This window comes from Nicotiana tabacum, chromosome 10 (assembly GCF_000715075.1).
Source record: "Nicotiana tabacum cultivar K326 chromosome 10, ASM71507v2, whole genome shotgun sequence".
Taxonomy (NCBI): domain Eukaryota; kingdom Viridiplantae; phylum Streptophyta; class Magnoliopsida; order Solanales; family Solanaceae; genus Nicotiana; species Nicotiana tabacum.
The window spans coordinates 6,139,444-6,211,532 of record NC_134089.1 but is presented as its reverse complement, the minus strand read 5'-3'; the positions used below and the strand labels follow the sequence as shown (position 1 = coordinate 6,211,532).

General features: G+C 35.1%; 5 protein-coding genes across 6 annotated transcripts; 4 read left to right on the top strand and 1 right to left on the bottom strand.

Moving 5' to 3' along the window:
• The first annotated feature begins 17,889 nt into the window (after nucleotides 1–17,889).
• On the top strand, nucleotides 17,890–22,259 carry LOC107776643 (enolase-like). 2 transcript variants are annotated; one of them, NM_001325219.1, is given in 17 exon segments: nucleotides 17,978–18,043; nucleotides 18,329–18,392; nucleotides 18,921–18,985; nucleotides 19,071–19,118; nucleotides 19,251–19,337; nucleotides 19,429–19,509; nucleotides 19,878–19,979; nucleotides 20,057–20,137; nucleotides 20,332–20,406; nucleotides 20,495–20,557; nucleotides 20,649–20,726; nucleotides 20,855–21,049; nucleotides 21,189–21,239; nucleotides 21,345–21,433; nucleotides 21,552–21,603; nucleotides 21,707–21,763; nucleotides 21,930–22,010. In NM_001325219.1, coding segments are annotated over 17 exon segments (1,335 nt in total).
• A 1,359-nt stretch (nucleotides 22,260–23,618) lies between these two features.
• On the top strand, nucleotides 23,619–23,960 carry LOC142164959 (uncharacterized). The gene has a single exon (XM_075223626.1). It carries the CDS (start codon nucleotides 23,619–23,621, stop codon nucleotides 23,958–23,960), a length of 342 nt encoding a protein of 113 aa, XP_075079727.1.
• Nucleotides 23,961–32,799: 8,839 nt separating this feature from the next.
• LOC107776644 (histone deacetylase HDT1-like) lies at nucleotides 32,800–37,285 on the bottom strand. The gene is given in 9 exon segments (NM_001325220.1): nucleotides 32,800–32,863; nucleotides 32,942–33,068; nucleotides 34,604–34,691; nucleotides 34,785–34,847; nucleotides 35,342–35,517; nucleotides 35,619–35,686; nucleotides 35,797–36,011; nucleotides 36,096–36,166; nucleotides 37,273–37,285. Coding segments are annotated over 9 exon segments (885 nt in total).
• A 5,037-nt stretch (nucleotides 37,286–42,322) lies between these two features.
• Nucleotides 42,323–43,330, top strand: LOC107776646 (uncharacterized). The gene is made up of 3 exons (XM_016596558.1): nucleotides 42,323–42,671; nucleotides 42,744–42,804; nucleotides 42,961–43,330. Exons 1-3 carry the CDS (start codon nucleotides 42,323–42,325, stop codon nucleotides 43,328–43,330), a joined length of 780 nt encoding a protein of 259 aa, XP_016452044.1.
• Nucleotides 43,331–49,965: 6,635 nt separating this feature from the next.
• On the top strand, nucleotides 49,966–59,820 carry LOC107776645 (delta(14)-sterol reductase). Its single transcript, XM_016596557.2, has 13 exons — nucleotides 49,966–50,128; nucleotides 50,213–50,330; nucleotides 50,936–51,006; nucleotides 51,832–51,888; nucleotides 52,649–52,740; nucleotides 53,591–53,638; nucleotides 54,258–54,378; nucleotides 54,468–54,514; nucleotides 55,793–55,874; nucleotides 57,452–57,528; nucleotides 57,681–57,800; nucleotides 58,915–58,989; nucleotides 59,076–59,820. The coding sequence occupies exons 1-13, from the start codon at nucleotides 50,081–50,083 to the stop codon at nucleotides 59,227–59,229; spliced, it is 1,110 nt and encodes a 369-aa protein (XP_016452043.1). The 5' UTR covers nucleotides 49,966–50,080; the 3' UTR covers nucleotides 59,230–59,820.
• Nucleotides 59,821–72,089: the final 12,269 nt, after the last annotated feature.

Genomic DNA, 72,089 nt, shown 5'->3' with positions numbered 1-72,089 from the left:
AAGTTCATTCTGGTGACCATCGACTACTTCACCAAGTGGGTCGAAGCTAAGACTTTCAGGTCGGTAACCAAGAAGGCAGTGGTGGATTTTGTTCACTCCCATATCATCTGCAGATTTGGGGTCCCAAAAGTGATCATCATGGATAATGGTGCGAATCTTAACAGCAATTTGATGAGGGAGGTATGCTAACAGTTTAATATTACACACCGCAATTCCACCCCATATCGTCCCAAGACGAATGGAGCAGTTGAAGCAGCCAATAAAAACATCAAGAAGATACTGAGGAAGATGATAGAAGAATCTAGACAATGGCATGAGAAATTACCCTTTTCCTTGTTGGGTTACTGCACTACAGTCCGGATTTCCATAGGTACAACTCCTTATTTGTTGGTATACGAAACTGAGGCAGTAATACCAGCAGAGGTCGAAATTTCATCCCTCCGAATTGTCGCTGAAGCCGGGATTGACGACGATGAATGGGTCAAAGCTCGACTGGAGCAGCTGAACTTAATAGATGAAAAAAGATTGGCAGCAGTGTGTCATGGCCAGTTGTATCAGAAAAGAATAGCGAGGGCATACAATAAGAAGGTGCGCCCCAGAAAATTTGAAGTAGGGCAACAAGTATTGAAACGGATCCTCCCGCATCAGATCGAATCAAAAGGCAAGTTCGCCCCAAATTGGCAAGGGCCTTATGTCGTGACCAGAGTGTTGTCCAACGGCGCTTTATGTCTAACAAATATCGAAGGAAGATGCGTCGACATGACTATCAATTCTGATGCAGTCAAAAGATATTATGCGTAATTTCTTTGATTATGGTAGTTATTGGTTCGTTTGTTTGTACTTGGTACTTATTGGATAATGAAATGACGGAGGCAATTGTTTCTTCTATCCAAACACTTCTAACCTTTACTTCCCCCCTTTGAGCCTTAGTTATTCTTTCATACCCCTCTTTTGGGAATCACTAATGGGAAAAATATATGAAAAAAAAAATTAAAAGAAAATGAAAACAAGATAATAGGAACTACGTTTGACCTGATTCCTCAAAGAGGATACGTAGGCGTCTCACGGCTCGGTCATAGTGCACCATAGTGTGCATAGTGTGCGTAATATGCATAGCTCCACACAGCGTAAATATAAAAATCTCCCAAGCAAAACTGGGGCAGGAGTTATGTTTTTGAAGTTTCAAAAATGGGTTGATTCCAAGAGTTGTAATGTTTCACCCGTCAAGGTTATTTTGAATTTTTTGATAGCCTTTCTTTAAACCCATACAAAGCCAACATCGATGTCCAAAAAAGACCTCCCGATCAATATTCGAGAGGTGCCAAGTCAGGCAAATGAAAGTTGAGAATAATACGCTGAACCCCAGCAAGGAAGGGGATCATAAACTGGAAATGAATTGATGGCATAAAAGAATCTCCGAAAGAGAGAGTCATATCGGCAACACTCCAATCCCCCGTTGAAAGACAAAATGAGAGAGTCTTATCGGTGAAAACCTTCACAGGCACCATAAGGCGACGGGAGTTGAGAGAAAAGAGAGAGTCTTATTAGTGAAAACCCCTCGAAGGGCACTATAAGACGACAAGATATATTGGCAAAAAGGATCCGCATTTGCGAAGAGGTGGGCCCCTATTTATCCCCAGCAAGTAAGGCCATCAGGAAGATTGATTGATACAAATAGACTGGGTCGAGTAATCCGTAATGCACAACATGATCGTTGGGACCAGTCATACCATCCAGATAAGTTCTTTCCTTTTCTTCTCCCCCAGCATTTGTTCAGAAAGATTTTTCTCTTTTCTATCTTTTTCATTTCTTTGTCTAAAAAGACTTTTTCAGAAATTTGTTTTGAGAAGGACTTTTCAGAGTTTACTACCAGGGGCCCAAAATGCTGCAAAGCAAATGCGAAAGCCACAGGACAAAGCCAAGGCAATAGGACAAAAGGCGTTTGTCGCAAAATCAAACGACAAATTGGCCTAGAAAGTTAAAGAGAACATAGAGAAAGGCAGAAAATGATGGTTGAAAGACTTGTGGGTCAAGTTCCAAGAAGATCCCCAGCAAGAACTGCGATAGATCACGGACCAAGATCCGAGATGGTAATACACCACAGAAAGGGGGAAGGAGGAAGAGAAAATTAATCCGCCGCAAGATAACCTTAACAATCCTATCCCCAATAACGTTATCCCCAAGTGATAACATTCTATGTCCTGCGGTGCTGGGAGGAAATAAACTTTTGAAGGAGTAGTTTTGGAGTTGAAAGATACTCCCCCAGTTTGTTTTGAAACAAAAGAGCGGATAAGGGATAAATGGAAAACCATCCCCAGCAGAAATACCATCCCCAGCAGACATATCATCCCCAGCAAGCAACTTCATCCCCGACCAGTTTTGGGAGTGCAAAGTAAGAGTAAGGGAAAGGGAAAGGGGAAGGAAAATCATCCCCCCAGCAGGAGTGACACGATCACTCACCATGTTAAAGCTAACAAGGTTCTCTTTGATTTCTATAGGAAAATAAAAGTTGATGACGACAGAAAGACACGCCACAAGGAAGGTCACCAAGACGGGGGCAGAAAATTTTCTGCCATTATCAAAAAATTTCTCGGAGGAGCGAGGAAACAAATTCAAAATTTTATGTCTTTGTTAAACAGGCGCCCACATGTATAACGAGAGGAATACTTTTCAGTCTTTTCATTTCATGTTCTAGGTCGCCCACCAGTATAATGCGGGAATACATTTCTGTCTTTTCATTTCATGTTCTAGGTCGTCCACCAGTATAATGTGGGAATACATTCTGTCATTTCATTTCATGTCCTAGGTCGCCCACCAGTATAATGCGGGAGCACATTTCTATCTTTTCATTTCATGTTCTAGGTCGCCCACCAGTATAATGCGAGAATACATTTCTGTTTTAATTTCATGTTCTAGGTCGCCCATCAGTATAATGCGGGCATACATTTCTGTCTTTTTATTTCATGTTCTAGGTCGCCCACCAGTATAATGCGGGAATACATTCTGTCATTTCATTTCATGTCCTAGGTCGCCCACCAGTATAATGCGGGCATACATTTCTGATTTTCATGTTCTAGGTGACCCACCAGTATAATGCGGAAATACATGTCTGTCTTTTCATTTCATGTTCTAGGTCGCCCACCAGTATAATGCGGGAATACATTTCATTTCATGTTCTAGGTCGCCCACTAGTATAATGCGGGAATACATTTTTGTCTTTTCATTTCATGTTCTAGGTCGCCCACCAGTATAATGCGGGAATACATTTCTGTCCTTTTATTTCATGTTCTAGGTCGCCCACTAGTATAATGCGGGAATACATTTTTGTCTTTTCATTTCATGTTCTAGGTCGCCCACCAGTATAATGCGGGAATACATTTCTGTTTTAATTTCATGTTCTAGGTCGCCCACCAGTATAATGCTGGAATACATTTCATACATTTCATTTCATGTTCTAGGTCGCCCACCAGTATAATGCGGGAATACATTTTTGTCTTTTCATTTTATGTTCTAGGTCGCCCACCAGTATAATGCGGGAATACATTTCTGTCTTTCCATTTCATGTTCTAGGTCGCCCACCAGTATAATGCGGGCATACATTTCATATTTTTGCATTCAGGCACCCACATGTATAACGAGAGGAATACTTTTCAGTCTTGTACTGCAGATCTAGAAATCAGTAACCCACCGGAAGGCAGAAGGTTACAACAGGAATCCCCAGCAGGAAACAATAAAAATTCCCAGCACCGGAAAGCAGAAGGTTGCAACAAGAGGTTCCAGCACAAATTCAAGCGCATGAGTCGAAAGGAAGAAAAGACGCGCCTTGAAAGAAGCGGCCTGTGAACATTAAATTATGCTCAGCACAACAAATCTGATGAAGAAAGTCGTATCCCCAGTGGAACCACCAAAGAGTTTAATAAAGGAAGCCATATCCCCAGCGGATCGAGCAAAATGATGAAACTGGTATTCAGAAGAGCAAAAGGCCAGTGTCATCACCAAAATTCATGGAAGAAAAGCACCGGAAGAAACACAAGCCGACAAAAAGTAAGGCAACAAGAACAAGTTAAAGATAGATGAGATCTTATGATCCGTAGTCTAGCCTAGCTTCTTGTTTTCTTTTAAGCACGGTGTAACAAGGAGATTGGTAAGTAGTGGTAATAGCAGGCAACAGCAGTAACATTGCAGTCCCGTGATAGTCCCAACTACTAAAACTTCCCGAGCTACATTAACCTGATTCCCCTTTAGCCAGGGATATGTAGGAAACCTTTGAAGCAAAGGTTCGGTTAAATCTTTTTCAAAAAATGCTTCACACGGAATATTCCAACGGGCAAAAATCGCTCGTATCCGCTCACTTTATCTTTGCACGAAAACTCTTTGTGTTTTCGGACAAAGAGGGGCAGCTGTGAGCACGTGATTTTTGCTTCACGGAAACTACTCCAAAAGAAATCGGAAAAGAAATAAAACAAGTTACCCTCGTGTACAATTTTGAGGATTTATGTGACATTTTGATAATTGTTCTGTCCGTAAATGCTCGCCTCGCTATAGTTAGAAAATACAAAAATACATGCTGCAGGCATTTAGGAATAATTGGCACATTTAGGAATTAGTTAATTATAATTTGGTTGTTTAAAAGCGAAAATCATAAAATACGCATTTTTGTTGTCATAGTAATTTTTATTAAAAATGTTTTAATTCGTGTGATATTTGTTGTTAGGTATTAATTAATATTTGTGTGTTTAATTTTGGTTTTTAGGAATTTTTGTCTAAATTATAAGAGGGAAAATATCTGATTTGGGCCGAAAATTCAACTGAAAATCGGGCCCAAACCAATACAGTGACCCAGTCCAAACCAGGTCTTCCAGGGACGCCCCCCAAACGACGCCGTATGAGGCATTTGATCTGAACCGTCCGTCCCACCTAATCCAACGATCCCATAGCTTTCCCCAGCACCCGACCCATTTAAACCTTAGGACGACCCATTCCCATTTAAGGGAGACGACGTCGTTTCCTAGTACCAGATAGATCCTGGCCATAGATCCAACTCGATCCAACGGCCAGGATCTAATCCCTTACCGCATATATAAATTCCTCATCACACCCCACGCCCCCATCCGAACACCCCCCCTTCATCGTCCCAAACACAAACCCAAACCCAGACCTCCCAAACCCTAGCCGCCCTAAGCTTCCTTCGCCTGAAACCCGGCGGCATCTACGCCGTCGGTCACCCCTTTAACACCATAGCACCTCCTTCACTCCCTGAACCCAAATCTGTTACCCCCTTGCCTCGAATCATCCCCCTTCATCTCGAATCTTGATTTGAAGATTCGAGCCCAACCCCGATCTATACCAACCCACCCCGGATTCATACCAGCCACTACCCTGCCCTCACTCATGACCAAACCAAGCTTGGTTTGGTCCGAATTTACCCACAAATCCTCAAGCCCCAAATCGAACTGTTCGAACCCTAGAACACAAGAATTTTTGGAATCCGGCCAGATTAAACGGAGGGTTGGGGTCTAATAGACCTTAATCGAAGTGTTCTCAGTTGAGAACACCTCGATTAAGGTCTGTTTGACCTCAAATGGGCAAATCCAGTTCGGGCCGGGGTCGTCTGTGTTTGAGTTTCCGGAGTGAGTTCCTTTTCTCTTTTCTGTTTTTGTTTAAATGTTGTTTGGGTTTGTCAGCATGTTTGTTTGGTTTATTTGGTATTTCTGATATTTTTTCCAATTTGTTCTCCATCTTCGTAAGACCTTTTATTTGGTCGATTATTATTCTGTTTATGTTTGAATATGTATGGTGATATATATGTTCGAGTTAATTAATGTCGTCGAATAGATAATTCATATAGATTCTCTATTTTGTGCAAAGTCGTTTGAAGCCATTTGGAACCCCGTTCGTAGTGTTTGTTTGATCGACTGATTATTCTATGTCATAATCAGTATAGTCGATTAGATAAACATTGTCGATTAGTTTTATAGGATTGAATGATCAAACATTCTAATTCGTATAGCTATATATGACTGATCGAACCATTGTTGTTTAGCTGTGTGCTTTACACTATCTGTGAATGATTCGTAGTTGCAGTGCAATAGCTGGAACTCAGTTAGGATGGTTTAAGTTTGAACTTTCAGAAGTTTAATTTCAGACTGCTGAAGCTCAGGGTAAAACAGTAATAACTGGGGGCTAACAAGGGTAGTTTGGGGGTTTGAAAAGAGCAGAAATAATTAGTTTAAGTGAGCTGACAGTAGGGTACTGAAAAATGATTAAACTAATGCAATAATGGGGAACCAAACTTGGTAGCATGGGGGTAGTTAAATGTTATAGGCTGCCCATGCCTTTGGGCAGAAAGCACATGCTAAGGGGCTGTCAGGAGGATGGGCATTGGGCATTTTTGATTAGTATTAAGGAGTTATGGGCAGAATGTGAGGGTTGGGGTAAACGAGGCAGTAGGGCTGGCCTGTATTTAGCCTATAAGTAGGCTCATTTAGGGGAAAGAAAGGGGTTAGACATCAAAGGTTAAAAAGGCTGGAGATCAGAGTTTAAGGCTAGGGAAAAATCAGAAACTAAAGGGTTAGAGATCAGGTTTTAAGAGTTAAGATAAGAGGGTGAGAGGTGAGGAAAAAAATCAGAAATTAGAGGCTGGATAATTTTAAGTGTTGAGAGGTAAAAGAGTGCTGGTTTTCTGAACATAACAAGCAGAAACCACTGTGTTTCTGCACCTGTTTCTTTCTCTGATTTGGTCTGGTTTGTTTGGGCACACTGTTGGTTTTCAGTTAGCTTCCCTGGGTTCTTTACTTGCTAAAAACTGCTCCAGTTAAGTGTTTTGGTTCTCTGTTTGAAGTGAAAGTCCACTGGCTGTTGCTGTTGGTTTCTTCTGAAATTTCTGCTGGGTTTTCACTTAAGTTGCTGCTTAGTTTTAGTCTATTGTTGGGTTATCCCTATTGCTGTTGTTGCTTTGTTGTTGCATACTGTTTCCGCTGCTCATTCTCCTTCTTATTTTGCTTTCTTATACCAGGTACACGACTGATACACTGTAAATGTAAGCTGAAGTTTGAAGCTTGAATGCAAAGAAAATTGGAAGAGTTGAAGTTATTCCGAATTAGCTCAGAAATGTACTAAAAATAGGTTGTCAGCATGATAATTTACTTTCCCTAACAGAACCATGTAATTAGTTGTGATGTAACTGAACCTTCATGCATAACATTTAGTTGGAAGACCCTGTGTGTTGATTATAATTAAAAGTGATTAATGTGGTAGTAGCCATGTTCTATTAGTTCCTTATTGTTTTGTCGAGAAGCATGTTAGGTACCCAATAGTTCTTGCTTTAAACAAATGGTCTGTTTTAAGTCGTTGGGAATATGGTTTGATTAAGGCAAACAGTACGTTTCATTTCAGTTTCTCCCCCCATTTGTTTATAAATGCCAAACATATATCAAACACATTGAATAGGCCCAATTGGAATAAGAGTGGCCCAGGCCGAATTCAACTTCATGCACAATAGGCCTGGGCCCATAACTGCCAAACGGGTTGCCCGTATTACGTCCCTCTTTCAATAAATCACGTTTGAAACTTAACTATAATGACTCATAAGTATGTAAATACAGTAGGACCTTTCCATTTTGTTAGAGACAAACAAAGATAGAAAATCATAGTTTGCTTTCAGGTTTGCCTTTAAATAAAAGGAGATGAGCCTCGCCCAAATAAAACGCATAAATTGCGGGGCCCTTGTTAGATGTATATATTAAATATTTAGATTCTGGGATGGGCCGTTTAGCAAATTTCACGGTTTTTCCTCAAAAATAATAACACGCTAGTTCTTTAGGACGCGTCTCAATTAATCTTATTTTCTTAAACTCGGGTGTGCATTTCATGCGACCCAAAACCAAATCCCAAAACATTGGATAAAAATATGTTCCGGATTGCGGGTGCATTTCATGTGACACAATCCAAAGACATGTTTTAAACGATGTTCACATTCCTTTAAAAATATAATAAAAGCGGTAAAGAGTTAAAATCTGCACATAAGTTCATATTTGTATAAAATCAGATAAATAATCTGAATATGACAGTTGAGCGACCGTGCTAGAACCACGGAACTCGGGAATGCCTAACACCTTCTCCCGAGTTAATAGAATTCCTTATCCGAATTTCTGGTACGCAGACTGTAACACAGAGTCATTCTTTTCCTCGATTCGGGATTAAATTGGTGACTTGGGACACCCTAAATCTCCCAAGTGGCGACTCTAAAATAAACAAACAAATCTCGTTTCGATTGTCCTTTAATTGGAAAAAAACTCCTACGCCCCTCCCAGGGGCGAAAAAGGGAGATGTGACAGCCAATAGCCCCATTTTCGACCAACGAAAAAAATCCAAAGATCTAGTGACCACCGGTGAATGCTACCGCTTACCAACAAGAAAACCCCAACCCACTTCCCCTGTTTCATCTATAAGATTTCACTTAAATACCAAATTGGTACCTTTCTGTTATGATAGAACTTAATTTGTTGGATTTTCTTAAAAGTGTGCTTTGTTATGAACTTTGTTAGATTTATGTAGATTAAGAAGAAAGGGGCTGACGATGGAAAGAGAGAGAAATAAATTTTAAATAGGTTTTCCGTTGTGTGTTACGAACATCTATACGCAATCCTTCAGTGGTATCAGAGTCATGGTTTCTTGTGTCAAAATTTTATTTACGAAATATTTGAAGAGTTCAAACCATAATACATGTGTCTTGTGCAATAGTCAAATTGTTTGAATACATATAGATTAATATTATTTTATTGTGAATAAAATATGTATTCATATAAGTTAAACTATTGAGATAGTTCGTAACTTGAATTTGAAATTTTGTATTGGATACGATAGTAATCTATAATAGGTTATTGGATTCTACTGTTATTTTAATTGTTATTAGTTCATGAGATGTTAATTAATAATAATATTCTAGCATGGATTATTTTTGTGTGATATATGTGATATATAAGATAAACATGTTAGAAGATGTTAAATTTCGTTTTTATGTCACGTGCTTGTTTAATATATAATTTTGAATTATTTATTACATGTGATGTAAATTATTTTAGGACTAATCATGTAGACAACTTGAACTAAATTTACACGCTATAAAAGATTTGATCTTCATGTTATTAAAAATTATTTTAGTAACAATTCCTTCCTACTAAAATTTGAGTTCTTAAATAATAAAATATAAGATATTTTATTATAGAGTTATCCATCAAGGTAAATAATTTTACTTATTTCTTGTTTATAAGGAACGGCCTGACTACCAGGAGACTTTTAGTTCGAGAATATGTTAAAATTATTTGTTGCATTAGATGTATGGATTGAAAGAATTATTCAATTTTACACTAGACACTTGGACCACCCGGGGAGTATAAAATTTAATAAGTTCTTTGCTATCATGATGGTTGAACTCAACTACGCCAGTAGGATCGACCTGACTACTAGGGGACTATTTGACATAGAGGCATTTAAGAAAATTGTATGGGGATACAATTGGTAAGAGTACCTACATGTAAAATATATGTGAGAAACGACTTGACTTCCAAGGGGCTCATACATATTTTTAAAGGATTCCTTTACTCTACTAACAGAAATAAAGATTTCGTAAACTATAATGAGGATAAATAGTTTAAAATAATTAATGAAAATATCATTTAGTTAAAGTCCATGTCTTTATGATATATGCAAATATGTTCTTATATTATTGTGTTTTCTTTTCTATATTTTAAATTTATCAATATGTTTGTTATATCACTGCGTGAAATACTTGAGACCAACAAGTTGGTGAAACCAAACTTTGATGACTGGTATAGAAATTTGAGAATTGTTTTCATGCATGAAAAGCTCATTGATGTGATCGATAAACTTGCAAAGATAATCCCACCAGAGAATGATGTTCAAGGCACCAAGGTTTATTAGAAATACTTGGAAGAATGCCTTGCTATTAAACACATCATTCTCTCTTCTATGAGTTCTAAACTCTAGAGGAAACGTCAGAATATGGATCCAACTGCAATAATTGAATATCTTAAGAAGATGGTTGATACGCAGTTGGACATTGAAAACTCTCCAGTTGGACCACTTGTCAATCATATGATTGTTCTTACCGAAGAACATGAGAAGTTGGGGTACAAGCTTGGTGAAGAGATTTCTAAAGATTTGATCTTGCAGTCAATATATAATGCTGAATGTTTTCAGTGTAAGAAGAAAGGGCATTGGAAGAGAAACTGCAAGGAGTATCTTGCAATTCTAAAGGACAAGAAACAAGGTAAGACATTAATGAAAAATGTTTTCAAGGTCTCTTTAGCTACTACTAATTCTTCACTGTGGGTATTAGATACTGACATCGGTTATAACATCTGCAATATATTGTAAGGGTTCAAGATAAGTAGGAAACTAAAGAAATGAGAAGTTAATCTATAAGTTGAAAATGGTGCAAAAGTTGCGCCCGTAGCTGTAGGATCAATTTCTTTAATAATGCCTATGGGCAAAGTACTTATGTTGGATGATTGTTATTACGTTCCTAAATTTGTTTAGAACATATTTCAGCTTCTATGTTAGACAAACGTGGTTTTCGCATTATTATAGGCAATGGTATTTGCTCTATAATTATGGTGATAATTTATATGTGAATGGTTATCTCCAACATGATGTTTATGTCTTACCTAATGTGAATGTTAATTCGATTATGCATGTTTCAAGTCTTAAGAGGAAAAGAGATGATCATGTAAATCATACATACATTTGGCATTGTAAGTTTGGTCATATTGGAGAGAAAAGAATTAACAAGTTGTACAAGGAAGGATACCTTGACAAGTATGATTTTGAATCATATCCAACTTGTGAATCTCGTCTCAAAGGAAAATTGACCAAATCTCCATTTACTGGAAGTGGAGAAAGAGCTTCTAAATTATTGGGACTAATTCATACAGATGTTTGTGGGCCCATGAAAATTCAAGCTAGAAGTGGATATTCTTACTTTATCACCTTCGCTGATGGTATGTCAAGATATGTATTTGTGTATCTTATGAAACATAAGTCTGAATCTTTTGAAATGTTCAAAAGGTTCCGTAGTGAAGTTGAGAAGCAGACTGGTAAAAGTATCAAAGTACTAAGGTCTGATAGAGGTGGAGAATATCTTAGTGAAGATTTTACCAGATATCTCAAAGAGAATGAGATTCTCTCACAATGGACACCTCCAGGAACACCACAACACAATGGGGTGTCTGAAAGGAGAAATCGAACCTTATTAGATATGGTGAGATCTATGATGGGGTTCACTAATCTTCCAATAAATTTATGGGGATATACTTTGGAAGCAGCAACATGCTTACTTAATAAAGTTCCCACTAATTCAGTCTCTACGACACCATATGAGATATGGAAAGGATGTAAGCCTAATCTTAAACATATTAAAGTTTGGGATTGTCCAGCTTATGTTAAGAGACTACAGCCTGATAAACTTGACTCAAGATCTGATAAGTGTATGCTCATTGGGTATCCCAAGGAAACGATGAGATATTATTTCTATCACCCTTCTGACCATAAAGTGTTTGTGGCCAAAGGAGCATCCTTTTTGGAAAGAGAATTTCTTTTAGAAGGAAATTATAATGGAGAAATAGAACTTGATGAAGTTAAAGAAACTAATAAATCAACACAACATAAAGATCATGAGACTCAAGTTGAAGAATCTTTATTGGATGTTTTGAAGTTGACAAGGAAGTTGCCATCTTCAACGGTTGAAGTTCAATAACTAAATGAAGTTCAAGAACATGTTAATGAACCAGTTCCAAACCAAATTGAACAATAACCAAATCCAACACAAGGTGACCAGGTTGTACAAGTACCTCGTAGAAGGTCTACACAAGAACGTCATTTACCAACTAGATTAAATTTAATGGTATAAGATGATATATCAAATGAGGTTGATCATAATGATAATGACCCTAAGACCTATGAAGAAACTATACAAAGTTCTGATTATGAGAAATGACAAAAGGCCATGGAATCCGAAATGGAATCCATGAAGGAAAATAAAGTATGGACTTTAGTTGAACCTTCAAAGGATATAAAACATATAGGTTGTAAATGGGTTTTCAAGAAAAAGATTGGAGCAGACGGAAAGGTGGAGACCTACAAAGCCCGTCTTGTTGCCAAGGGATATCGTTAAAAAGAAGGAGTCGACTACGACGAGACGTTCTCTCCCGTGGCAATGCTTAAATCAATTCGGATTTTGCTTGCTATAGCAGCATACTATGATTATGAAATATGACAAATGGATGTAAAACAACTTTCCTTAATGGTGAGCTAGAAGAGGATGTGTACATGACACAATCTGAATGTTTCACATCTTCGTCTGATCATAATAAAATTTGTAGCTACAAAGATCCATTATGGACTAAAGCAAGCTTCTTGAAGTTGGAATATTCGCATTAACATGACAATTGAAAAGTTCAATTTTGTTAGATGCGAAGAAGAACCTTGTGTGTACAAAAAGGTTAGTGGGAGCACAATTATGTTCTTAGTGTTGTATATTGATGATATATTGCTCATAGGGAATGACATGCCGGCATTGCAAAGTACCAAGATTTGGCTATCTGAACAGTTCTCCTTGAAAGACTAGGGAGAAACGGCTTATATATTAGGAATAAAGATCTATAGAGATAGATCTAGGAAGCTGATTGGAATTTCCCAGTCTTTGTACATTGATACCATCTTAAAGAGGTATAATATGGATAATTTCAAAAGAGGCTATCTACCGATAGGCACTGGAATTACTCTGAGTAGGGAGGATTGTCCTAAAATACCTGAACAGAGAGAACACATGAGTAGGATCTCATACGCTAGTGCAGTGGGAGCTATCATATATACCATGACATGTACACATCCTAATATGGCTTATGCACTTGGAGTGACTAGCCGATATCAGACAAATCCTGGTGAGGAATACTGGAAGGCGGTGAAGACCATTCTTAAGTACTTAAGAAGGACTAAAGACCAATTCCTTATTTATGGAGATTCTGAATTAAAACTTGAAGGTTATATTGTGCAAGTTTCTCTTCAGATAGATGATAGCAAATCTGTTTCTGGTTATGTATTCACCTTAAATGGTGATGTAGTGAGTTGGAAATTTTCCAAAGAGGCTATAGTAGTTGATTCAGTGACTGAAGCAGAATATATAATAGCCAGTGAAGCTGTATGGATGAAAAAGTTCTTAACTAAAGTTGGTGTGGTTCCTTCAATAGAAGGTACAATTCCATTGTTGTGTGACAACACTGGAGCCATTGCTCAAGCAAAATAACCAAAATCACATCAAAAATCCAAATACGTTCTGCCAAGGGATCACTTGATAAGAGAAATTACTGGGCGTGGAGACGTCTAGATTCAAAAGGTTGATAGAAAGGAAAATACTCCAAACTCATTCACTAAAGCTCTTGGCGCAAATAAATTTGGCAAGAACAAGTGGAAATTGGGAATGAAGTACAAGAGCAATTGGCTCTAGTGCAAGTGGGAGATTGTTAGGGATATAGTAGATATGCCCTAGATCCAATATCATATTTGATAATTTGAACATATTTTTGTGAACGTTATTTGATATAAAAATATATGGCATTTGATATTCTTTTATCATAGTTATTTTTAATTATTTGATTAACTTGATAAGGTCCGTGATTAAATTTTAAGACTTGACATTGTGATGGAGATCATGATAATGAGAGTGAAGTTTCTTATAATTTAATCTAAATTTGTTCTTGATCAATTATTAATTTGGACATTAGTAATCCGGTTAGATCAATATTTATGTGATCGACTTTATTGGATAAAGATTAGTTGATCTCATTAACTAAATCACATAGATAGATGATGCATATAGAGATATGATTATTGAACCGACTCATTGGATAATTCATAATGGTTAGAATTACCATTAACTGTCAATAGAATATTATCTTGAAGAATGTGATGTAAGAATTTTCTTTGACCTGAGATCGTCATAGTAATTGACAAGTTGTTTGTTGTGATTTAATAATAGACACCTATGGCCCTAGGGCGATAGTTGAAAGGATATTGGGTACGATTGAATACTTGTAGAATTAGTGACTGATCAAGATAGAATCTGTCAACTCTTGGTAATGAGTTTAAGCTCCATGTTGTTATAAATTATAAACGATCAAACTAAGACCTTGGCCAGGACAATTGAATGAAAGAAGAAATGAGTTTCTTAGGCCATTCAATGGTTGATTATATTTGACATGAACACATAGTTGGTCGCCTATTAGAATTTGACAGTTGAACCATATCCTAGGGTGATCCAGAGCTATAAGGACAGAAGGAATTAATACATTATTCTTCTACTGGTTCTTGAGAGTAAATTGTATACTTAATTATATTCGGTCATTAAGGAGTGTTGCTAGACGCCACCCTTGATTAGTATATTGATGTGACCAATTTACTACCGGTTTAGTATTGAACCTATGGGGTCACACAGTAATGAGTGTTCTGATCTTTGCTAAAGGATTAATTAACTTATTATTTGATAATTAAATTAAGGAATTTAATTAGTCAAATAGTTTTAGTTATTAGTCCAAGTGAAATATTATTATATTCTTTGCTAGCACATATGATATAATTAATATTGTGAACAAATTGAAGTTTTCTATTCGGAATAGAAAATTAAATTATATCTCTTAGTTGAAATATATATATGTGATATATATAATTAATATTTATTTATATAAGGCGTATATATAAAATATTAATAAAGAACACTCCAATTTTGATTGGACATGGAATTCCACAAAGGAATTCCTACGGCAGTAATTCAATTCAAACTCCTTAAAGGACTCAGCCATTATGCATATATGGAAAGGATTGGAATTTTCCATTGAAAATTATGGAAAAGAAATCCAATTCTAGAATTTGCTAAGTCACGTACATAGACCATGAAGGACGTTGACCGGCAACAACCCATTTAGAATGGGACTACAAATTTTTCTTTAATTGTTTCATAAAATTTATTTTTGGAATAAGCTTTTATCCTAAGTAAATCATTACCTCAACCAAATAGGAAAAGGGTTTATATGTAATGATATATAAATGGTGATGGAGAAAATTTGCAAAATTAATTCTTGAGAGGAAAAATCACATTGTGAAAGTGAGAGTGCATTACAAAGCCAGGAGAGAAAATACAATTGCAAGAAAGGTGTTTCTTGTTCTTCTACCTTTGAGTTTAGATTTTTGAGAAAAATTTCAACACAATATTCTTCGTTCAATTTGTTTGCGGGTTTCATTGATCAAAGTATTGATAGCAAGGATGAGTCTCGGTGTGGATACGCATAGAGTCTTCGCACTATCGAAGAAAATTTGAAACGAGACTCTTTTCACCAGGTACGCCTTAGATCCGATCTTTGACATATAAATAAATTTTAAACACGAAAAGATTTGCTTAGGATTGTTATTGTCTTCCGCTGCACGTTACGAACATCTATACGCAATCCTTCAAAAGGAGCTTAATACAACTAGTATCAGTTGTATGAGACACAAAATAAAACTTCACGACAAGTAGGGTGACAAAGGAGGAGAGATAAATGGGTACATGAGATTAGAGATGAGTAGCGTGAAGTGGCAAAGAAATAGCTTTTTTTTTTAATATATTTGAAAGTGTCATACATTCTACATCATTAAGCCCCCTACCCCACCCCCACCCCACCCCACCCCACACACACAAAAAAGGTGAAAATAAAGAAGGAAAACGTCATATAGGTAGGTGGAAGAAAAGGTGTGCAAAATGGCCTTCGCTCTTTAGGTTGACTAAAGGTGCATGTATTTGAAAAGTGATTAATTTCATGGCTTTCTTTTGTGGCTATATTATTAAAAAATTGCTATCAGAAAGAAAAATATTATAAAATTGCTACTATAAGGTATGACTAGCCAAACCACGCCTAAAGTGTATTATAATTTATACCCATTATTGCCTACTTTCCTACATATACTTTCCCTTCATTAAATAATTGTTTTTTCCACTATTGCTAGACATTTTTTTTTTTTAAATATGCTTTATTATAAAAAGGAAAATTTTCTATCTTTTTATGAAACTTCTTGTTCAAGGCAAAAAAAAATTAATTAATTAATCCTCTCTTTTTTTCTTGCGGAAAAAGAAACAGGAGAAATAGAATCGAATTGAAAGGTGAAAAGACAGGATTTCCACCTTACTTATCTTTTTTTTTTTCTTTCTATATTCTCTTTTCTTTTATTTTATTATTTTTTTCATTTTTTGCTTTGTGAAAAAATTATATGATATCTTTAAAAGGTCTAATTTGTTAGTAGAACGCTTATTTCTCTGGACTTTTAAAATTGATAATGGAAAATTTAAAGTAATGAAAAATATAATTAAAGAGTGGTAATTCTCTCGTGTCAATTTTGATAATCTAACTCTTTGCATTTTTCTTGTGACCCCACGAAATAAGACCAATGGTACAATGGCACCATTTGGAGGAATATTCTCGTGAATTTTGAAGTAGGCAGTTTCATCAGTCTCGAGTGAGGCAGAGCCAGAAATTGAATCTTATGGGTTTGAAATTTTAATTTATTTAAGTTACTGAATTTTAAATTAATAATTTTCATACATCGATGTATGTTTTAAGATAAATATAAGGTCTGAACCAAAGTTACTCGGTTCGACCGAATCCAAAAATAACATACTTTGTCCCTGCTTGTAGCCCAAGAAACCACTTGAAGTTATTATTTGACATTTCCTTCTTTTTGACCACATTGTCCAATAATGAAATGCATGTTATTTTATGATTTTTCTTTTTGTACATTGTTTTTAGCCAAAACGTTGCTAGTAATTATATTTTTGGAATGACTCGGTGAAAGTATATAAGAAAATAGTGCATCTCCTAAATAGAGTTATTTATCTCTTCCACATCTATAAGATTGCATAAATTAAATTAATAATCAAGGACAAAAAACTCATAGCATTCCATAGTATAAGAAATTAGTTTAACTAACAAATTTGAGCATAGCATGAAAAAGCGCTTTATTACAAAAGAAAAAAAAGAGAAACTAAAGTAAAATAAATTACTGTTATATACGTCTAATTTAGGCATATTTTGCACTAATATCGTCATATATGCTAATTTCTACTACGTCTGATAATTTATAAATAATTTAATTCTATTTACTTGAAAAAAAAAATGAGGGCAACAAATAGTATTTACTTTCTCCGTTCTAATTTATGGAAAATGATTCGCAATATGTGAGTTAAAGCACCCGCATTTTTATGTAAATTCAAACATAAATTCTTTAAGCTTTTTACGTCAATTGTTTTACATTTGAAAATTACATGACCAATAATAAATTATTATGATTAATATCTAAAATATTTAATTTTCTTGAGAAAATCATTATCAAAGAATAAAGTGTTTTAACTCCCGAAATATTAACATTATTCGTCGACCAAAACCTTTTATAATACTAATGGAATCTCAATTTGTATCTAATTATAGTTATCCATTAATTCTATACAATTTCTCTAAAACTACCATTAACATTATAATCTTTCCTAAATACTAAGTAATTTACTAAATCCTTCACTTCAATAAATAAAATTGAATTAATATTTGTACATTTGAAAAAAGACAAAAACATATAACCCACCCTAGATCTAGAAGTAACAATATGTCGACACACTCGAGGGGGTTTACAAAGCACATAGATTTAAAAAATATTTCTTTTTGCCCAATTAATTAATTTAATTAAAAAATAAGAAGTAGTAGTACTAATATATGAAAATGCTAATCAAGATCATAAAACCAAAATCAACGGCTGTAATTAACCCAACTTCCTCTACATATACGTGGTATCGCTTCTCATCCTTTGCTCATTGCAAAAAACCACCTTTTTCTCTCCACATTTTCTACTACGACTCCTATTCTCTCTTAACAACAGATCTATGGCAACTATCAAAATCGTTAAGGCCCGTCAGATCTTTGACAGTCGTGGTAATCCTACCGTTGAGGTTTGTTTTCGTTTAGATCTCCATCTTTTTTTCAGTATTTTTCTATGTTTTTTTCGATCTGTTTGAAGATTCCGTTTTTTTTTTGTTTTTGTTTTTATATTCTGATTTTGTTAAATCGGTTGTTGTTACTATAGTTTTTTTGTGTTTTATTTTGATTTTCAAAAGGAGGTTGTTTAGGAGTGACTGATTATGTGTATAGACAAGTGTTGTTTATATCTGTTGCGTAGATATGGTTGTTTTTTTAGATGTATTGATTTGGTCGGTTTGTTGTTTATATATGTGTAGGTTGATGTAACTCTTTCAAACGGTGTATTTGCAAGAGCTGCTGTTCCTAGTGGTGCATCCACAGGTAAAGATCTACTTATCTTTTGTGTATAGTGACTCTTTTACATAGATTTATGAGAATGTGTTGAAAATATCTATGCAGATGTGTAATCTGTTCGTTAAGTTACTCATATAGTTGAAATCTTAGTTCCTGGTTTATTAATTGGCTGTCAGTTTAGTAGTTTCACCCTTTCTATTATGAGTTATTATGCCCATATGTGGCTAATGGAGTGAAAATGAGCCTTTATATTTCAGTATAAATGCTTTAAAGAATCAGTACTTTTTGTTTGGATAAGTCTTTATAGAATCTGAGACTTCTGGAAAATTTAAAACACTTGTGTGTTTATGGCATCTGTTATATGAAGATAATAAATCTTCTTGAGGGGAAGTTTGTTAAGATTTGTGTATAGTTCAATTTGGGTGATAATGTGAATCTTAGCTTCCTTCAGTTCTGTGTTAAAACACTGTTAACATTTTCGGTAGTGAGTTTTCTTTTGTTGTTTCTCCCATTGTTTTCGGTCTATTGAATTTATCCTCTTGATTTGTTTTATAGGAATCTATGAAGCCCTTGAATTGAGGGACGGAGGGTCTGAATACCTTGGAAAGGGTGTCTCAAAGGTTGGTGTTTCACTCTAAAGCTTTAGATTGATGAATATACTTCTCAATGCTGATTAAATTATTTTAATCTGTTCTGTCCATGTAGGCTGTTAACAATGTCAACTCAATCATTGGCCCTGCTCTCATCGGCAAGGTTTGTGGTTTTTCCCTAGTTGATTTTCTTTATTTTAATAGACTTTTTCCTTGTTAAGTTGTTTTTATGTTTGTTTCTTCATTGTTTGATAGATTAAATGGTACCTTAAATACAAGGATTATTATTTTGCAGGATGCAACTGATCAGACTGGTCTTGATAACTTCATGGTTCATGAATTAGACGGAACTCAAAATGAGTGGGGTTGGTGCAAACAAAAGGTATTCATGTTAATGCATAAGTATCAAGTTCACTCTTCTATTATCAGAAGTTCATTGTTCATTAGTTTAACTGTATTTGGATTTTCTTCAGCTTGGTGCAAATGCCATCCTAGCTGTATCACTTGCTGTGTGTAAAGCTGGTGCTGCTGCAAGGAATGTTCCACTATACAAGGTATATACTAAAGAATTGTCTTTCTTGGAGTCTACTGCACACTCTAAGAGTTACTACACCTTAAGAGCTTTACATCACTATTGAATCCTCGCTCAATTGGCAATGCTGAAGTTGCATGGATCTTTAATCTTTCCCATGTTTGGGTACCATAAGTTGTTTGAGTTAGTTTAACTTTAGCGTCATAACTTTGATCTTACTGCTCAAATATATTATCCCCCCCACCCCCCACCCCCCAAAAAAAATATTACAAAGGAAAAAAGATAATTCAAGCAACTAATGGCCACTAGCACAAATTAAGGCTATATTTGCAATTGGATTAATCTGCGATCATATGTTTTCTTATTTTAAACTGCCTCTTTGTGTTGCAGCACATTGCTGATCTGGCTGGTAACAAGAAGTTGGTGTTGCCAGTTCCTGCCTTCAATGTCATTAATGGTGGATCACATGCCGGAAACAAACTTGCAATGCAGGTATGTCATTTATCTGCCTCCACTATGTATCTGAGTGCTATTTAGATGAAGGTTTCTGATTGGTAGTTATTTTGCAGGAATTTATGATCCTTCCCACTGGAGCTTCTAGTTTCAAGGAGGCCATGAAAATGGGCTGTGAAGTGTATCACCATTTGAAGGTTTGAGACAACTTCTATTACCTCTAACCAATAGTTTTTTACACAATCAAAACAAGTAGACATGCTTTGAATTAAGAGGAATGATTGGTTTCTTTGGTTCCATTCAGGCTCATAATTTAGTTTAAATTTCTTATATTGTTTTTCGTCCTCTCTTTGTCTTAATTTTTCTGATTAAACAATTACTGTAACTGCAGGCCGTGATCAAGAAGAAATACGGTCAGGATGCCACAAATGTTGGTGATGAGGGTGGTTTTGCTCCTAACATCCAGGTGAAGTATATTCTTATGCTGGTCTATTACAATTCTGTTGAATGTTTACCCTAGTTCATTCACATGATTATGGTTTTTCAAAATTCAGGAGAACAAGGAAGGACTTGAATTGCTCAAGACAGCCATTGAGAAAGCAGGATATACTGGAAAGGTGAGTATCTCAGTTACTTGTTGAATCACACCATAATTTTTTTTCATAACTGTTGTGGGAAACCTGGTGGCTGAGATGATTTTCCGTTTAGGTGGTCATTGGAATGGATGTTGCTGCATCTGAATTCTTCTTGAATGACAAAAGTTATGACCTGAACTTCAAAGAAGAGGCAAGTCCTTTCAATGAATGAGTGTTGCATTGCTTTCTTTCAAACTCTGTTTTTTTTTTTGGAGGTGGTCATGTGATCAAACTGTTGCTATGTTATTGAGATTTGCTCATATTTATTCTTATTTGCAGAACAATGATGGCTCACAAAAGATATCAGGTGACCAACTCAAGGATTTGTACAAGACTTTTGTGTCCGAGTACCCTATTGTTTCAATTGAAGACCCATTTGACCAAGATGACTGGGAGACCTATGCTAAGCTCACTACTGAGATGGGGGAACAAGTACAAATTGTGGGAGATGACCTCCTTGTCACCAACCCTAAGGTAAGATTAAAGCGTTAACAACATTTGTTACGTGCGTGTCCGTTGAAAGAAAATGTATACATCTCTCAGTTCTTGGCACTTCAGTAATTTTCTATAGGTTGTTTATCACCATGTATAACTATTTATTATATATGTGCAGAGGGTCGCCAAGGCAATTGCAGAGAAGACTTGCAATGCACTTCTCCTCAAGGTATCATCCAATCGGCTAATAAATCATATATTTTGGCCATGATACTTAAAGTTTCCTCTTTGACTTCGATATTGGATTAACCATTTCTTACTCTATGTGCGACAGGTTAACCAAATTGGCAGTGTGACCGAGAGTATCGAAGCTGTGAAAATGTCTAAGCAGGCAGGTTGGGGTGTAATGACCAGTCACCGCAGGTAAATATAGGATGATCTCTAGCAATAACACTTGGAATAGAAAAAACAATCCTAAATAGTCATGCTTTTATATTATTTCATAAAACTTAGTTAATGATCCTATAATTAATTGTTGCAGTGGAGAAACAGAAGATACCTTCATTGCTGATCTCGCCGTGGGATTGTCAACGGTAATTTTGTTTCTAAGCATTCTTGGTCACGATAATCAATGGTATCTGTGGATTTTATTTATACCAGTTTCGGGTGTTAATGAGTTTTCCTGGAAACTTTCAGGGACAAATCAAGACTGGAGCTCCTTGCAGGTCAGAGCGTCTCGCCAAGTACAACCAGGTAATTATCCCTCAAGTGGACTGCCATTAGCTTTACTCTTGCAACAAAAAATGTTAATTCTCTTTCACTTGTCAACAAAATGTGGTTCCTTTTTCTAGAAATTACATCCCTTGCACTTTGATAGTCTTTCTACAGTTCTGAGTTTATGTTCATTCTATCCATGCAGCTCTTGAGGATTGAAGAGGAACTTGGATCAGACGCTGTGTACGCTGGAGCAAGCTTCCGCAAGCCTGTCGAGCCCTACTAAATTTGCACTGTTGAATGTGACATGTGGAGGAGTACTTGTTCTGCCAAATAAAATCCCTTTGTAGTATGTGACCCTGCGAAATAATAGCAGACTCAAATAGTTTTTGTCGCGAGATGTTTTAATAGTGTTCTGAACTGAGAGAGTTCTTATAGGCTTGTGAGCATGTCTCATTTTTTGACTGCTGGTTCTGCAACTTTGATATGCATTTTGTAGTATTTTCTGATTTTGATGTTTTTCATTTTGGTCAAAGCTTCTCTTTGCTATTCATAATACGTTAACTAGCAAATTCTCATGGTGGAAGCTTAAATGTGCATTGGATTTGGGACTTGTACCTACATTGTCTCATACTAGTGTCAAATTGAGCTTTGGCATATTTAAGCTTGGCCGTTTGGATCATCTATTTGGAAAAAAGAAAAGCACAAGGATTAAAAGCTCCTTTAGAGATTTAATTTATACAATTGGCTATAAAGAATTTATATACTTGCAATATATTTTAAATTCTGCTAGGTAATGTGCATTATTTTCAGCTTACTGATCTTATTTTTTATATTTTAAGATGATTTGATAATATAAAAGAATTATGTTGAAAACAAAATTTTCAGTGCTCGTGTGGTATCATAGGAAAAACTAATTTAAGGAAAACGTTTACCATAATACCATTATTGAACTTAAATAGAGGGAAAAGTGATCTTTTATAAATTTTTATTATCTTTTGACCAAAATGATCAGTACTCGGTAGGGCGTAGCCACGTAGATAAGAAGAGGTAGACAAGTGGGGCGAGTTTATTAGGTGCATGTTCAGCCGAACTTAGTAATTTTTGTTTAAATATTGTATTTGATTAAAAAAAAATATTAAATATATATAAATATTTAATTGCCAATCCTGAGAACCAGTTCGGATTTATATTGGGACGGTCAACCACAGGAGCCATCACCTTGTGAGACGATTGGTGGAACAGTATAGGGAAAGGAAAAAGGACTTGCACTTGGTATTCATTGACTAAGAAAAGGCTTATGACAAAGTCCCGAAGGACGTATTATGGAGATGTTTGGAGGTCAGCGGAGTCTCAGTAGCGTACATTAGGGTGATTAAGGACATGTACGAAAGTGTTAAGACTCGGGTGAGGACTGCGGGGGGAGATTCAGAGCATTTTCCCGTGGAGATGAGGATGCATCAGGGATCAGCCCTTAGCCCATTTTTGTTTGCCCTAGTGACGAGACGCGAGGTGGTGTTAACGCTAGGTTAGACGTTTGGAGACAGACGCTGGAGTCCAAAGGTTTCAAGTTGAGTAGGTCGAAAACTGAATACTTGAAATGCAAGTTCGGAGGCATGAAGAAGAAGTGGAAGTAAAAATTGATAGTCAAGTCACTCCTACAAGAGATAGTTTCAAGTATCTTGAGTCTATAATCCAAGGCAACGGGGAGATTGACGGTGATGTTACTCATCGCATTGGAGTGGGTTGGATGAGATGAAGGCTAGCTTCAGGGGTTTTATAAAATAAGATTGTGCCGCCTAGACTTAAGGGTAAATTCTACAGGGTGGTGGTTAGACAGACTATGTTGTATGGATCTGAGTGTTGGCCCGTCAAGAAGTCCCATGTCCATAAGATGAGCGTGGTTGAAATGAGGATGTTGAGATGGATGTGTGGACATACCAGGAAAGACAAGATCAGGAATGAAGTTATTAGGGACAAGGTGGGAGTGGCATCAATGGAAGCCAAGTTGCGGGAATTGAGGCTGCGATGGTTTGGGCATGTGAGAAGGAGTGACATAGATGCCCCAGTTAGAAGGTGTGAGAGGTTGACCATGGCGGGCTTGAGGAAGGGAATGGGTAGGCCAAAGAAGTATTGTGAAGAGGTGATTAGACAAGACATATCGACGTTTTATCTAATCGAGGACATGACCAACGATATGAAGGTGTGGAAGTCGAGGATTAAGGTGGTGGGTTGACATGTAGTTTTGAGTTTCTCCTAGGTTACCAATAGTACTAGTATTATTCTTGTTGTTGGTTGAATGTTACTAAAAGTGTCAAACGGGCCGGTTCAACCCGTTTCCGGACCGGCCCAGACCGGTACTTAGGGGCCGGGTGGGCTGGGTTACTAGGGTTAGAGGTTGGTCTGTTCACGTTTATTCAACCGGTAACCGGACCGGCCAAACCCGGTCAACCAAAATCCTTGTAGAACCGGTTAACGGCCCGACCTGAACCAGTTTAACGACTAGAATTCAAATTTTTTTTTCTTTTTTTTTTTTAATATTTCTGACCGTTGGCAACGGTCAGCTGGCTTTTGGCCGTTGCCCAACGGCTGTTTTGCACAAAAAGCCCTTTTTGGGCAATTTCTTTTTAAAAAATAACACTTTTATAATTATTAACTTAGCCATTTGAAAAACTATAAATACACCATCCCCCTCTTCTTCAATTCTTCACTCATCTTTCATTTCTCAAACTCATATTCTCAATTATCATTCTCTCATTCTTCACCTAATGTGCAATCAAGTATTTGGCTCTCATTTTTTTTGGAATTTAATTTATTGTATTATTTATTATTTGAAGTTTGAACAATTGATTCGTGGTAACATTGGAGTTGCAAAATCATCAAGAGTTCAATTTATTGCCGAATTCGGTGCATTCCTTCTAACTCTTTCTCTTATTTACTATTTTATTTGCATATTTAATTTTTGCTAGTAGTTAAATTTTCACAATATGTTTAATGCTGCAAAATGAGTTTGTAATAAGGTTACTAATCTGGGTAATAGAAAAAATAAAAAAAGAGATACTACTTCAGCATCTGGTAGTAATTTAAATAATTCTACACATATTTCTGAAACATTACTTGTTAATAATATAGATTATGAACAATTACAGGAAGATTTTGGTATAAAAAGATAATGAATTAGAAATTGAAGATGAGACACCACTTACACCTAGTAGTGTTGGAGTGGATAGCAGGGGTGGTGGTCGTGGTGCTAGTAGTAGACCACATGTGGCCCCGACTACTAATCGGAGAAAAAGAAGTAATGTTTGAAATTTTTTGACGAAATAGTAGGTACTGATAGAGTTAACTGCAGACGTTGTAATGATGATTTTAAATATAAGACTGGAGGACAATTAGGGGGACCAGGACACTTAATAGACATATGAGAATTGAGCATCCTATAGAATGTGACTCTAATTTAGATCAAAATCAATCAACTCTAAACTCTACTATTGGAGGACTTATGAAATATGATAAAATGAAGGATCGTGAGAAGTTAGCAAAAATGATTGCTTTGGGTTGTCTACCTTTTTCTTTTGCTTCTTCATCATATCTTATTATGTATATTCAAAGGATTTATAATCCTTTATTTAAAGGTATCCCTAGAAGTACATGTAGATCTGATATCTTTAGACTTCATGGACAATATCAAACATACATACTTTATTTGTTTGGCCACCTTCCTTGTAGAGTTTGTCTAACTTCTGATATTGGCCATGCTGTTAATGGAAATGATTATTTGACAACTGCATATCATTGGATAGATGATAATTATTGTATGCAAAAACGTATTATCGCTTTTAAATATAATGAGGATCAAAGTCATATTATTGTGTTTATAAGTACTACTATTTGCGAAGTTGCTGAATTTTATAATCTTAAGAAAAAAGTATCGTGAATGTCTTTTGATAATGCTTCAAACAATAATGCCGCAATTTCAATATTAAAACTGCAATTGCAACCACCACTTGACGATATTTTTAATGTTAGGTGTGCATGTCTTATTTATAATTTAATTGTTAAAAGTGGCCTTGATTTATTTTTAACTGAGATTACTCATGTTAGAAGAGCAGTTGGTGTTATTCAAGGAAATGATAGACAATTTAGAATTTGGGAATTTAAGAATACGCGTACCGAGTATAACCTTAAGCCCAGATTCATGCCAGACGAAATTGTTACTAGAAGGAATTATACATATATGTTTTTAAAATGTTGCTACAAATATAGATTGCAAATAACTGAAGTTGCTAATGCGCATTGTACTTATCCAAATTGTATGTTAACAACTACTACTTGGGAGGCCATTAATGATGTTAAATTTCTACATAAATTTTATACATCTACTGTTGAGTTTTCTGGAGCATATTACCCTACTGTTACTATGGCTTTAGTATATATAGCTGGAATTTCTTTTTTACTCTCTGAATTTAAGAAGAAAGAAAAATATAAGGATGTTGAAAAAATGCAAGCAAAATTCAAAAAATATTTCTTTCCAATTCTTCCGATTTACTTAATTGGTGATATTTTAAATCCTTCTATTAAGATTTACTTAATTGGTGTTGTTTTAAATCCTTCTATTAAGATGTCTGATTGTCACCAATTAATCAATGCTTTATATACTTATATGGAGATTAGACCAACTGAAACCTCAGATATATATGTTTGTATGAACAAGCTAAATGATTATTTACAACAATTATATAATTATTATGCAAATATATTTAATGATGCTACTCTTAATGTTTGTTATTATATCTGGTACTTAGCAAACAAGTCCAGTGTTTTTGTAAATTGCTGCTGGAAATTGTTGCTCCATGATTATTATAATTTGATGGTACTCTTTCTCCCTTTTATTGGAAATTGTTGCTCCCTGATTGTTACTATCTGATGCTACTTTTTCTCCTCTTTTTCCTTATCATCTTTTGTCTCCCTCATCTGTGTTTCTCTGCCCCCCCCCCCCCATCTTTCTTCTTCTTCTTCTTCTTCTTCCCTTCTTCCTTTCCACCTTCTCTTGAGCCGAGAGTCTATCGAAAACAACATCTCTACCTCCCCAGGTAGGGGTAAGATCTGCGTACACATTACCCTCTCCAGACCTCACTTGTGAGATTATACTGGATATGTTGTTGTTGTTGTTGGACATAAATATTTAAAGAAAAAGAAGTTAGATGAATGAAAAGAAGTCCAAGGGAGAAAAACAGAACAAGAAAAATTAAGCCAATTTTTGTAAATTGCTACCGGAAATTGTTGCTCCCTGATTATTATAATTTAATGGTACTCTTTCTCCCTTTTATTGGAAATTGTTGCTCCCTGATTATTATAATTTGATGGTACTCTTTCTCCCTTTTATTGGAAATTGTTGCTCCCTGATTGTTACTATCTGATGCTACTTTTTCTCCTCTTTTTCCTTATCATCTTTTGTCTCCCTCATTTGTGTTTCTCTCCCCCCCCCCACATCTTTCTTCTTCTTCTTCCCTTCTTCCTTTCCACCTTCTCTTGAGCCGAGATTCTATCGAAAACAACATCTCTACCTCCCCAGGTAGGGGTAAGGTCTGCGTACACATTACTCTCTTCAGACCCTACTTGTGGGATTATACTGGATATGTTGTTGTTGTTGTTGGACATAAATATTTAAAGAAAAAGAAGTTAGATGAATGAAAAAAAGGCCAAGGGAGAAAAACAGAACAAGAAAAATTAAGCCAATTTTAGAACCCAAAAATGAGGGGGGGAAATAATGAATCATTAAAGTTTACAATGTGTTAAATAAAAAAAATAGAAGTCTTCGTGAATTACTCAAACCCCACTTTTGGGATCACACTAAATATGTTGTTATTATAGAAGTCTTCGTGAATTAGTTGAGATGTGCTTATTTTTTTTAGGGATGTATGAACAAGCTAAATGATTATTTACAACAATTATATAATTATTATGCAAATATACTTGATGATCCTTTTAGTTTGTTATTATATCTAGTACTTAGCAAACAAGTCCAGTGTTTTTGTAAATTGCTACTGGAAATTGTTGCTCCCTGATTATTATAATTTGATGGTACTCTTTCTCCCTTTTATTGGAAATTGTTGCTCCATGATTGTTACTATCTGATGCTACTTTTTCTCCTCTTTTTCCTTATCATCTTTTGTCTCCCTCATCTGTGTTTCTCCCCCCCTCTTCCCATATTTCTTCTTCTTCTTCTTCTTCTTCTTCTTCTTCTTCTTCTTCCCTTGTTCCTTTCCACCTTATCTTGAGCCGAGAGTCTATCGAAAATAACATCTCTACCTCCCCAGGTAGGGGTAAGGTTTGCGTACACATTACCCTCTCCAGACATCACTTGTGGGATTATACTGGATATGTTGTTGTTGTTGTTGGACATAAATATTTAAAGAAAAAGAAGTTAGATGGATGAAAAGAAGGCCAAGGGAGAAAAACAGAACAAGAAAAATTAAGCCAATTTTTGTAAATTGCTACTGGAAATTGTTGCTCCCTGATTATTATAATTTGATGGTACTCTTTCTCCCTTTTATTGAAAATTGTTGCTCCCTGATTGTTAATATCTTATGCTACCTTTTCTCCTCTTTTTCCTTATCATCTTTTGTCTCCCTCATCTGTGTTTCTCCTCTCCCCCTCCCCCCCCCCCATCTTTCTTCTTCTTCTTCTTCTTCTTCCCTTCTTCCTTTCCACCTTCTCTTGAGCCGAGAGTCTATCGAAAACAACATCTCTACCTCCCCAGGTAGGGGTAAGGTCTGCGTACACATTACCTTCTCCAAACCCTACTTGTGGGATTATACTGGATATGTTGTTGTTGTTGTTGGACATAAATATTTAAAGAAAAAGAAGTTAGATGAATGAAAAAAAGGCCAAGGGAGAAAAACATAACAAGAAAAATTAAGCCAATTTTAGAACCCAAAAATGAGGGGGGAAAATAATGATTCATTTTTAAAGTTTACAATGTGTTAAATAAAAGAAAAAATAGAAGTCTTCGTGAATTACTCAAACCCCACTTTTGGGATCACACTAAATATGTTGTTATTATAGAAGTCTTCGTGAATTAGTTGAGATGTGCTTATTTTTTTTAGGGATATATAAGTGCTCAAAAGTTGAAAAAATTAACTTCTAGCGTGATCCCAAATTTAGCAGAACAAGAAAAATTAAGCCAATTTTAGAACCCAAAAATGAGGGGGGGAAATAATGAATCATTAAAGTTTACAATGTGTTAAATAAAAAAAATAGAAGTCTTCGTGAATTACTCAAACCCCATTTTTGGGATCACACTAAATATGTTGTTATTATAGAAGTCTTCGTGAATTAGTTGAGATGTGCTTATTTTTTTTAGGGATATATAAGTGCTCAAAAGTTGAAAAAATTAACTTCTAGCCTACTACCAAAAAAAAAAAAAAGCACAAGCAAAAGCTGTTTTTAAAAGGAACGAATAAATAATTGAAAAAATAAAAAGCTTCGAACCCATGCGCACTAATGTGCAGAAGATCTTAAGTCTTCCCCCTTAACCTCTCGGGCAAACCAGCTCTTATGTCGTCTTCTCGTACGCAAATTATAAGAATTAAAATCACCTGGAATTTCAATAGAAGCGAAAAGAGAAAAGAATAAGAAAAGATAAAAATATTCTTAAAATATACAATCCTTACATAATAATTTATAAAACTCATCGTGTAACAACTAACAATATTATTTACATTGGCAAGACTTATTTTAGCTCGAATACTATATATTATATACAAACAAAAAATTTCATCAGTTATCACAATAACAAAAGAAAAAAGGGAGAAATTCAAAAATAGCCAGATTTACAACTGGTCGTTAAAAAATAATCCATTTTCAAAAGTAATTGAAATTTAGCCATTTTTCATGTAAAGATAAATTTGAGCAAAATCACTGTTCAAAACCCGGAAAATACGCCAGTATATTGTGCTGGAGTTCCAGCATAAGTATACTTGAACTCCAGCATATTATACTGGAGTTTCAGCAAGTATATCGGTCCAGCATAATATACTGGAGTTTGGAACACCGGTGCTCCAGTCTCCAGTATATTATACTAGAGCCAACAAAGTATACATGTCCAGAATAATATGTTGGAGTTCATACACAAGTGCGCCGAACTCTAGTATATTATGCTGGACCGGTCTCTGCTGCAGCAAAATAATGGCTATTTTTCATTGACTTGGTAAACGCTGGCTATTTGAATGACCAGTTCGAAAACTGGCTATATCGTGCTATTTTAACAAGAAAAATTGTGAGTGGGTATTAGCACCCAACAATTTAATATACATGTGAAAGTATAGGACCAAACCTTAGCCTTAGATTTCTACTGCTAGCATATTTTTATTTTTATTTTATTTTTATAGGAATTCTCTGTCACCTGTTTTGCATATTGTTCGAAATTTATTCGTTAAGATATATGGTTTTCCCTACACAACTCTATTTCCAACAATTGTTTCTTTTCTTAATTTACTATTCTAGTCTTTAATTACTTTCTATTCTCAACTCCAATGATTCTTTTACATTGTGAATATGTGTTGTTATGAGGGAATTAGATTATGTTAATATCCTTTTCAAAGGTTTCTGTGTCAAATAGTCTAAGATACTGCCACGTGTTCAAAAATATTTTAAAGGTCAAAATTTTTCTTGGCATTGCAGACCCTTTAATTAATACTTATTAGTTTAATATAAGAAAAGAATCACATTTTTTTTGTCGAGATTTAAAATAGCTGGACATAATTACCTACTATAATTGTGACATTAAAAGTTTTTGGTGATTGTCTTTTTGTTTCTACAACTTTTTCGTCCTAGAACTGCAAACTTCTTGAGATTTGTGCTATGTTGAAGCAATTTTATTCTAGGATTTGCTATTTTACTGTTATTACATTTGAAGATTTGTATTATGTTGAAGAATTATTGTTGAGTAATTGCGAAAATATTGTTATTTTTCTAACATATCATGATATCAATATTAACAGTTGAATAAACACAGCTGAAAACTAAGAGTTCAATAGATTGGAGAAAAGGATAATCTCTAAGGGTGTGTTTGGTATAATAGAAAATGTTTTCCCAGAAAATATTTTCTTGAAAAATTAGTAATCTTATTCATTTTCCGGTGTTTTGTACGCAAATTACGGAAACTAACTTCTCAAGAGTATTTATAAATAATTTTAAATACAATAAACATGAAGCCATAAATTTTTGTGCGGGATTAAGGGCACTGAGGGTGGGGGAGTGGGTGGTGCACAAAATCAAAAAAATAGAAATTTGAAATTACTAAAAAAAAGTAAAAAAAATATTTTTTTTTGGGGGGGGAGGTAGCAGGGTGGGTGGGTGGGTGGGTGGGGTGGATTGGTGAGGTGGGAATGATCCCGGTCGGTTGCTTTTTGTTCATATAATGCATACAGCTCTGGTTGCTGGTTGGGCCGGTTCAATGGCTCTGTATGAATTAGCGGTTTTTGATCCTTCTGATCCTGTTCTTGATCCAATGTGGAGACAGGGTCTGTTCGTTATATTTATTTTATTTTTATTGAATTTTTGATTTTCTAAAAGGAAAATCTAAAAGGAAAAATAGTAGATCTAAAAATAAATATTCGATCAAACTCTCTTTTTTCCTTCGATCCGTGGAAAGATATACTCTGGGGTTTTAGATTTATTTATATGAAGTATGAAGGAAAGAGATCGCTTGGTCCTTGAAGAGTTCTTTCAAAACAAAGGATTGATTGAATTGTCTTATTAGCACAATTCATGGTTCATATGCTTAGTCAGAAGGAATAATCCAATGGAGTTCATGGATTTACCTAGGTCAGTTTATGGGCTAATCAATAAAGCATTTTTATCTTCGAAACCCATTGGAAATGGCAGTGCAAGAGAAATCATACAAAAATAATCGAATCTTCGGGCCCCGAAAAAGATATGAGGTGCTCGGAAATGGTCGAAGTAGTTGAATAGGAGGATCACTATGACTATAGCCCTTGGTAAGTTTACCAAAGACGAAAATGATTTATTTGATATTGTGGATGACTGGTTACGGAGGGACCGTTTCGTTTTTGTAGGGTGGTCCGGTCTATTGCTCTTTCCTTGTGCCTATTTCGCTGTAGGGGGTTGGTTCACAAGTACAACCTTTGTAACTTCATGGTATACCCATGGATTGGCCAGTTCTTATTTGGAAGGCTGCAATTTCTTAATTGCCGCGGTTTCTACTCCTGCTAATAGCTTAGCACATTCGTTGTTGTTACTATGAGGTCCTGAAGCACAGGAGATTTTACTCGTTGGTGTCAATTGGGGGGTATGTGGAAAAGGGCAGGAGCGCTCTTTCCCTCTCACCAGTCTAGTGTTCAATGGTGAACGAGAGATAGAGGAGCGCACTTTTCTAGGCCAATGGGTAGATCAGTGGTTGCGATGGCTCTCTTGGTATCACACCTCGGCATGGTCGGGCACGGAATAGGGTGAGAAGGTTGAAAAGGAGTTTTGGAAAATATTTTTCCTTCTTTTGATAAGGATTGGTATCACACCTCGGCATGGTCGGGCACGAAATAGGGTGAGAAGGTTGAAAGGAGTTTTGGAAAATATTTTCCCTTTTGTGATAAGGAAAACATTTTATCCTTATCAAAAGAAGGGAAAATATTTTCCAAAAACATTTAAACCAACCAAACATAGGAAAATCGGAAAACATTTTCCGGAAAATATTTTACTTCATACCAAACACACCCTAACTAAAGAATATATTCAATTTTAAGAAGTCGTTTTAGTATTTCAGCAATTATAGAAACTGACATTAATAAGCCATAGAGTAAAACAACTGTGAGGAACACATACATCAAAGCATTTCTTTAAATTAATCCAAATCTCATCGAACATAACAGTCTACGATCAAAATAGATATTTTGGCCTCAGAAATATCCCAGGGAGATAGTTCAGATTTCAGAATAGCAATATCATGTAACTGAAGGAGTCTAACACTTGCCTTTACATTAGGTGAACCGACAAGAAAAAAAAACTAAAAGCTCTCTTCTGATGACAAAACCAAACAAGAACTCTGTGCCTTATTACTTTGCAGCACTGTGCTTAGCTTTGGAGTGAGATTCAAGAGCATTTTCAGAACCAAAACCCCTGCAAGACAATAATACATGAATGCACCAAAAATCACAATGCACCTATAGAAACTATAATTATTGCATTAAAATATACCTGTTGCATGTCTTGCAGAGATGAGCGCCGCCTGATTTTGGAGTCTGCTGGTTCTTGTTTGCAGGAGACTTGCCAGCCTGTTTTGAGGGATGAGGGGTCGCTACATGGCCGCTACCTTTTTTGCCATCTAATCACCCAAAACAAAGTAGTTAAAAAACATATAGTTTGTACAAGTTGTCACTAGTTATGCTACACAATCGAGCAAATCACCCAAAACTAAGTAGTAAAAGAATAGGCTACTACTCCTACATGAACTTTACTACTCCCTCTGTTCCAGTTTATGTGAAATTATTTCATTTTTGGTCCGTTCCAAAAAAGAACGACACCTTTCTAAATTTGGTAATAGTTTTACTTAAACTTACAATTCTACCCTTAATGAGAAGCTTTTATAACCATACAAATAATCTTGGCTTCTTTTTGACTTGCTTAGGACTAGAGGCGGAACCCAGGATTTGAGCATGACGGGGGCACCATTGTACGCTAATCACCAACGATAAAATTCGGGGTGCAACTCTTTGAAAATTTAATGATTATGATGGCTTATCATCTAAGTATAAACAAAAAAAAAAGTTTTAAAGAAAAAGAAAACACCAAACAGAGAGAGAGTTCTTCCCAAAATGGATACTATGTGAATGGAGGATGTTTGATTAAGCATATTTCACACTTCAACATTTTTAGTTTTTTAATAAAAAAGAGGTCAGTGATCAAAAGAACGTCCAAACTTTAAATTATCAAAAACTTACTAAAGAAATCAAGATTAAGGGTATGCTAATAGTCAAAAAATAGAAGAAGAGTCCCAAACTCTTCGTTATTATTGCCAAGTCCGAGTCAAAGTGATTGTTGAAGAAGGTTGTTGCAGAAGGATTTGTATTTTTCTATTTGTGGAGCGATAATTTTCAAATTGAGGCTTTTAATTTTAATGGAGGAATTTGAAAAAGAATAAGATTAATTAAGTTGACTATTACATATTAGTACTAAACTACAACTGAATTCAAAAGGAAGAAGATAAAAGTAAAAAGTAAAGCAATTTGCTATTAAGTATAATTTACGTTGTATTCATTCTAAGAACTAAAATAAAAGGGAGGAGAAAAAGCTGAAGAGGGTTTCGAACCCACATCTTCCAGAAAAGGAGGGACTTCAAAATCCCCACAGCAACCACTTCTCCTGTCAGCCTTTTTGTGCTTGGGGCACAAGTAAAATAGTTAAGGGGTCCCATATATATGTACATATATATATAACATATATATACAGAGTTTTTGCCGAGGCTAACGGGGTCCCGTGACCCCTCAACCTACAACGTAGGTCCGCATCTGCTTAGGACCACAAACTCCAAAAGCCTTTATTTTTTCTTAAACTTCGTACCCAGCCAAACAGGTTCACATAAATTGAAACGGAGGGAGTAGTTATTAGTTATGCTACAAAACTGAACCATTTGTTTACAAGCAGGAAATTGTTTATTTTTGGTTTCGAGTACAGCAGTCAAGTTATCCTCATCAACAGTCAATTTTAATTTCCTGGTACAACTACCTGATGCCGATCAGAAAGGATAATAATACCACACCCTCCAAATAATAGGCAGCATATACTTCACAGAAAGCACTAATCCAAAAAGGACAGGAGAACAACTAAGTCTCAGTCCCAAACAGAAAGGACAAGACTAACCAGTTTTTTGAGGAGTTACAAATTTTGCCTTCTTATCCGCGGGTGTTTTTGTAGCCGAATCTGCCTTCCTCTTTTTGCCAGGTTCAGCCTAAAGCAGAATGATGGAACCACATAACGTCAACAAATCATCATTCCCAAAAAAAAATGAGAAAATGGAAAGGAAGACCGAAAAGTAGGCTACCTTCTTTGGTGTCTCCTCCTCACTCTCATCAGACTCATCATCCTCGTCGCTCTCATCTTCGCCCTGAAGATAGAAAGGTATTTTATACAAATTTCCACAGGAAACAAAGCATAAATTTCTTAAAGTTGTATTCAATAATTTACACCTAAACAGAAGAAATGCAAAGCCATAAAACTAGATAAAAGCAACACTTTGCATTTGGACTTTGCAATCCCTTAACCACAGTATAGTTCTGAGGAAAAGAGATAAAACTGTTTAGTCATTCAATATAACTTCAAAACCATCAAAGCTCTAATAAAATTAGCCCAGAATACCACTACAAGAAACCCATCCCCACAGCACCAGAGCCTAAAGGAGAACAGTAAATTCGATCAAATAATGTCAGAATATGAACCTTAAAAGCTATCAAACGCCTCTCAAATTATAGGGGCAGTTTTTCATTTCAGGAAATAGCCAGTCAAGCTTAAACAAGTATTACCCATTTTTTGTCCTTGTACTGGACACCCTAATAGATTCTATCAAAGACAATGACAGTACTATTAAGCACTGGAGCATACCTCTCCCACGTCTGAATCTTCATCCTCAGACATTTCATCTTCATCAGTGCTCTCATCTTCATCATCTGCCTTGGCATCTTTACTAGGTTCCACAATCTTAACCTTCTGCTTACCTGAAGCAGAATCCTTTGCAGCATTAGACTTCTCTGCCTCCTTAACCTTAGCCTCAGGTTTCCCTAAAGTCAGTTAACCAAGTAGATAATAATATTAGGAAATAAAAAGGTATGTTGCATTTGTAAAATTGACATACTATTTTCGTAAATAGAATTCTCCTTACCATTGTTTGCAATAGTAAGAGGGATGTCCTCATCAGACTCTTCTTCATCGTCTTCATCATCCTCTTCCGTGAGGCAGAGAAGTTAGGTCAAGGAAACAAAATAAGCAGAAAATTCATATTGAAGATAAAAGTAAACGTATAAAGGAAAGAGAAGTTAACAGACAAATGAAAAGGATATTCCTCAAACGGATTAGTGGCCTTGTATCCAAAAAAGTAGACGCTGCCATTTTTCCAGTTGTGTGATAACTCAAAGTCTCTATCAAAAACCAGGTCAAATTGCTGTTGAGGCACCTTATCTGAGTTGAGTGTCCCAAGGACAAGTTTCTTGCCATCAATGTTCACAGACAAGCAGACACTTTGTACTTTATCCTTCTTCAACTCACCAAGAGATGCCTACAGATAATAAAACGGCAATGAAAATTAGATAATGACTACTGCAAATAACTAAGCTTATCAAATTGCAGCAAATTATATAACCTGTGAAAGATGCAAAACCATCCCATCTCCAGGCTGTACAGTTAAAGGCTCTCCACTTTTCACTTCAGCACCTAAACACATAGGTCAAAAATAAATTTAGAATATTGAAAGTTCTGGAATTTCAAAATGAATAATAAATTCAACATGTTCTAATAAAAGAATACCAAAAACATAACACAAGATCAGAGGAAATCGGAATTTTTAGTAGTTAAACACAAAAATCCCGAACAGAGAGATATTCCCCAAAATAACAAACTTTATCTTACCCGCCCCTCAAACCCCTCTACCAAGTGAGGCGGAGCTAGGATTTGAAGGTGGCGGGGCACATGAGCGAACTGCTAAACCACTACCCCAACCAAACTTTGATCTTAAGGTTCCAAGCAAAATATACGATCGTTTTCAACAAATATATACTTATATATTCAGAATTTTTGCACAAGCTAACAGATACCAGTGACTCCTCTTCTCCAAGCATAGGTCCACCTCAGCTTTTTCCACTTTGCACCCTTGGCGACTAAAACCCCCAACCAAGGCTCCTTACCACTAGGCTATACCTAATATGTGCTTCTCTAGAAACAAGCACAACTAATACTATATGTTAAGCATAAAAGAAGCTAATTTGAGGCTAGTAGTCAAGAATTTTAACCTTTGTACACTAATAATATAAAAAAAATTCCACAACAATGTAACTGGAAAATATGGTGAATAACCCGCTACAACATGTTAAATTACATTGAGAGTGTAAAGTTGTTTTTGCTGTTAGCAAAACAAAGTGATATCCTAAAAACGCTTAACAAAATCATACCTACACTTCCATGTGTAATAAGCTATGCCCAACTTATTACACATGGAAAAAGAAACAGAAAATCATAACTTTTAACTCCTACATTTTTATTTCATTGTATCAAAGTAATAGGTGAAAATAAAAGAACCATAAGAAAAAATATAAATCCCAAGAAAGAAGACAAAGCAAACTTGGTCACGAGCTAGCAAACAATCAAATATACATCTATTTGTACTAATCTCAACATTTCTGTTACCAAAATCACATAAAAACATTAACAGCAAAAAAAAACATAAATAAATGAAAATACACAAATTAAACGATCAAAGAAAAAATGATCAAAGATTATAGATTTTGTGTGTGTGCGTGAACGAGAGACGGAAAGAGAGTTACCCCAAAACTCCATAGCTGTTGTAGGGTTTTAGAGAAAAAAGGAAATTAGGGTTTTGGGAGAGAGAAATGGAGGCAGAAAGAGAGGAATGAAAATGCTAGGGCATTTTGTGTTTGGGGGTTTATAAGCGGGAGACTTGAGTTTGGGTTTTGGTATTCTATTTCGCAGACTACCGTATTTATTTTTTATTTTATGTTTTTGTATCTTTTTCTCTTTTTGTATTCAAATTTTGAGCGTTTATATTCCCAAATTTGTTTTAAAATTTTGATTTAGGTCAAGTTTGGTTTGAAGATGAAAATCTGTTCGGACATAATTTTTCAAAATATATTTTACTTTTTTTTTTGAAAAACATGAAATGTAACTTATACCCATATGTTTTAAAATGTATTAAAAATACCTAACAACTCTAAAGAAAATTCATACAAAATAAGTGAAACAAATCTGAAGAAAATTCATACAAAACAAACGAAACAAATCTGAAAAAAAAATTATACAAATATTAGCAAATTTTAGCATATTACCTTTAAATTTTATCTTTGTGATGGATACCACAAATTGGCACAACAACTTTGGTGAAGATTTTCTTCTATTTATCGAAAAGGGCAAATCCAAGTGAATTTAATGAGAAAAAAGTGGGTAGATATAAATTAGTTGGGTCATAATAATAGAAAGTGGGCTTTTTATAAATTACAAAAGTTTATGGTAATTTTGAAAAAAAATTAAAAACCAAACGGTAATATTTTAGGCCAAAAACAACTCAGTTTTGAAATTTGACTTTTGGAATTTGAAAACTTGCCGAATATAAATAAAATCTATAAACAAATAAGTATTTGCCAAACAAAAATCTAACAAAATTTATGGCCAAACGAGGGCTTAAACTTGCACTGGTTTGCCATTCCGGTAAACAAACTTACACTTTTCCCATATGAATACTTCAACTCATATATTTATAAAACTAGTTTTAGGGTACGCGCGATGCGCGTGTACTCTCAATGAATACTAATTCATGCTCATGACATGGATTATAGCACATGAAAATTTTGAAATTGGCCCGAATTCCAGTATCTTAACCCTAAAATACCAAAAATCGAGGAATGGTCATGCTAAAGCCGTGAATATTTTTTATGGCCCCGCAAAATTTTAGACGATTTGGATCCGGTAGCTCAGATTCATGCAGATGGCGTGGAGCACACGAAAAATTAAAAACCGGCTCAAATTCTAGTTTTTTATTCCTAAAATGTAATAAAAAAAATGAAAAACGGTCATAGCAAAGTGATGACCATTGTTCATTAGGTCGTTTCTGATGGGCCCGTAAAATTTTATGCGATTTGGAGCCGATGACCCGAATTCATGCACATGGCATGGATTATAACACACGAAAAATTTAGAAATCGGCCCGAATTACAATTTTTTTGGTCCTAAAATACCAAAAAAGGAGGAACGGTCATGTTAAAACCATGGCTATTGTTCATTAGGTCATTTTTGATGGCCCCAAAAAATTAAACGATTCGGATTCGGTAGCCTAGATTCATACAAATGGCGTTGTCTATATCACATGAAAATTTGAAAATCGACCAGAATTTAATTTTTTGGCCCTAAAATGTTAAAAAATGAGGAACGGTCATGTCGTAGCCATGACTATTGTTCATTAGGTCATTTTTATGGCCCCGCAAAATTTTAGGCGATTCGAATCTGGTGACCCGGATTCATGTAGATGGCATAGCACACAAAGATTTGAAAATCAGCCCGAGTTCCAGTTTTTTAGCCTTAAAATACCAAAAAAACTAGGAACGCTCATTCCGAAGTCATGACTATTGTTAATTAGATTATTTTTCATGACCCCGTAAAATTTTAGGTGATTCGGATCTGGTAGCCCATATTCATGTAAATGACGTGGACTATAGCGTGTAAAAATTTGGAAATCGACCCGCAGTCCAATTTTTTGACCCTAAAATTACAAAAAGGAGGAGCAGTCATGTTAAGCTATCACTATTCCTCATTAGGTCATTTTTTATGCTCTACAAAATTTTAGGCGATTTGGATCCGGTAGCCCGGATTCATGCAGATTGCGTAGCACACAAAAATTTGAAAATCAACCATAATTTCATTTTTTGACCATAAAATGCCAAAAAATGAGAAAATGACATGTCGAAACCATGACTATTATTCATTAGATTATTTTTATGGTCCCACGAAATTGTAGGCTATTCGGATCCGATAATCCGGATTCATGCAGATGTATGGAATATTGCGCATACAAAAATTTAAAAATCGACCCGAATTCTAGTTTTTTGGCCATAAAATGCAAAAAAAAAAAAAGGTCATGTCGAAACCATGACTATTATTCATTAGGTTATTTTTATGGTCCCACGAAATTGTAGGCTATTCGGATCCGATAATCCGGATTCATGCAGATGTATGGAATATTGCGCATACAAAAATTTAAAAATCGACCCGAATTCTAGTTTTTTGGCCATAAAATGCAAAAAAAAAAAAACAACAAAGGTCATGTCGAAACCATGACTATTATTCATTAGGTCATTTTTATGGCCTCATAAAATTTTAGGCTATTCGGATCCGGTAAACCGGATTCAGGCAGATGTTGTGAACTATAGCACACGAAAATTTGAAAATCGACCCGAATTCTAGTTTTTTGGCCCTAAAATGCCTAAAAATGATGAACAGTCATGCCGAAGCCATAAGTATTGTTCATTAGGTCATTTTTTATGGTCGTGCGAAATTTTAGGCGATTCGAATCCAAAAGCCCAGATTCGTGCAGATGACGTGGACTATAGCACACGAAAATTTAGAAATCGGCATGAATTCTAGTTTTTAGGTCTTAAAATACCACAAAACGAGGAACGGTCATGCCAAAACCATGACTATTATTCATAATGACATTTATTATGATCCCGCAAAATTTTAAATGACTCGAATATGGTAGCCCAGATTTATGCAGATGATGTGGACTATTGCATATGAAAATTTAGAAATTGACTCGAATGCTAATTTTTTTGGTCCTAAAATGCAAAAAACGAGGGGCAATCATGCTGAAGCGATGACTATTATTTATTAGGTTATTTTTATGGCCCCGCAAAATTTCAGGTGATTGGGATCCGGTAGCCCGGATTCATGTAGATGTCGTGGACTATACCATACGAAATTTTTTAAATCGGCTAGAATTCCAGTTTTTGGCCTAAAATGCCATAAAATAAGGAACGGTCATAAGCCATGACTAATTGTTCATTAGGTCATTTTTTATGGCCTCGCAAATTTTAAGCGATTCGAATCTGGTAGCCTGGATTTATGCAGACGGTGTGGACTATAGCCCACAAAAATTTGAAAATCAGCTCGAATTCTAATTTGTTGGTCAAAATGAGGAACAATCATGCCAAAACAATGATTATTGTTCATTAGATTATTTTTATGGCCCCACAAAATTTCAGGCAATTCGGATCAGGTAATCGGGATTCAAGCAGATGGCGTGGTCTATAAGACACGAAAATTATGAAATCGGCCCAAATTCTAGGTTTTTGGCCTTTTTGCCCTAAAATGCTAAAAACGAGAAACGGTCATGCCTAAGTCATGACTATTATTCATTAGGTCATTTTTATGGCTTCACAAAATTTTAAGCGATTCGAATCCGGTATTCTGGATTCATGTAGATGTCGTAGAGCACACAAAAATTTGGAAATCGACATAAATTCTAGGTTTGTGGCCCTAAAATGCCAAAGAACGAGGAACGGTCATGCCGAAACCTCTTTTATTGAATTAGGTTATTTTTATGACCCGTAAAATTTTAGGCGGTTCAGATCCGGTATCCTGAATTCATGTAGATGACATGTAGCACACAAAAATTTGAAAAGCGACCTGAAGTCCAGTATTTTGAAATGCTAACAAATGAGAAACGCTCATGCCGAATACATGACTATTCTTCATTAGGTCATTTTCGATGGCCTCGCAAAATTTTAGGTGATTCGGATCCGGTAGCACGAATTCATACAGATGGCATGGACTAGTGTACGAAAATTTGAAAATTGCCCGAATTCAAGTTTTTTGGTCCTAAAATGCCAAAAATAAAGAATGATCATGCCAAATCCATGATTTTTGTTTCTTAAGTCATTTTATGGCCTTGCAAAATTTTAGGCGATTCAAATCCGGTAGTCCGGATTCATGCAGAAAGCGCACACGAAAATTTATTATTGACCCAAATGCCTGTTTTTGGGCCCTAAAATGCCAAAACATGAGAAAACGATCATGGTGAAGCCATGACTATTGTTTATTAGGTCATTTTTTATGTGCTCGCAAAATTTTAGGCGTTTTGAATCCGACAACCCGTATTAGTACAAATAGCGTGGAGCACACAAAAATTTAGATTTCAACCCAAATTTCGATTTTTTGGATCTAAAATGACAAAAAATGAGGAGTGTTTATGTCGAAGCGATGACTATTTTTTATTAGGTAGTTTCTAATGGCCTGCAAAAGTTTAGGTGATTCGTAGCCGGTCATTGGAATACATGCAGATGGTGTGGACTAGTACACGAATATCTGAAAATCATCCTAAATTCCTATTTTATGTCCCTAAAATGCCAAAAAAATGAGAAACGATTTGGCGAATCAATGTCTATTATTCATAAGGTCTTTTCTGATGGGCTCAGAAATTTTTTTTGCGATTCGGAGCCGAATACTAGAATTCATGTAGATGACATGGACTATAGCACATAAAAATCTAGAAATCATTTTTAATTCCAATTTTATAGTCCTAAAATGCCAAAAAATGAGGAACGGTCATGGGGAAGCAATGACTATTGTTCATTAGGTCAATTTTTATGGGTCCGCATAATTTTAGGCAATTCGGAGCCGGTCACCCAGCATAGGCTTTTGGTTATGGACTTGAAGATCGTGAAAAAAAGGGAATAAGAGGATTGTGAGGGATTGAGCGAAGATTAGCGGGGAGTCTTGACTAAGGACAAAGCTCAGGAATTGAGGGAGAAGTTGTTGGTCGCGGGGGCCTGGAGGAGTAATGGGAATACGGGTAATATATCGACCATTATGGCGAACTGCATTAGGAAAACGACAAGTGATGTGTTAGGGGTCTCAAAGGGTTATTCTGGCAGCTACAAAAGGACTGGTGGTGCAATGAATAGATTAAGTAGAAGCCAAGTTTTGAAGTTTGCGGAGAGCAAATCCGGGGAGGAAAAGAAGATGAATAGAGAGTGGTACAAGAAGGCTAAGAAGGAAGCGAAGTTGGTGGTCTCCGAGGCTAAGACTGTTGCATTTGGTCATTTGTATGAAGAACTTGGGGACAAATGCGAGGACAAGAATCTATTTAGGCTGACAAAGGTGAGAGAAATGAAGAGCTTTGATCTAGACCAAGTGAGATGCATCAAAGACGGGGAAGGTAAATTTATAATGAAAGAGGCACAGGTTAAACAAAAATGAAAAACATACTTCCATAAACTCTTGAATGAAGAGGAGTACATGAACGTTGTGCTGGGTGATTTGGAACTCTTCGAGAATCGTCGAGATTTTGGGTATTGTAGGCGCATAAAATTCTAGATGTTAAGGGGGCTATGCGTAAGATGAGCAGGGCAGAGAGACCGGGTCAGATGAATTTTCGATGGAATTTTGGAAGTATGTAGGCAGGGCTAGATTGGAATGACTCACTGGGTTGTTTACATTATTTTTAGGATAAAGAAGATGCCAAAAGAGCAGAGGTGGAGTACAATAATTTTGTTGTACAAGAACAAAGGTGATATACAAAATTATAACAGCTATAGGGGCATCAAGTTGTTTATTCATACTACGAAAGTTTGGGAGAGGGTAGTGAAAGTTAGGGTAACAAAGACTATGTCTATTTTTGAGAACCAGTTCGGATTTATTCCGGGACATTTGACTACTAAAGCTATCCACCTTGTTAGGAGGTTGGTGAAACTGTTTACGAGGAGGAAGAATGATTTGCATATGATGTTTATTGAACTAGAGAAAGCGTATGATAAAGTATCAAGAGAGGTTATTTGGAGATGTTTAGAGGCTATGGGTGTTCCTGTAGCGAATTAGGTTGATCAAAGGACATATACGATGAAGCTAAGACTCAGATGAAGACAGTGGGAGGAGACTCAGATTACTTTTTGGTTGTGATGGGATTACACCAAGGATCTGTGCTTAGCCCGTTTTTATTTTTCTTGCCAATGAACACACTGACGTGCCACATTCTAGGGGAGGTACCATTATGTATGTCGTTCGCAGATGATATTATACTGATTGATGAGACACGAGGTGGTGTTAACGAAAAGCTTAAGGGTTGGAAACAGACCCTTTATGTCTAAAGGTTTCAAGTTGAGCAGGACAAATGTAGAGTATTTGGAGTGCAAGTTTAGTGACGCAACGGAAGAAACAAACATGTACGAGAGGCTTGACTCATAAGTCATAACTAAGAGAGAAAGTTACAAGTATCTTGGATCTTTTATCCAAGGGAATGAGAAGATTGATGGGGATGTCACACATTGTCGGAGCAGGGTGGATGAAATGGAGGCTAGCTTTTTGGCATCTTATGTGATAAAAATATACCACCAAAACTTAAAGGTAGGTTCTATAGAATGGTGGTTAGATCGACTATATTGTATAGAGCAGAATATTGGCCAATCAAGAACTCCTATATCGAGAAGATTAAAACAGTAAAGATAAAGATGTTGAGATGGATATACGGGCATACAATGTTGGATAAGATTAGGAATAAAGATATCCTATTAAAGGTGGGTGTGGCTCCCGTAGAGAAAAAGATACGAGAAACGATAATGAGATGGTTTGGGCATGTGCAGGGGAGAAGCTCATATGTCCCAGTAAGAAGGTGCAAGCGGATGGCTTTGATGGGTATACGAAGAGGTCTAAGGAGGTCTAAGAAGTATTAGGTAAAGGTGATCATGTAGGACGTAGCACGATTGCAACTTACCGAGGATATGGCCCTTTATAGGAGGGTGTGAAGGTCAAAAATTAGGATAAAAGGTTAGTAAGTAGGCGAGCATAGTTATGTTCGGTACCGAGGTAGTAAGTTTAGTATGGTAGTTTTTTTTGTTTTAGATTGCTAGTATTTTATGCTATTTTCCAATTATTTTTCGCTTTGATCTCTTAGTATCTTGTTGTTGTTACTGCTTGTTGTTGATATTGCTTCCTTCCATCTATTTTTCTGGCTTTGAGATTGTTGTCACTATCTTTCTGGTCCTATTTGTTGATATTATTTGTTTCTATAATTTTTTTAATCTTTCTCGAGCCGACGGTCTATCGGAAATAGCTTCTCTACCTTCCCAGTGTAGGGGTAAGCCTACGTATATACTACCATCCCCAGGCTTCACTTGTGAAACTTCATTGGGTTGTTGTTGTTGTTGGAGCACTTATATAGTTTATAAGTTATTTTCTACTATCATGTGATAAATTTTATTTTGGGTAAGACGGGACCTATAAAAATTATATTGTGTCAAAACTTTTAGGCGATGATGAAAATGTCACAAAATCAAGTGAGGAAAAACTCGATTATAAAGAATTGCCGGTGGTTAATGCTCAAGTTGGGGAACCTATGTTATTGCATAATTTATGGGAAGGAGACTCGATACAAGTGAAGGATAGCTTGCTTGGCCAAATGCTAGTTCTGTGATCTATCTACTAGTTCCAACTTGAGGTAGCCGTCTTAGCAGACATATAAGGAATGAGTTTTGGTTAAAAGAATATCAGAATGTGTTCATAATAATTTAACTAGGATTAAAAACTTTAATGTCCTTAATGGCACTCCTTTAGGTTATGTAATGACTATTCTTAAGGTTTTAATGTAATAGCCTTTATTTCCCAAAAAAGAAAGGGATTTTTACACGAATAGCTGGTCAAATTTACTATTTTCTTAGCCGGAAAACATAGATTATACATTGATTACATATAATTATAGACATATCACATATGAGGATTATACATATACTATACATCAATCATCCTACCAGTTCTTTTCTCTAAAACCTTGAAGTTACTCTTCTGAAAGATTTCAGTGACATTCTTCGCTTAGAAGAAGAATTTTGGAAACTTAAATCACGTGTCCACTGGTTACAAGACCGCGATGCTAATACAAAATTATTTCATTTATCCACTTTACAACGCCATCGCCGAAACTATATCACAACCTTAAAAGACAAAGCACACAACTGGTGTTTTGAGGACCCAGATACAAAATACCATACTTACTTATTTCACACAGCTCTTTGCCACTGACTCACCTCACTCCTAAATTTCCCACACCTTTTCCCCCTCAACCACCATTACTCCGACCGAAAGCTCGAATCTTGTCAAACTTGCCAATGATCTCGAAATCATCTCCACCGTTAAGTCCCTTAAACCCTTCAAAGTACTTGTCTGATGGCCTAAACCCTTACTTTTACCAATATTATTGGCATGAGGTGTGCCCTAAGGTAACTGCTTTCTGCAAACAAATATTTCAGGACCACAAAATTCCTACTTTTATCAATCAAACATATGGTTGCTTAATCTCAAAGTTCGCAATGCCTCCATGATTACTTAATTCTGCCCGATTGAACTATGTTCAACTATCTATAAAATTATCACTAAAATAATAGTTCAACATACTAAGCCTTTAATGTCAGCAATTATTAGCCCTACGCAATCCAGCCTTTAGTCAAACCGTAGAGCGATAGATAATGCCATCATTGTACAATAAATTCTTTCACACTTCAAACGCAAAAAAGGAAAAACTAGTTACATGCTACTGAAACAAGATCTTGAAAAAGCTTTTGATCGTATAGAATGGTGTTTTGTTCGTCAAGCTCTTCAATTCTTTAACTTTACATCACCACTAATCAAATTAATCATGTTTTGTATCATCACTACCTCCCTATCAATCCTCATAAATGGCTCACGAAGCCCTCCCTTTTACCCATCCTATGAACTTCGGCAGGGAGACCTACCCTCTCCTTACTTATTTTGTATCATGTATGAAAATGCTCACTAGGAAAATAGAGCAATCAGCCGATTGCCAAATCTGGCAACCTATCCGCTTATCGCGTAATGGGCCACCATTATCCCATTTATTCTTCGTTGATGACATCATTCTTACCTTCACCACATCAGTTGCCACGCCATCATTGATATCCTTAACGAATTTAATAAAGCCTAAGGTCAGAAGATAAATTTCGAAACACCTAAGATTTTTTTCTCAGAGAATTGCTCCAGCCAGGATAAACATTTTATTCTTTCTTATTTACCAATACAAGAAGGTACTTCCTTTGAAAAATACCTCGGATTTCCCACCTTCACATCACGTCCCTCCAAAGGTGACTTTCAATTCCTTATCGATAACTTTAAAATCAAGCTTGCGAGGTGAAAAACAAATTTCCTCAGTATGGCGGGACATACCACTCTTATCAATTCCTCTCGTAATAGTTTATCCAATCATGTAATGCGATGCATTACACTCACTCAATACATTGTAAATCAATTAGAACGCTTTCAATGCAATTTTCTGTAGGGTGCTACTCCAAATAAGAAGAAAGTCTAACTTTTAAAATGGAAAACCATTATCACCCCAAAACCTCAGGGCGGACTAGGAATTCAACAAATTCACCTAAAAATTAAGTCGCTAATCTCAAGCCAAACTTGGTGACTCCTCACAAAACCCCATTCTTTGTGGGCCACCGTACTCCTTCATAATTCTTTTTTACCATCGCATGAATATTACCACAACCGGTTCTTTCATTTGGGAAAATTTAATTCTTGGATAGCACCTCTACCAACAGGGAATACAATAGTCAATTGGAAATGGAAATCTTATCAACTTTTGGCATGACAACTGGCTACCAACTACCAGACCTCTTTGTTCTTCCATAATAGGGCCCCTTCCTCAACATGTAGCACGCAATACTATCTCAACATATCTCTCTAACAACCACTGGCATTTTGCCTTACTCCCCGTTGAACTACCAACCTCAATACTCCGGCATATTCTAAATGTTCATTTCCCCTCCTATACCTCGTCCCTTGATTCGTACACTTGAACCCTCACATCCCATGGGAACTTTACTACCAACACTTACTCCCTACAACCGCAACTCACTCCTTTCAATGGATTTGGAAGTTAAGACTACCTCCAAAAACCAGACATTTCCTATGGCTTTGCGGCCACCAACGCTTACCCACTGCGGCATACTATCACCGCATTGGCATTCTCAATAATGCCACTTATACGCAATGCCATACTAATATGGAAACAATTCAACATCTCCTTCTAGAATGCCCGGCATTTGCGCACATCTGGTGTGATTTTCACATGCTTCCGATAATTGATGAACTTCCTACATTTGAAATTAATCCACTCGAATGCCTAAAACAACTTATCTTACACACAGATATTACCAATCCCCTTAATATCCCAAACTCCATCCTCATACCTAGAGGTGTTAATGGTTCGGTTCGGTCGGTTATTTTATCAAATCTGTACCATACTAATTTTTCGGTTATTCTATTATGTATAACCAAAATTAGACTTTTAGAAACCGTCCCAATCATGTCGGTTTCTCTTCGGTATCGGTACGGTTCGGTTAAGTTTCGATATTTTTTAAAATATCATGTAAAATTCACCAGTAGAAGTAGAATGCAATAACATATGTTCTTTTATAGGACTTAGCAAAACTCTATAGACATTTTTAAAATTGATGAATTAAAAAAAATGAAAGATGGCTAGAGTATAGATCCATCAACTATTCAACAACAACGTAAAAGACAAAGAAAATATAAATCACACGAGTGGAAAGATATTAACCAAGCTGGGACTCAAGAAATAAAGTCTATATTCAATACATTATAGCTTGCTATAAATCCAAATTATATGAAAGGAAACATATTCAATACATTATAGTTTGCTACTCATAATCGCTAGAATACTTTGTGTCTCGCTAATGAAGTTTAAGTAGAAGTAGCATAATCGGTTTTAGGAATTAGTAATTTGCGTTTAATTACTTGTTATTTTGTAACAGTTTTCATAATTCCAAGCCCCAAAAAAATTTATGTTATTTTTAACCTTACTATATAAATATATTTTGCACATGTAAAATTTATTTAGTATGGTTCGGGATTTTTCGGTTTATTTTCAAAAAATAAAAAACCTACCCTAATTATCAGTGCGATTATAGATTTATATAAAAACCTACGGTTCCTTTAAAAGAAACCTAAAATTCGGTTCCGTACGGTATGGTTCGATCAGTTTAGCCGGTTTTCGAATATCCATTGACACCCTTACAGTCATACCCTTCTTCTATGGCATATATGGCTCACTCGAAATGCTACGGTCTTTCGCTCCGCTCAAAAATCACTCTCTTTCTCATATATCATCAATTTGGCAACAAAATTTTTATACATAGCAGGAATGCCAGCTTACTCGCCTAGCCGCACGCTACTACACCTTAAATGGGAACCACATACCACTACACCCTTCAAGCTAAATATTGATGGTTCAGTACACCTAGATACTGGACAGGGCGGGATGAGAGGTGTTATACGAGACTCCACGGTCAATTAGGTTACGACTTTTGCGAGGCCCCACATCTCTCATGGAAGAGTGGAAACTAAATTACGAGCACTTTATCATGGATTACAATTAGCTGTTAATTGTGGCTATAAACCTATAGAAATAAACCTTGATGCCCAGACAGTTACTACAACTATACAAACCCCCTACCCTTTATATGCTAACATCGTAAATAATTGCAGGTTTCTCTTCACGAGACTGGATGATCCTACTGTACGTTCGACTTACATGGAGCAAAACCAAGTAGCAGATCTGTTAACAAAGTTTGGATGCAACATGGACACCATAGCCGACATCACTGTTTTTGTACTGCCTCCACCCTTTATCCAAACAACTTTGGAAGACGACCGATCAGGCACACTTTTTGTAAGAAGGGTTCCCTCACAAACCCTACAACAGTCACTTAGTTTGCAACATCATCTTGGACCATTTTTTTGTATCTCCCGTGACACGGCTACCACTAGTAGTAGTTTTAGTTATCCCGAACGCCCCATGTAATGACCCAATAAGTGGTCAACCCCTTAGGTCAGTCTCTTCGTATTTACATGTTCCTTGTACTCATCCCCTTAATATAATATAAAAAGTTATCTTTTGGACCAAAAGATTTTTTTTTATACATCAACAGACTACTTTAATTTAAGCGGTTGGATGTGTGGCTGTTTAGGTTAATTCTTAAAAAAGGAAATACCTCAAAAACTTGTGTCTTTGAAAGTGAACTTGAGTAATGACACAAGCAATGATACATGTAAGTGACATTAAGAATAACATCACTATATTTAAGAGTTTTCGGAAGATAATTTTATTTTTACCAAATACGTAAAACTTCGAATCATCTTATTAAGTAATTTGTGTTTACTTCCTATTCATATTTCGAAAAATATTCATTATCCTTTTCTTTAACCAAAAGCATGAATAACGATTTTCAATAAACATATTTATCCTTTTTTGAATTTCAATAAGTAAATACTTATGAATATACCTGAGAGGAGGTGTAAGTATAAAAATTTCATTTTAAAATATAGAGAATATATTCAAACAAAATCATATTATAGGATTATTTTTAGTGTAATTCATCCTAAATTAAATTAGTATAATTTGCTAATTTTTTTCCCTAACTATATTTCTTTTCAGAATTAATTAATGGCGGACATCTCCACCCAACAAAAACTGAGCGCAGTGAAGTGAATTGAAGTATTGAACTGAAACTGGACTTCTCAATTCAGTATCTACCAATGGATCTCAATTATCTATTCAACTCCCTTTCTCCCTCATGGACTTCGGTCAGCATTTTCTCCTCTCTCTTGACTCTATTTCATATATGTGTAAATATCTTTTACTGATTTTATTCCTTTTATTGAATGTAGGCTGCTATGTTACTCTCGTTTTTTCTTTATTTAGCAACTGTTGGATCTGTTCTACCCGGAAAACTTGTTCCTGGGGTGACTTTATCGGATGGAACTCGCCTCCATTACCGTTGCAATGGTAACCTATGTCTTTGTTTTTTAATATATAATGTTCATTTCTGTATATATTCATGTTGGTTTTAAGTTATATGGCGGAGCCAAGATTTGAAGATTATGGGTTCGATTAGTCTTTTTAAGTTAGTGGATGCTAAATTAATAATTTATACATTATTCAATAGATTTCTTAAGTCAAATGTAGGATTTGGACCAACCAAAGTTACTGGGTTAGACCGAACCCGTAACTCCTATCTAGCTCCGCTCAGCACAGACATGGTTATGATTTTTTACGCCATCAATGTAATTTAAATTGTTATGGATGCTCAAGCACACATTACTTTTGGAGCCACACACATTTATATAGAAAAACTAATAATTCATGCAAATATGCTACTTGAGCACCCAGTCTCAGCAGTAATTTTCAGATAAAAAATAGTTGATCACCTGTGATATAAAAATTATGGATCCGCCACTGACTAATCAATGCTATTAAATAGAGTTACCTGTTAATGTGACCTGATTGTGTAAAATATTTTTTTAATGTTAGTGCATAGAGCTTAAACTTCTTTCATATTTCTCTATTTGCGCCAAGCTCATATTGTAAATTTACTCCTTTTTTTTTTCCAGGTTTGTTATCACTTCTGTTATTTGTTTTGCTTCTTGGAGTTGGGGCGCAGATGAATCTTGTTTCACCTACTGTGAGTGTGAATTGTTTCTATGTAGCAAAGGATTATACATTTTGGTCGATTATGTAATTGTATCACTAGTTGCTATTTGGTTCATTTGCATTTCCTGTTCATAATTTTGTTTTCCCAAATGTTGTTTGCAAAAAAGATTCTTATAGGAAAGCAAGGAACAATTTCTTGCCACAGTCTGTGTTCTATTGATGAGATAGAGAATTTATATTCCGTGTTTCTCAATCATCTCAACTCAGGTGGAACAAACTTCTATGTAGTTCCGTCTTCGTTGTATGCATGAGGTTGCAGAGATTGAGCAACTGTTTATGTCCCCGTGAACTTATTGTCCTTGTAGTATCATTGAATTTGGGAACTGGGGTTATAATATCAGTGGAAGAAGAAATAATTGTACCATTATATGGCTTTCTCATTTCAATTTAAAGGCTTCAACAGTAATGCTGTTTCTACTTCCAACTTCTGCAAAATCTATCTTTGGTTTTGCTCCTTCTTTTTCAGAAATCATACTTTTATATTTTTCTTGTTTTTGTTTTCCGTTGTTATCAATCTGATTTATCTTCGTTATCCCTGGAGAATAACTTGGTTAATTACAAAAAGTGAAATAGATAGGACAAATTTTGCTTTTGATGTGATTGCACGAATTGATTATATAGCACCTTATCTGGCTCCAAAAATTGCTTCGCTCATGCTGCATCTTCAGATGTTGCTGAATACATGAGAAGGTCCATACTGTTGTATGTTTGGGCTACTGGAATGCATTTCTAAGGTTTCTGTTTTCGATATACTCATAAAGAGATGATGAAGTCACTTATTCATTACGCATTGCAGGCAATAGCAGACAGAGGGCTTGAGCTTTTGTCCACAACATTTATCTTTAGTGTTCTTGTAAGTGTGAACACTCTCATACCTTGTAATTATTAAGCTATTATCATGCCATTTTTTCTGATTAAGTTCTGAAACTCTGGGATCTCCTGTGAGTAATCCATCCTCCAAACCCGAGGGAAAGACTGCAGGTTAGAGAGGTTTAGTGGATAATGGTAGTCACTCTTATTTGCGAACTTGAGAGTCGAAATCCATTTAACTCTTTCTGGAGTGAGGAGGCAACCTTGAAGACACTAAGACAATGCCTGACATTGACCTTATTGAATTACAATTTGTTAGCTGCAAGTGCCAATTCTTGTTTTATATACGGACTTGTGCCTGCTTGCGACGTCTTTTATCCTACCTTGGGAATTTGTCTCTAATAATAGCTGTCATATAGGGCAATGTATTTGGAGATTGATATGCAAGTGAATTGAAAATAACAAAAAGCTCATGCTAAACTCTTAGCTATTAGCTCAAATATAATTTCCTCAAATTTTGGTATTTGTTTAACCGTAGACATTTTCTTGGAAGTTACTCTTCTTACGTCAAGTTTCAACAACTTGGGGAAAAATATAGGTATGTTTTGAAGTTTGTCAAATAATGGATCTATGACCCATACATACCAATACCACAAGAAAGAAATATGATAAAATAAAAAAATAAAATAAATTCTTGGTTATGCTTTTATTGATGCAAAATTTCTTGATTTGCAAAAATTTCCAGCTAGTTACAAGTTTGTTTCTGACATCTTATTTTTATCCTACGACTGAATGATATTTAGGTGACATTGTTGCTTTATTTGGCTGGCTGCAACTCACGTGAGAAGAGTTCGTCACTTAAACCTCATGTCTCAGGAAATCTAATTGATGACTGGTAACTCGATTGACTTTATGCTGAAGTTTATACTCTGAAAAGTTCTTTAACATTAATAAAACTGTAATATCATTCTTTATTGAACTGTCTTTCCATTCATCCTTTCATCTATCCTGTGTAAGTTTTAAGCATATTTAGTGTCCAATGGCACACTTTCTTTAGTTTCTCTCATAGTCAAATCAAAAATGGAAAATCAATATCCCTCTCCCTACTTCTCATCCTCTTTCTTTTATTGTATGTGGTCTTCCTTGCCAATTAAAGTTATAGGAGTCATCAGAAGTTGTAAAGTTTTGTAACTTGTTCATGAAGTCGATCCCCTCTAGTGTGCTTATGAATGGCATCTTACCTAGAAAGTGGCATAATCAGTTAGTGAGTTGTGCTGTTGCTGCTTCTGAGTAATCTTGTGTACACTTTTAAATAAGTCTTCCTCCTCTTCTGAAGGCCAACAATGATTTCTCTGGATAAGTTCTTTAATTTCTGGCTATGACCTGATATAGAATCTCTCTTTCTTTGTATAATGCTCTTTTATCCTCCTCCTTTTGTCAGCAATTACTTTAGTTAATATTGAGAGATGAAACACCAGCGTAATGATAACAATCAGTAACACTAACCAAGCTTGCAAGTACTAATGAAGGAAAATGTCTACAATTGCTTCTGAGTTAAATATGATCTTTCAAAGTAACATGGATTCTGTAGCAATTAATGATCTTGTAGTTTGTCACCACGTTGGAGCAGTATACATATGTTGTGCTCTACTTATAAAAAAGGAAGTGCACTATGTTCAGATTCTGTTGATCTCGTTGTAATGAATAAGATCCTGATATTTCTTCTATCCTCTTTCTTTGACTAGGTGGTTCGGGATACAACTAAATCCAAATTTCATTGGCATTGATCTCAAGTATGTTCTCATACCTCGGACCTTGTCTTTCACAATTGTGACAAGTGACCAGATCGTGAATTAAAAGCTTGTCATGCTATAATTGGATTATTTGGTTTATACTTTTGTTGGATAGGCTCTCTAGTAACTTTGCCTAAAACAATTCATGTTAATGTCATCTCAGCAATAGCGAGTTCTGAAATTTGCATATCTTATTTAATTTAGTACTAAGAACAATCTTTTTCTTGCTATCTGAGTGGAAGAAAATGTAGAAAACCTAATGGTAGAGAATTCTTAATTTGTTTGGAGAGAATTGTTGATGATTGGGTGAAACGGGTCCAAATATATTGAGATGGATTTTGATGTTTCATATAGCCGATTCCCAACTAGTCTGGGGTTGATGTATAGTAATTTGCTTCTGACCCAAGTAAAATAATACTTGACATGAAAAACTTATTTCTGATCAGTTGGAACTTGTCAATTTCCAGGAACCTTAAATCATAGTTAAAGTCCTCGTCAAAGAGATTCTGAGAGGCCCAAATATTTATTTTGTTTGTTATAATGACTGTAAGCTTCAATATCAAGTCTATTTGGTTCTTTCGTTTGGCTTCTCTGCTTAATAATGAACTTTCTGCTGCAGATTTTTCTTTGTTAGAGCTGGTATGATGGGATGGTTACTTATCAATCTTTCAGTTCTTGCAAAATGTATTCTAGAGGCCAAACTGAGCCAATCAATGATTCTCTACCAGCTATTTTGTGGGGTAAGTTGGTGGATGTACACTTCCAAGTCTGGCTTCTTGAGTATATGCTTGTGATATTTAAAACTTTTTTCCTATGCATTTGATTGCAGCTGTACATCCTTGATTACTTCTTCTATGAAGAGTTCATGACCTCCACGTAAGTTGGCAGCCTTCTTCTCCCTTAATATTTTTAAGATAGAAAAGTTGCGTTAAACAAAGAACTAATGTTTCTCTCTTCTTTCCCTTACCTTAATTTAGGCAGCTGTCCAAATTTTCGCCTCCCTTTCACCTCCAGTCTCTTTATCTTTATTTGTTGTGCGGTTATTATGCTTTGATCTAGAATTTGAAGTGAGTCATCCATATGACACGAAAACCACATTATGTAACAACAGTAGAAAGAAAGTAAGAGAAGGAAATTAAGGGCTTCAAGTGGCAGAAGGGTTGCAGCCTAAGACAATGGGTAACACGATAGGGGGTTTAGTTGTTTAGTCATGAGAAACATTAGTTTGGGCAGGTATAATGTGGTTCTTGGTCCATTTTCGTGGTTTAGGAAGGGAACACCGGAAGTTGTATTATTAAAGGATTATGAGGTTTATCAGCACTTTGGCCTTCTGATTGGTTTAGTTAGTTTATTTGGAGGAGAATGGCTAATAAATGGAATTAGGGCTATAGAGGGTAGCTGGGTTTGGTCCACAGAGTCATGGTCTTAGCATCAGAAGCTAGGTGGAAGCGGAGGGGGTTAGTGTAGCATTGGTTGTTGTACATGTCTTGGCCCTTGGGTATAGTTGATTAGTAGCCCTAAACCATTTTAATTGTTCTTTTTTTTTTTTTTTTTTTTTTGAATTTGGAAACGTTGAGCATTGGCCCATCTGCCACAAGGTTAAATAAAAAAAGAAAGTTTTCTTTGAGTTCCGTATACATCCAATAACATGACAATCTAGGTGAAGTGATTCCGGAGAACCTGTGGTGGCAGTGCTAACATTTGAACCATAGCGGAACACGAGTAACTGCCAGAAACCTGGAAGGTCTGGCTGGCTTACTACTATTCTCACTTTAGGATTGATTGCAGGGAATATTGAACTGTGATATGATCCTGTTTTAGCTTTAGTTAGTGGTTTTGATTTGTACATTAAGATTTTAATGCTTCTTGAGCGTGTACCAATGCAATATTTAAAATTAACTCTGTTGGTGTGAGATTATTGGGAGCATGATTTTGATAAAAAGTTTGTAATTTCAAGGCTTGACCTTTCTAAGCCCCAAATGTCTAATAATTAGCAGAATGATATGCTTGTTTTGTCGGCCAGTGATTATATATTGATGTCATTAACCTCATCTATTCCTCTTACTTTTTCCTTTCTTTATAGTCTTGATTATGTTCCTTCATCGAAATTTTGAGCATTTACAATTGTGTAAGATCTTGTGTCTCCCTTTTCAGATGGGATATAATAGCAGAGAGGTTGGGCTTCATGCTGGTTTTTGGTGATCTAGTCTTTATACCGTTCACCTTCAGTATTCAGGCATGTACTACTAACCATTTCTTATTGCCACAAACAATTCTATCCTTGCTTAGATGAAATATGACACCTTTGATGTCAGTATAACACAATTTTGTATAGGATGTAACTGAATTCTCTTAAAAAACATAGTTTTGAGTTATCATGTACATTCTTCATTTCCTACTAAATGTAATGATGTCTAGTCTCGGCCATGCCAATACATTCACTTTCCTTGAATTTAATACCTCACCTCATGCTACAATATTTCAATGGGTCCCACGTTTACACTACTTGTTTGAATACCAGAAAAGTTTTTGGTTCTCTGTGTTTAGTTTAAAAGAATTTGAATCAGGGGCTTACTTATGAAAAAGAAAAAAGGAATTTATCTAGGGCCCTTTTAAAGAGAAACGAAATGGAAAAGGAGAAAAACATGTGTTTTTTTTTTAAATTTTTTTTGGTGGGAAAACCTTGTTTTAAAACTGTTTTTTTCCTTTCCTGGAAAATGTTCTGAACAAATCTCGTGTTTCATAAACAAAAAGAATATTTCCATGTATTTCCAGAACTCAAGACATGAAGAGCCTCTGTTGTTAAAAGAGCCAATTGACTCCTGCCCATAGCTGTGAAATCATATGAAATAAGAGAGAATCTTGTTAACTTGATTGTAGATAATATACAAGAGGGGCTCCTTATATAGGAGTCTTAGTTTACTTATAATACTGTAAGCAATTATTCTCTCTGATTAATAAGACCAGCAATTATCTCCTCCATTAAGTACAAAATAGCCTAAAATATCCTATAAATTTTTCTGCATAACATTCATTACTCGAGTTCAATGGCCCTAAACATTTTGCAACCTATACAATCTAACATGTAACTACATTGATTTTCTTGATTTTCAAGGGTAGCCAGAATGTTTTCCAATTTTCTGTTGGCCTGGCAGTTGATAATTCTGTTTGTTGTCCTCTTTCCCCGCTTCTATTGGTTCCTTCAACTGAGAGAGAGAGAGAGAGAGGCTACGATCTATGCAAATGAAGGCATACTTTTGTACTCGGTTGTTTGAAGGTTGAAGTAAGAGTCTAATCTTGGAGAGAGAGGGCGGGGGTGGAGAGGGGGAGAGAGAGCTCTAAGATTATGGAAATAAATGCTTGTTTTTGTTTGCATGTTGAAATAAGAGTCTAATCTTATGTTGTCATCTCTGCGGTGAATTGATGAGAACAAGGCGAGGAGATTTAGTGACAATTCCATGATTGTGATAGTCATGGTCAATTTCATGGTTTGTAGGTTGGATTGGTTAGGGAAAGGAGTCTGATGAGTTTGTGTTCGGATACAAGCACGATAATGTGCTCTGCTGTGTGTCAAATTGTATTTTGGACAAGTTTGGCTGTGTGAGCAAGGAAGTGTAAAGAGGATTAATTGAATTCATCTTATTGAGAAAAAGGGCTAATCGTATATAGGAGTGGGAGGTCTCCATTTTAGTCAGCCAAAACCTAAGTAGTATATATTTGGAGACAAATGGCATGCAAGAGTAACAAATGGATATGATGAAGCTTATTCTGGTTTTCAACGTGGGGTTTCATTATGTGTCTATTCATTTTCAGGGTTGGTGGCTTTTGAGTAACAAAGTGGAGCTAACAACAGCAGCAGTAATTGCCAATTGCCTCGTCTTTCTTATTGGGTAAATGTATCCAGCATGCAAGGACCTCTAAATACTACTATTTTCCCCCCCTGCAATCTGTATGATTGCCCTTTCTTTATGTCATTCAGACATTATTCTTTTTTGCTTTCACTTTACTGTTTCTTGATATGGGCCCTGTTTCGTATGGGAAGGTACTTAGTGTTCAGAGGTGCCAACAAGCAGAAGCATATGTTTAAAAAGAATCCCAAGGCACCCATATGGGGTAAGCCTCCAAAAGTTATTGGGGGGAAGTTGCTCGCTTCTGGCTATTGGTAAGCTTCTTGATGTTTCTTTTTCTACTCTCCTCGTTATCTTAATTCTCCAGAACACAAAATGACTTAATACTGAGAAAATTTATATTTGTTAATTTAGTATTTAGCATGTGGGCAAGATTTTGGAAAAGCACATAAACTATGTCAATAAAGTGGACAAGCGTAATCTGATAAAACTGTCAGAAGTCTGTCTTTTACAATCCTCATCTCATGATCCAAATTCTTGTCCGTTTTTGGGGGTGAGTTAGGTTCAAAGTCCGTTTTCTTGTCATAGTATCTGTGCTAGGCTCATCCAAATTCTTGGTTTACCCGATTGTGGGCCCCATATTATGTTGTCCATGATCCAATTGGCTGGCAGGCTTGGGTTTTTTTGGGGGTGGGGGGTGGGGTGTTAAGATGTCCCACATCAGTTTTGGGATGCATGTGAAATTGGTGTCTTTATATGGTCTTGGACATTCCTCACCTCTTGAGCTAGCTTTTGGGATTGAATTAGGCTCAAGGTCAATATCTTCATCATGTGCAATTCAACGAAAATATTAAGAGAAAAATAAATAGTGGATAGAAAAGAACTTACTACAGTAGATGAAAAGAGTTAATTACTACTCCATAAGAAATGCTAAATATCGACATCCCTAGAGTGTTCCATTTTTTCAGAAATATTTTACTTTTTGAGGTCTCAATTTAAAATCAATTTCAAATAGTCCAGATCTGACAACGGCGCTAGAAAAATTAAAACTCTTATGAATTCTTTCCCTTTTAATGATTATGTTTTCATGATATTAATTTTTTTAATTATAAAGCCCTAATCAAAATATTAAATGTTTGAACATCAAGCCAAATTGATCTCATAAATTCAGAAAGAGGAAGTAATTTCTTTTGGATTTTGTCTGAAACAGTGATCTACAATGTAAAGCAAAAGGTTTGAGTGCTATTTAGTGAAACAGTAGCGGTTAATATTGCCACATCAGGTCTAAATACAGTCTGCATAGTGCGTACCCTGGTTATAGCATGGCTTCTGAAGTTCATCACATGAGGCATGGGGTAGCAAAAATGGCAAGTTAAAATTTTCAGCTCTTCATTTTCGAAATTCTAAATCATTCTATATTTACTGAAGGGGCATTGCTCGACACTGTAATTACCTTGGAGATTTGTTGCTGGCATTGTCATTTAGTTTGCCTTGTGGGATAAGGTAATGTGTTTGAACTTATGCAAATTCTTTCTATGCTTGTTTGCTCAGTAATAAAAATAGTCACCTTCACTTGTGTATGGCTGCAGTTCCGCGGTTCCATACTTTTACCCCATATACCTTCTTATTCTGCTAATATGGAGGGAGAGAAGGGATGAAGCTCGATGTGCAGAGAAGTACAAAGACGTGTGGACAGAATACCGTAAACTTGTTCCTTGGAGGATCTTACCTTATTTTTACTAGCTAAATTGTTTGTCCATGTGGCTGTGCATTACCACCAAGCAGGAAAAGAGACAAGCGAAGGAAAGGATATTAAATCAAAATGGGGCTATCGCTCTATCTAAGCAGCTTTCTCCTCCGGAAGTAATCTTTTTATCTATTTCAGTGGATGAGCATTGAATATTTGTTGTAGCTGCACGCAAGATTATTCAATGATCTCCTGAACCAGCTTGTACACTTGATGTACTTTATAATGGCAGACTTTAGATAAAAACCTATGTGCTTGTAATAAAGGCCAACCATGAAAGTATTTCACATTGTTTGTGATTTTGGCTCCTGATGAGAGTCCTTTTGGAAGACTGTGCCGCGCCTCCACCATCCCACCGGATAAACCAGAGGCCCAAGCTCGAAAAAATTGGTCTGAAACTAGTAAACACTTGCTAGCTTAGGCTTTTATCAGAGTTACTGGCAATTGATCATTTGTTTGTGCTGCAGAAATAGGGCCTTTGCAGTATTGTTCACATATAAATATTGAAGTGTATTATTATATGTATCTGAAGTTTTAGAATAGCTAAATTTTAGAAGCATGGTTCCAACTTCTAAGTTCTCTACAAATGTGTTCAAGATGCAAGGTTTTATCATTCTCTTATGCTACTACAATTGAAGCAAATTTGGCTAACACTGTAACTGTTGCACGTGGAACCTTTGTCTAACAGAAGTGTCCTAATGTAGTATTTAGTTAACAATTACATACCTAAATTAGCAGGGTACAAAGTCTGATACTCTAGTTTGGCAAGGGAAAAAAGTGTCTAGATTTCATAACTTGATAAAATTTTGGTTTACTCTGGTTGGCAAGGTTTGGTTACCTTAGATTAGCAGGGACGAAAATCTGATAAACTATTTTGAAATCAGCGTTTGGTCATAAAATTTTCAATTTTCAATTGAAGATGTATTTTGGAATTTTTCGAAAATTTGAAAAACTCCAAAAAGTTGTTTTTCAAAATTTTCACTTACAAAACTTCAAAAAAAATCCAAAATTATATTCATGTTCAAACATAACACTAATTTTCAAATATCATTTTCACTTGAATTTTTTTCCCATTTTTTTTGGAATTTTACAATTTTTATGTCCAAACACCCACTTAGTAAAGCAGGGACCAAAATCTGATAAACTATTTTGAAATTCTACTTTGTCAAAAGATTTGTGGAGTTACTTGGATCAGAACTTGATCCAACTCTGAGTTGACCCTAATTAGTTTGAATTGATTTTTTTTATTTTATAGAATTGGCTTTGAATATAGAGTTATTTTGTAGTTTGTACTAGTCAAAAGAATATATATATATATATATATATAAGTTTTAAGAAGAAAAAATAAAGGAAAAACTTGATAGAGCAAAACAGAGTTGGACTCCAGATTTTGCTCAAGAAAGGTAGGATAAAGTTCATTTCCAAATCTTAAATTTGGACTATTTCGTGGTTGCAGTTCTCTTTCCAGACCTCATTTCAAAGCAAAATAAGGAAAAACTCTAGATATGATCATTTCATTAAATTATTGAAAACAATATAATATACTTGTCGATCTTCTTATACTAATTATTAGGGAAACTAGGTTGATTCCCAGAGGGGAATGCATGATTTTAACGCGACATGAGTATTAATATTCTGCTCAATCAGTGCTCCCTAAAGACTTTTAGTGTTTATGATATCAGGTGAATTAAATTATTGTGATACAAGATTTTCACATAAGTTTATGGGGTTTGATGATTTTCAAGGTCACACATAGGTCCGCCTTTGTTGATTTTTGCTTCAACTTTTATTTTTTAATTTTCCATGACTAAAATATAACCAAATATGATCTTATTTATTTAAAAATTCTAGGACTTGAGTATCATAGAAACAACATACAGTTGATAGAAGAGTAGAATCAACCACGATTGTTGTTAATGTCAATTTGTACCTTAGTATGGTCTTTTATTTCTTCTTCCTATATCGATATCTCAATTATTTTATGGAATATATGTTACTTATTATTTAACCTATTCTCCTGGCTAATTAGATTAAAGTCCTTTAAAATAATATACTCGATCAGTTCTCATCTTTATATGCTGTTCGCAAAATTATTATGATTATCATGGTTATAAAGATTTTCTTTTACTAACCTTTTTTTGCCAAACATTCTTGGTCTAACTATCACAATGCCTTCCCATTTTAGTAGCCATGAATATTCAGCACACACTATCGCGGAGGAAAAAAATACTCCCATTGAAGCATTGGCTCTATGGTCCAAAGTGCGCGTCTTTTTTTTTTTTTTTTGGAAATTACCAGCTATGTCCATTTATAAGTAGCTCGTTACAAAAATTAGCCAATTTAATATTACTAATATTAGCCAATTAGCTATTTGTTGCAAAATTAGGTCAATTTTTTGCTTTTTTTGAGTGAGTGTTATTAGGATAGATTGGATGCATCTTAAAGAGTTCGAATCTCAGTTTTGGGATGATTTGGTGAAGTTTTGAGGTGGTTTGAATTGAAAATTTGAAGTAAAACTCGAATATAAAAAAATGATATGTGTATCACATATGTATCATATTTGTATCAATTATGTATCACATATATATTCATGTATACCTGTGTGTGAGATACATGCGTGATACATGTTTGATACATGTGTCGCAGAAGAACTTTTTTGAACTCGATTTAATTACGAATTTTGATACAAAATCAGTCCAAATCACCTCCAATCTTCCTCAAATTTTGTATATTGACTTATCTATATGTTTTCAATGAATTTCAACTATACCCATTGAAAAAAGTTCCTTTTTTGCTTAGACTTTTGAATATTATATTATTTGTATTTGATTATCTTATTTGCTACCTCATCCATGAAATTTCCTTTCCATCTTGCATCTAATGTGTATAATCAAGCTTAAAAATATGGAGGGAGATTTTTGCATGTGATTCTTTGAGATAAAGAACCTTATTTATTTAGTTTTTCAATTTTTATATGTGCTTGGCTAGTTTATGACTAATGGCTAGAGGTTGGTAAGTTGAAAGTTATATGGTACATTTGTGTAAGTTTTCCTTTTTTTTTTTGGGTCTCCCCGGAACTTTGGGAGAAATTCAAAAATAACCATATTTACAAGTGGTGATTCAAAAATAGTCACGCTTTCAAAAGTAATCGAAATTTAGCCACTTTTCATGTAAAGATAAATCTGAGCGAAAACACTGTTCAAAACCTAAAAAATACGCCAATATATTATGCTGGAATTCCGGCATAAGTCTACTTGAACTCCAGCATATTATATTGGAGTTCCAGGATAAGTATATTCGAACTCCAGCATAATATACTGAAGTTCCAGCAAAGTATACCGGTCCAGAATAATATGCTGGAAGTTCATACACAAGTGTTCGAATCTCCAGTATATTATGCTGGAACTTTCTGTGTGTTGGAGTTCCAGCATAATATGCTGGAAGTTCATACACAAGTGCACCGAACTCCAGTATATTATGCTGGATCGGTCTCTATTGCAGCAAAATAGTGATTATTTTTCAATGATTTGGCAAACGCTGACCATTTTTGAATGACCAGCCCGAAAACTAGCCAGTCCGTGCTATTTTTACTGGAAATTTTGATCCCTTCCGCTCCGTTCGTTCCGAGCTCGCGAGTGAAGTTTTGTATGCTTAGCTCCTTTTGAATTTCTCTGAATTTATATAACTAATGCATGAAGCTTCAAAAGAGATTCAATAAATAGAGGCTAAGATAATAGAGAGATACATATCCTAAATTTTGTGTGCGCACATTGGAAATGCAACCATTAATTAACAATTGTAGCACTACTTATATATATTTTTTCTGATTGCATGTTTCACTGTATTTGGCTGTGGATATATATGAATGAACAAGACAACTCGGTAATTGTGGAGAATACTAAATTTAACATCATTTTTGGAGTTTGGCAAATGGCAAGTGGTGGGGTTGGCAATGACTCCAATGCACAGACCAAAATGAGTAAATTGACAAATATGGACGTGGTGTTTGAGTTATAGAGGGGGGTTGGGGGACGTGGCCGTGGCCACTTCACCTTGAGATAAGAGTCCTTATATGTCCTCCTAGTTTTGAGAGTACGCGTGTTGCACGTGTATTGTATCTTAACGAGGATTAAAAAAAAATCATATAGAAATTATATTAAAAAATGTGTTTAAGTTATAAAAAAGTGTAAATTTTTGAATTGATAAAAGTCTATATTATATAGCTAACTCAATAAATGGAAGAAGTTATGTCCCATAAAAGTCCTCAATTATCATGCAATATATTCAATTTCACGGGATGTTGCTCTCTCTTTAGTTTCACCAAAAACAAATAGCTTGAAGATTTTAGAACTTTTTTGAAAATATTTTCAGAAAACTATTCTCATGTTCCTTCGAGAAGACACAAAAATGGTTAGCTATACTTTTTTTTCAATTATAGATTTGTCAAAAATATAAACTGAAAAAATCTTTTCATCTTGTAAAGATTTGGGAATGACGAAGTTGGTCCTATGACTCATAAAAAAATGTTAAGTAACAATATAAGATATAAAAATAACTAATGTTAAGTTAAAATTCTGTAATAAATAAAGAGAAATAACTAATAAAAACTCATTTAGAATACTTATTGATTTCTATTTTTATCCTTATTTAGCACTTTTATCAAATCTGAGTCTTAATACTAAACTTAATAGAATTAGATTCTTTTTTTAATATGGTATTTTAAATACTTAACTATTTATTGTCAATATTAAAGAATAATTTATTTTTTTTGTAGTTTGATTTTTTTTATATTTAATTGTATTGATTATTTATTAACTAAGAATTCTCTTTGTAAATGACAAAAAAATTGATGATTTTGTCTTGGGGTTCTTGTGTCATAGATGGGACAACAAACATATAAAAGTGGTTATTCTATTTCATTTTTAGCCGTGTTAATAGTTAAAGTTTTATTGTTAATTTGAGTCTTTTGGATTATGTTCATTATTATTATTATTATTATGACAAAAATGAGCGTGTCTTTATTTTTGAACTACTATTTGACATATATTGCTACAATATTTATATTTGCTTCCTTATTTAATTATATAATATTAAGTATCATCTATTCACTATTCCATTATTCAATTTAATTTATATCTGTAAGGTAAATTGTATAACGTTAGTGATCCTTTTTTATGTACTAGCTTTAGTGTACGTGCGTTGCACATGAATTTTATATCTGTCAGTTGTAACGATCCGGACGGTCGTTTCATGAGTTACCGCTCCATTTCCCCCATTTCTGCTTCTTTATGTATTGTTCATCTATATTTCATCGTATCGCGTTGGTTGGTTTAGGTTCGGAGTGGTTTTGTAGAGAAATGAGACATTTAGTCTCTTTTGAGAAGCTTTAGTTGGAAAAGTCAACAAGAAGTTGACTTGTGAGTAAATGATCTCGGAACTTGATTTTTATGGTTCAGATAGCTTTGTGAGGTTATTTGGGACTTAGGAGCGTGATCAGAATGTATTTTGGAGGTCCGTGGTAGATTTAGGCTTGAATTGGCGAAATTGGAGTTTTGGCGTTTTTCGGTTGGTAGTGAAAATTTTAATATTGGGGTCGGATTGGAATTCCGGAAGTTGGAGTAGGTCTGTTGTGTCATTTGTGACGTGTGTGCAAAATTTTCAGGTAATTCGGATGAGGTTTGATAAATTTTTGCATCGTTTGCGGAATTTGGAAGTTTGGAAATCCTTAGGCTTGAATCCAATGGTGATTTGATGTTGTTTTGAGTATTCTGAAGTTTGGAAAAAGTTTGAATGATGTTATGGGATGTGTTGGCATGTTTGGTTGAGGTCCCGAAGGCCTCGGGTGAGTTTCGGGTTGTCAAAAGATCATTTTGGACTTTGGAAAAATAGCATATTTTCTGGCATTTTTGTTGCAGAGATTTGTTCTTCGCGTTCGCGAAGGTCTGACCAGTGGAAGGATCGCGAACACGAGGAGTTGAACGCGTTCGCGGAGAGGAAAGATGGAACAGCTGGACCCTAAGGATTTCTCCTACGCGTTCGGGTAGAGGACAACGCGTTCGCGAAGGGTCTGGCAAGTGAAGCTACGCATTCGCGAGAGGGTACTCGCATTCGCGAAAGAGGAAATTTGAGTAGTAGATTTTTGTGCTTTGTGAACGCGAGGCTTTGACCGCATTCGTGAAGAAGAGCGCACTTGGGCAGAATGTTTAAATTCAAAATCGAGGGTTTTGGTCCATAATCTCAAAATTCATTAGAGAGCTCGGGAGAAGGCGATTTTCAGAGGATTGATTGGTGTAAGTGTTCTTCACTCAAATTTGGTTAAATCCCATGATTATATCTTGATTTCTATCATTTAATTTGGGAAGTTGGAGTAAAAATTGGGAAAAATGGATGAAGATTTGGAGAGTTGATTTTGGGGATTTGTATGACCATTTGATGTCGGATTTTGGTGAATTTTATTTAGGTAGACTCGTAAGCTAATGGGTTTTTTAGTTTTGTGATTTTTATCGGATTTCGAGACGTGGGCTCAGGGGCCGGGTTTGAGCAAATTTCAGAATTTTTGGGTTAATTTGATTATTTTCGCTTGGGCTTCGTTCCTTTAGCGTATATTGATGATAATATACTGATTTTGGTTAGATTTGGATTCGAGAGGCAAGGGCATCGAGGGCTAGAGTTTGGACCGGTTTGAGGTAACTAATGATTGTAAATGTTGTCCTGAGGGTATAAAACCCCGGATTTCACATCGTTTCACTACTTTGAGGTGGCGCACATGCTAAATGACGAGCGTGGGTTCGTGCACCGTTGGGGATTGTGACTTGGTTCATCCCGTACGACTATTAAGTCGCGTATTTGATTGAAAATTATTTGCTACTATTGTGTTTTGGAAAGTATTACTATGTTTTGGGCTGAATGCCATATGTGGGCCTCGTGCCAACTGTTTGGACCCTTAGGGGCTTTTTACTACTGTTTTTCTCACTATTTTGATTTAATATCTACACTCAGTCATGTTATGTTTTACTGATTTCATAGCTCGGTGTTGTTTACTCTGTTTGAGTTCTATAAACGATATCTTGGGCTGAGCACCCTGTTTTACTGTTAGCCCGAGTGGCTTGAGAGATTTCTGACTGAGTGAGGCCGAGGGCCTGTGTTGTGAGGATATTATGGGATCGGGCTGCGCACCGCAGCATGTTATACTGATTGTAATATATGAGAGGGCGAAGGCCTGATTTATTATGCCACGAGATGGCTTGTTATAGAGCTTGGGCTGTAGGAGCCCCTCCGGAGTCTGAACATCCCCAGTGAATGCAGGTACCTAGTGTGAGTGATGTGATGTAGTCTGAGGGGCTGTTGTTGATTCATATTGTTGCCCGAAGGGCTGATTATGAGTGATTGTGAGGTACCCCGAGGGGCTGGTTCTGTTGATATTTTTTCCGGGGGCCGGTTTATGGTACATGTTTTGCCCGAGGGACTGTTTACGTTTCTATCATTTTTACTCACTGTTTTCATAACTCATTTGAAACTATTGAAAGATGTTTTAAAAGGAACGACTTTACTGAAACTGAGTTTGTTTTACGAGGTAAATGATTTCTGTACTGTTTTGGAAAATGTATTGTATTTGTTGTGGTGTTATGACGTAGAATTATCTGTTTTCTTACTGCTCGACTTTTATTTACTCTTATTACTTACTGAGTTGGCGTACTCACATTACTCCCTGCACCTTCTGTGCAGATCCAGGAGTTGCGGGTCGCGATAATGACCATTGATCGTCCATTCAGCAGGATTTTGGAGTCGACATGGTAGCTGCATAACGTTCACAACCATGTTCTTCTCCCTCATATCTTCCCTAGATTTATTTAGTATGGTCTTCCAGTCTTGTTTAGACTTTATTGTATTGAGACAGAGTTGTAGTTGCTCGTGACTTGTGACACCTCGATGTCGGACTTGTGTATTTATTCCGCATTGGTTATTTAGACTTATATTATAAGATTTCTTGTTAATTAATGGCTTAAAAATGACTTTTATAGAGTAATGGTTTGACTTGGGAATTGTATCGGCTGACCTAGTTTCACGATAGACGCCATCACGATCGGGTCAGTTTTAGGATTGTAACATCAGTAAAAGTATATAGAATATAGATTTAAAAAGAATTATGAATATAAACTTGAACTTATAATAAAGATTAAACAAGATTAGAAAAATTTATTACCCTATGCATCAATGCACAATACACAGTTATTAGTTCAGATGAGTTGAACAACACATAGTATCTAAGTGTAATTTATTTATACAGTATATTATAATTAGTTCACATGAGATAAATAGTACACACCATTTTCTTCAAGTTTGTCCCTTATCGAAATATAGTTTATTTTACATATTCTTCTTGATAATTTCAAACAAAATTTATTTATAAATTTACATGTTAAAATCAAATATATAAATTTAAAAGAATAACTTGGACTAAAAATAAGGATTGAGAAGATTAAAATTGCTTTAACGCCACAATAATAATTAGTTTGCATGAGTTGAACGTAATGACGCACAGACCATCATTCTTCAATTTGTCTAGTATTTAAGTGTACCTTTTTTTATAATATCAAACGCAGGTGTCTTTTACAATTTTACATATTAATATCATATAAGAGTTTATTTATAGATTTTTTTATATGTAGTTTATTTACAGTCTTTCAAAATTCAATTAATGGGAAATAACTTTTAAAAGATAATACATTATTTTCGTACGCAATACAATTATAGTGATTAGTAAAATTTAAATATAAGCGAGACAGAAATTTTTTGCACCACACATCATCAGTGGCGGAGCCAGGATTTTCATTAAGGGGAGTCAAAATGTTAAAAAAAACTCATCAACAAGTCAAGGGGTGTCATTATATAATATATATATACAAATTTTAAAAAAATTACTGAACTATACAGTATAATTTACCGGCGAAGGGGTGTCGGTTGACACCCCTTTAATATATGTGGCTCCGCCACTGTACATCATGCTTCAACTTATAACATCCACAGCTAAATTAAATAAAAGAAAAAGGAAATTGCTTTGAAAAATAAAAACTACAAATTATAACTAAAATGCTTTCAACTACTGTAATCGTGTTCATAAGCTAAATATTCAGTAATATTTTTTTATAATTTATAAATGTTTATTAACCTTGCTTGATGGTCTAATAACTTTAGAGTGAATTACGAATGTCATAATGCACTTCAAAATATCTATAACTAACATTTACATTTTTAAGTTACTTTATTATATTTATATTTACGTTAACTTCTCTTCAACTATATACATCATAAAGAGTCTTAGTAAAAAAATCATTGTTATTTGGTAAACTCTTAATTTAAATAATAATTAACTTCTTAAAATAAATTTAAAACGACAATGATGTTCTATGTTCATACATAGAAGGAAGGGGTTCAAATTTTATTTAAAGAAAATAATTCTAGTTCAAATAAAGAAAAAAAATTAATAAATACTAAATTTTTAGTTGATTTAAAAGTACTATATTTTAGGAAAATAATTAAATGATAATATTGAAAAATCAAAGTCCTAAATATTAGGAAAATAATTAAATGACTATTCTTAAATATTAAGAAACTAATTAAATAATTATTCCTACATATTAGAAAATTAATTAAATGACTATTTTGTCTAGTGCAAACTCTATTTTTAAAGGAGTAAAAAAGCGAACGACATTTCGCTAAGGCCTTCGTGCTTTTAATATAGTATAGATATAAATTTAATCGAATTGAAGTGGTAAAGTTTGGATCGATTTTAAAGTTTTAAACATTATGACTTCTTACATAGTTTAAATAAAGACGAGTTGATATAAAAGTCCTAAAAATTTAAAAAAAAAATAAGTGATTATTTTTCTAGTGTGAAATTTATTTATAAAGGGCAAAAACGATAAATAATATTTTGCTAAGAATATTCGTGCTTTTAATATAGTATAGATAGATAATAGTTTTATTTGAAAATTTATGTTGAATTGTATATTGTTATAGACATCTTATTGTCCTTCTCAATTTTGTTTAGCAAATTGATGAACTGTTTTAAATTTTAAATTTTTGGGATTCAAACGTTAGAAGTAAAATGTTATCGATGCTATAAAGGCCAGTTGACTATAAAGTAGAAAGATACGACGAATAAACAATTCTTTGGTAAGCACTGTAGAGAAACATATAAGTATATAACGAAGCACCTCTAAAAATAGTATTTTTCCCTAGATAATGTGGAGTTATATATATTAGTTACCCAGTAATATTATGAAAAGAGAAAAAATCTGGTAATATGTAAGTATTATAGTTATGTTATACAAATTAAATAAAGAAAGAATTTATATAAAGCAAAATATCTTCATATATTTTAAAGTCCTCATAGATTTTAAAGTCCTAATACGAAAAGATTTAATAATTAAAATTTTAATTAATTTTAAAGTCTTAAATATTAGATGATTAACTAAAAGACCATTTTATCTAGTTTGAACTTTATTTTTAAAGGGTAAAAAAGGCGAACGATATTTCGCTAAGGACCTTCGTGCTTTTAATATATACTAGCCTTAGGTTACGCGCAAAGCGCGTATACCTATATCAATAAATATATAATTTTTATAAATTACGTAAATATTATTAAATAATGTGTTTGAGTTAAATATTAAAAAATATAAGTTCTATCACACCTCCTTTTTCTGCCACCGCGAGGGGCGTAGGGAGTTTTCTCCAATTAAAGGACAGTCGAAACGGGATTTGTTTGTTTGTTTCAGAGTCGCCACCTGGGAATTTTAAGGCGTCCCAAGTCACCGGTTTTAATCCCTAAATCGAGGAGAATATGACTCTGTTTGTTATTCTGCGAACCAGAAATCCTGAGTAAGGAATTCTGTTAATTCGGGAGAAGGTGTTAGGCATTCCCGAATTCCGTGGTTCTAGCACGGTCGCTTAACTGTTCTTATTCTTGGCTTAATTATCTTGATTTACTAAATACCTTTATTTTCTTCTTGTTGCCCGATTTTATTACCGCTTTTGTTTAGATTGTTTACAATTATATAAACGAATCACGCGTACGTATATTCGTATTATATACCTTTTATAATTGTAGAGAATCGTGCCACGCATACGTGTACACAAAAAGGTTGATAGTATTTTTATATTTTTATTATAAAAAAATTTATTTGATATTCGAAATTGTGTTTAAAAATAAAATTAAGAACATTCGCCTTTCTTAAATAGTGAACCGCACATCTCGGGTTTTATAAAATTAATTTAATATCCTTCGACGAATTAAAATTTTGGCTCAAAGTTGCGCGAACGCATAATCTGAACTGCCTTTAAAAAATGTAATTTAGGCCACGCGAACGCATCCCTAATTTCACAAAATATTCTTGATAAAATTCTCTACAAATTGTTTATTGCATCCACTTATTTTTATATGAAATCCATAGAGAAACATTGATTTAGACGTCTCTATATTTTCTTGAAAAGAATTCAAAAGTTATTATGTGTTGACCGCAAGTCTTATTTTACGCGTATGAATTATATTCCTCCAAGCCATTCAAATTTAAAGAGTAAAAATAAACAACGTGTGATTAATATTACCATTTTTCTCATAAATACAATATGTGTATACCCAAAAAGTGAATGGCGTATAAAACTAAAAAAAATGATTCACAAAAGGAAGTGATGTTTTCGAAGAATTTTCATTATTCTATTTGTAGCAAACGCTATTTACACATTTTTGACTTAAAATGTTACAATTTATAAATCTCATCCTTCTTTTACACCACTTGTTTTTAGTCCGAGGTTATAATTATTTAGTTAATTTTGCTTACGAAGATTGAGTTTGAGATAAATAAACCAATTCTTATTCTCTGCCTATGCGAATATTTGCAAACACTAACTCTATATTTTGTAAAAAATCATCGACATTATTTCATACATTAAAAGAAATGACGTTCCTAAAATAACTATGCCATTTGTTATTAAGAAAGAGAACTAATCTACCAATTGATTTAATAAGACGACATCACATATAACGTAAACATACATCATGGCCTGTTCGCAATATTCCAACATTGTAATAGTAATGGATTATATTAATTCACCTTTCCACTATAGGTTATACACATAACCGTTATTACGCCATATACGAACAAAGTACGACTGACATCATCTAGCCTTAAACAAAATTGGATATTTGACAAAATAAGCTAGTAATGTAATTTCTGGGTATTTCTGTACTATTCTTTACTTAGCTAACAATATCACAAGATTTGATTAATGGCCAATTTTCTGCCATGTTCCCTATCTCAACAATTCAAACAGTAAATGTCATCACTAGTCCTCAAAACATATAAGATTATCGTGGAATTTACTACTCTAGAAGGTTAATTAATTAACAGTTTATCATGTCAATTATACTACTATATTAATCAACTAAAACAAGACTGAAACTTAAACTAATAAAATTTAAATGAGTAGAAGACATCCTTATAATTCCAAACTTCATTTACTTGCCATGTTGAAGCTTTTCATGACATGAATTTACAGATATGCACCTGATATTGGAAGCAAAAGAAAATGATGATGAGAATCAGCGACAGTAATAACAATACAGCAACAACAGTCCAGCAGCAGTAACAACCCAGGAACAGAGTTTGCAAACCAGTAGAGCAGTAATCCCAAAAACAAAAGCTTCAAGCTTTGAATGAAACAACAACCATTAATATTAATTTCAAACAAAGAAAGAAAGCAGAAGATTTTTTAGTTTTTATTTTTATTTTGAAAGCTTAAATATTTTTCGGAATTTTTCTTTCTCTTAAATGTTCAGCCCTTTTTTCTCTCTTCT

Excerpts from the sequence above, each read along its gene's own strand:
- LOC142164959 (XM_075223626.1), top strand. The coding sequence starts at position 23,619 with ATGAGCGTGGTTGAAATGAGGATGTTGAGATGGATGTGTGGACATACC.
- LOC107776646 (XM_016596558.1), top strand. The coding sequence starts at position 42,323 with ATGGCGAACTGCATTAGGAAAACGACAAGTGATGTGTTAGGGGTCTCA. Across the intron at positions 42,672-42,743 it reads ATGCATCAAAGACGGGGAAG|AGGAGTACATGAACGTTGTG; the intron begins GTAAATTTATAA and ends TCTTGAATGAAG. Across the intron at positions 42,805-42,960 it reads GAGAATCGTCGAGATTTTGG|GATAAAGAAGATGCCAAAAG; the intron begins GTATTGTAGGCG and ends CATTATTTTTAG.
- LOC107776645 (XM_016596557.2), top strand. The coding sequence starts at position 50,081 with ATGGATCTCAATTATCTATTCAACTCCCTTTCTCCCTCATGGACTTCG. Across the intron at positions 50,129-50,212 it reads TTTCTCCCTCATGGACTTCG|GCTGCTATGTTACTCTCGTT; the intron begins GTCAGCATTTTC and ends TATTGAATGTAG. Across the intron at positions 54,515-55,792 it reads GAAGAGTTCATGACCTCCAC|ATGGGATATAATAGCAGAGA; the intron begins GTAAGTTGGCAG and ends CTCCCTTTTCAG.